At 40.2% G+C, this 55017-nt stretch overlaps 1 protein-coding gene across 3 annotated transcripts; it reads right to left on the reverse strand.

Moving 5' to 3' along the window:
* Positions 1–5290: 5290 nt before the first annotated feature.
* On the reverse strand, positions 5291–39979 carry slc24a4b (solute carrier family 24 member 4b). Of its 3 annotated transcripts, none has more exons than XM_085382765.1 (17): positions 39249–39979; positions 32799–32906; positions 23231–23307; positions 21139–21213; positions 20970–21054; positions 20767–20870; positions 20464–20538; positions 20357–20382; positions 19483–19536; positions 17188–17279; positions 13691–13860; positions 13322–13463; positions 12222–12388; positions 11224–11338; positions 9588–9700; positions 9407–9472; positions 5291–8552 (listed from the first exon to the last, which is right to left on the reverse strand). In XM_085382765.1, exons 1-17 carry the CDS (start codon positions 39409–39411, stop codon positions 8403–8405), a joined length of 1782 nt encoding a protein of 593 aa, XP_085238891.1. In that variant the 5' UTR covers positions 39412–39979; the 3' UTR covers positions 5291–8402. The 3 variants fall into 3 exon arrangements, with proteins under 3 accessions (XP_085238891.1, XP_085238890.1, XP_085238889.1); XM_085382764.1 differs by having other exon boundaries at positions 13322–13457; positions 17131–17279; XM_085382763.1 differs by having other exon boundaries at positions 17131–17279.
* Between the last annotated feature and the right edge of the window lie 15038 nt (positions 39980–55017).

Genomic DNA, 55017 nt, shown 5'->3' on the forward strand with positions numbered 1-55017 from the left:
AATTGTGATACTCAGGGGGAGCATGCAGTGATTGTCCAGTGAAGAACAGACATCAATTAAAATGTACCAAAGTGAAAATGGTGGGTTTTGGGGTTTTTTGTTTTTTTTTTCTTTTTTTGCAGTGACTATTGTCTCTGGAAGCAGGCTCGACTATGTTTCCATTTAAGTCAACTTCACGCATTTACATGTCAGCAAAACTACAGGATTTAAGAAGAGCTATCAAACTGTGTTTGTGTTAATATTTAGTTAGCATTAGCAAGTAAACAAGCTTCTGTGGCTAAGGAGCAAGATGTGAAAACGGGTGTGGATCACAATCAGCCAAGGTTTCAGGTGAACCTATTGTGAAACCTAGCCCCACCCTATCATGTGATTTACTGAGGTCAAATGGCCCAGGATGTGAGTGGGTGTGAAGTCGTCTGATCTCAAAGCCGAATTATAGATGACATACAGTTAAAAGACAATCAGCTCAGAATCATAACATGGTATTTTTGGCTTTTTATCTGGATCTTGTTAAACAATTAAGAAAGATTGTTTTTTTTTTTGGGGGGGGGGGGGGGGGGGGGTGTCTCTGTTTGCCTTTTTGTACTATGTATGCCACTGGACTGGGAACTCATGGCAAACATGGAGACTACATGTTTTTTTTTAAAGCTACAGTTTTTTCAAAGCTGTTTTTTGTCAAAATTGTTCACAACAATGTGTGCGGATTATGGAAACCAGTGTGTTTTTGCAAGAACAACAAACTCCCATATGCCTTCATTTAATGAGGCAGGGATGGTGTCTCAAAACTTGGCCAAAATAAAAATCTGCTTGGCTGTTAAATATGACTGGGTAAGTTACAAAAAAAAAAAGAAGCTTCTTTTGTAATTTGGGTGCACTGTTCATTAAACAGAAGTTTATGGTCAAGGTTCAAATGCTAATTTTAGTATAGGGGAGTACAAACCAAACCTGAGGCTGAAGAAGCAACGTACACCCATTGACATGCTAAAGAATGGACGTAGTCACCTCAACATTACTTAGTGGTTTTGGCCAAAGCCATGTTTTGTTGAAGCTAGGAGTGGCTTAATCTGCCTCTTATCAACATTATTAGCCAGAGTTTTCTTCAGTTCCCAAATTCAAACACTGCAGCATTACTGAGAGTTAAAATTGCCTCAAATTCTTTCATCTCCAGTAAATTGTTTAGTGTGGCTGCTCTCCTAAGTGCTACAATACAGTTTAAGATACAAACATTAATTAAAAAAGGCAAATTACAAAGTTCAACAGTTACAAGTTAGCAGGAAGTTAGCTCGCTAGTTTCCATCTAAAGATGATATACCATGTTATGACCAGAATTTCTAAAAAACTGGAACATGCAGCCCTGCTATCACCTTGGATAAATGAAGACAGAAAAAGATGGAAAGCAAAACAGCATCAGTCTTTGTATGGTTATTGAAGTAGAGCTAGTTGGCATATAATGGTGTGCTACCTGGTAGTTAGTAAGCTGCATACATAAATTATGGCAAAAATAAGGCAAAGACACGTATTGGCTAAATGGATCCAGCAGATCACAGGAAAAACACCCAAGAGCTCTGTTCAGAAGGACAACCAAGATGCTGCACAGCATCCTCAATCTCCCAGGCCTGACGCTGGCATTGACGCTCAAGGATGTTTTAAAATAAAATAAAATAAAATACTCCAAACTATCTATGAAAGCCAAAACTGCTTTTGACAAGAACTGCAGTTTCTGGCACTCTCGCTTGGCTCCTGAGGTTACCATTTGCCCACAACACCTTGCATTCAGCAGTACAGGATGCCCTTATGAGCGAATGCAGCAAGCAGCAGCAACCCAGTTTGCTAACCATCCATCACTGCAGCACAGCCATTTACCCAAACAGCAACATGGTGTCAAAAATACTGGCAAAGCACAAACAAGGAAAGAAAATGTCCCCAAACTATAGCTGTGGAGGCGGCGGGTGAACAGATAAACAACTTTTCAAAGCAGGATTATGGTGCTGTATATGTCAAGGCCAGGATGCGTGGGCCTTGACTCTAAATGTGGCACAGCAAATGGCGAAGGAGAGCTAAGCCGGCATTCAGGGGAGACACAGAGTAGCTGCCCAAACGGGCTTGTTAGGGGGCAAAGAGGGAACTCATCAGTGCACAAGATCACGGCTGACAGAGGAGCTTGTTAACTGTAGTAGGGTAGCCAAGAGGTGGCTCATTAGGGAGAAGCACCAGTCGCCTGCATGGGCCTTGCTGGCCTCACCAGATGGCTGTCCGTCTGGATGAAGAAGGTTATCGACATCCATCATTAACAAATGATGCGCAGTATATTTTTTGTGATGGAATAGTATAGAAGGCACTCATTGTGTGACTTTGTCACAATTTGATAACTGAAACTTTATATCATAGAGTGCCAAAGTCTAATTCACTGGGGGGAGAAGAGCTCTATGTCAGTTTATCCTGAGCTTCTGTTTTGCAAAGTTTGTTGGTGGCACTGAAACATAAATCCTGTTGCAACATTGCCCCCTACTGGTGCTACTGACTGTAACTCCAGATTAATGGAGGAGAGATACAATCAAAATGGTTTTTTCCCCGTCACTCGCCGCTCAATGGACTCTTCACATGTTGCCAGCTGTCATTGTAAATAACACATTGTTTGCAATCACCCTGTCTTAATAAGTACAGCCCTCTTCAGCTTGATTATCCCACAAGACAAGTTTCAAGTGATGACCAATAAATCATTACTCGTCATTCACTGAAGGAGAAACACACGCTGCAGCAGCTACATCTATATCAGAAGTGGGACTCATTCATTTAGCGATTCTTTGCAGGGATGCTTCAACCAAGTAGCAGATGATTTATTTGCTTTCTGTCTGAACACATATCCCAAAATAAAGAGTATTGTTGCATGTTATTACTTTGAGGGTTGATTGAGTGTGAATTTATCAACTGCTGATGTGACTGGAAGATGCTGGAACTTAATTAAAAAACTGTGAATTCTGTAGTGAGGAACATCAGTGAGTAAGATGTAATAATTGAGAATGCAATCAAGCCATAGTGATGTAGCCGGAATAATAAAGAGGTTTTTTTCTCCAGACGACCACTTTTGTTTAAAAGAGCATTAATCGTGGTTGTGCAACAGCAGCTATGAGAACTACAGAAAAAGTCTACTTTTATCTTGAGGGGTTTTTGAACAAGAAAGAATCATTATATATGTTAACTGTGGAAACTGCACTTATACAATTGGCTCTTGGTTTAAGGGGAAAATGTGATTGATTCAGCAAGTCTGAAATCGTCCTCAAGTGCTGTCACTTCCAGTTAATTAAATCTTATACCAAGAAATTAAAATGAATTACTGGAAAATCATTTTATGCAAACTTTCCAAACCTTAACTAGAAATAAGACATCTTCCAGAACAAATACCAGTAAATGCAAAAACATGTGAAACTCGATGTGATCTGATGAGGGTTAAACCAAGCATCAGAGTGGGAAAGAAAGGTGATAGAAAATTATGAGTAGAAGTTTACAGACACACATCAAGGACATGAAGGTCATGGTGAATTTGGGCTTTTGCTAATTTCTTTGAACTGTTCTTTCTCTGGGCTAGATCTCTTGTACAGCATACAACTTCAATAACTTTCTAAAATATGAACTGGGCAAACTTCTGACCACAACTCTAAGTGTCTTTGAAATTGGCATGGTTGCTGGCGCCAGATGGGCTGGATTAGGAATTTTAGTAACTGCTGACCTGCTCGGCTTTTCCCACATAACCATCTCCTGGGTTTACAGAAAGTGGTCAGAAAAAAGAAAGTATCCAATGAGCAACGGTTCTCTGAGTTAAAATGCCTTGTTGATGCCAGAGTGCTTTGAGTTGAGAGGAAGGTAACAGAAACTCAAATAACAACTTGCTACAACAAAGTTGAGCAGAAGAGTATCTCTCAGTGTTGTGCCAATGGGTTACAACAGTGAAAGGCCACACTGAGTACCAGTCCCATCAGCTAAGAAGAAACTAAATCTACAATTTAAACAATCTCACCGAATTGAACATCGGAAATTTGCCTGTGTGATGAGTTTCTGCTGCGACATTAAGATGGTAGGGTCAGAATTTGGCATAAATGTGAAAGCACGGTTCCATCATGCCTGTATCAACTGTTCAGGCTCCTGGTGTGAGGAATATTTTCCTGGCACACTGTGGTCCCCTTAGTACCAACTGAGCACCATTTAAAAGCCACAGCCTTGCTGAGTGTTGTCGCCTACCGTGTCCATCCCATTATGACCACAGCGTACTTATCTTTTAATGGCTGCTTCCAGCAGAATAATGCAGTATGCCACAAAACTCTAATCATCTCAAAACTGGTTGGTGTGGTGGAATGGAAGCTTCACATCATTGATGTCCAGATGGCATATTTGCAACAAATGTGGGATGCCATCATCTCAACATGGACCAAAATCTCTGAAATGTTTCCAGCACCTTGTTGAATTTATGCAGAACTGGGGCAGTTCTGAAGGCAAAGGGGGTGTAAGTTAGTACTAGCGGTGATCCAGATAAAGTGTACCTAACAAATTAGCTCATGAGTATACAGCTGAAAATCTAGGTGAATTAGTTTCTCAGAAATAATCATTACGGGAATACAGTATAAAATAAAGTGGAAATCCTCAGTACAACCAGTATCATCACCAGTGTGTGATAAGCGCTATATAAATGCAATCCATTATTATTACTACTACAAGGACTTTACAGCGGGTCATCATTAACATGCTCGTATTAGGTCATCTTGACACCCGATACAAGCAGACAAGTAAAACTACTTCTGTTCGGCCCATTTTTACAGATAGTGATTTATCCCTTCACTGTGTGCAGGCTCTGCAGGATGTTAGCACCTGACCAAAATTGGGACAATACTGTAAAATACATTTTTGCTAAATATCAGGGGAGTATATGCAAGTATTAATTTTCCACAGAATGAGTAATCCAAGCCTTGTGATTTGTAAAATCCTGAAATAATATAACAAGGAAACTGTTGTAGCTGCTTGCAATCTACCTCATTCAAACTACTACTGTTCTGTCCAGTGGCTCATGTCCTAGCTGCACTCTCTTATGAGTGGGCACATAAGAAAAAGGTTCACAGAAGCACCACTTAATTTACTGAACAGTGGGTACAAACAGGCAAAAGGCCCCTTAATTTGAAATTTGAGTTCATGCGGCGAGAAACAGAACAAGCATCAGGTACATGTACAAGTGGCTTGATTTAATTAACGCATTTCACAAACAGTAACTTCTGAGACAAATGTACAGGAATTATTTTGCCATTTTATTATTTTTTTCCTCACATTATTGCTTTACAGTAAAATGCATTGGTTGGATATGTCCAGTATAGCAAGACAATACATTCATATAAGTTATACAGATGTCCTCAGTAATGTTTTGTAACTAACTTTACATTAAATATATTTGTAATCATTATTACTCTTGACAAACAACTCCCACGTCACATTGAGCTCACAGTGCATCAGGTCGCATTCAGTCAAATACACACAAGCCGTCTCAGTCTGTTAAATGTGTGCCTGAAAGTTTGTGCACTTATGTCCCCCCCACAGGATTTCCATACAATCTGGATTTTCGCAGAGCTACAACAAATATGGCCTCTGAAGTCTACTTTCATCCCCCCCCCCCCCACTTCCTCCATTTAAAAAAAAAAAAAAAAAAAAAAACAGAAAATTAATGAGAATGTACGCCGTGTCCAACAAACAGATGAGCTGTTTAACCCTGGTGCGCCCTTGCCCACTTAAGTGGGCAAAGACTATACACAGAAAAAGAAAAAAATAATAATAATTTCCGAATCAACCCAAGTACAGTACAAATATGCCTTCTTCAAAGAAAGCATAAAAAATATAAATTAAAAGAAAACAGCGGCTATGTATATATGTACAGAGTTGCCACTAAAAGTGTTGGGAGGGTCAGAGGATTGTTGTACAAGGGTAGGTGATTGGCGGACTCCCTGTGTGGTCACCTCCAGCTGATCCACAGTCATTGAACCCTGACAGACTAGCAGCTTTTGGGGTGGGTCTGACTTTTATTTTTTAAATTCTTTAAGAGAAAAAAAAAAAATCCTTTAAAGCCTGCTCTCACTCTGGAATTTAATGGGGGGGGGGGACAAAAAAAAAAACAAAAAAAACAAAAAACAAAACCAAAACGACAACAACTGAGAAAAGCCATTCATGCCACCATCCCATGTTCGCTGCTGCCCCCGATCTCCTCGAGCCAGGGTTGGCGAGGAGTTAATGCGAGTGGCGAAAGACGACAAAGGATTGTGTGTAAGAGGAGACACCAGACTACCCACAAAGCCACTGCTCCAGACACTTCCACCCTTTGCACCGAGTTCCTCAGCTGTCACAAACACACTTGTGAGCTCACACATCAAGTACTAGTAGACAAACTGACATCACATCTTCAAGGTTCCCCCCTCCATCCTTTTATGGCATTCTTGCAGGGGGGAGGGGGTCCTTCTGTCACAAATTCTTTACATTGAGATTGCATATACAAGTGCCTGCTGCCAACAATGGGGCAGAGGGATATTTTCAACACTTAACACTCTCCACGAACATAGTTTTTAAGTCTCTGCGCCTCACTTGCGGACTCCTCACAGGCATTTTTGCATGATGTCAAAATGTCTGGATTGCAGTGTGGCTTGTAGCTGCCGTTTTTTGTAAAAGTGGGCAGGGCGGCATCCGTTGACATGCCCAGAGGCCCTCAGCCTTTCGCTGTGCTGTGGAGGAGCTGCTTTAGATGTCCCAGCATGCACTGCAGACAGGTGTGCTCATGTTGTTAACGAGGTCCCGGTCTGTTTTCGAGTCCGGTGTGAGAAATGTAGCGTGGGCCCGCACACATGCACTCAATGTTCTCTGGCACACACGCACACAGTCACACGGACACTTATACACTGAACATACACACGCACATAAGGAAGCACTAGTTGATTCAGAATGAGAGGACGGCTGTTAAAGTGCAGTATCTACATGTAACTCAAAATCAAGAGACCATCACCATCTCCACCTCTGTGTTTCCCTGATAACTGACAGCTGTGGTTGCCCCCCTCTGCCCTGGGAAGAGGAGCTGCAATAGTCCCTACTGGCCAGAAGGTGATATAGCAGACAGTGTTGAGAACCATCTGGTTTCTTTGCATTTTCTGTTTGGTTCTCTTTTGGAACAAATATCTTCATGCGGATGCAGTCTCAAAATGAGAACGCCACCTGATGAGAAAGATCAGATGTGGAGCCAGTCGTCCGTTTGTCTTTCTGAACTTGTGCGGAGGGAAAAGTGGATTGACACATTGCTAAACTAAAATAAAGCTGGAGTGGAGTCGCCACTGCCAGCCAGTACCTCTGAGTGGTCAAATCTCCTTACAGCAGAAAGCAACAAAAAGCATTTCCATGTGCAATTTGTTTCAGTGAAAAACAGGCAATGTCCAATATTTGCAACAAGCTCTCTTCCGTATTTCATACTAAACAAAACCTTGTTTTGAAAAAAAATACAAAAAAAGTGTTTACAAATTTACATTGTGCAGTGCTGCATATGCATAACACCTCTCACAGTCATCGGATCTGGACTGTGATACAACTTGACACAAAGTGTCCAGACAAAAAGGTCTTTTTTTTTTAAGAAAACAAACATTTGATCAAGCAGAAGAGGGTTGGGAGTTGCACATGGCAAGTGAGTGAAGTGTAGCACTAACTGTAGCTGCTCCCTCATGCCAAAGGCCATGCCAGGAGAGTCAGGTCCAAGCTGGAGGAGGGGAGCTGCCAAGGACAAGACCCTCCTCCAGAAAGCTGAAGAGCGAGTGAGTCTTTGGGTTCTTGGGTAATTGGTAAATCTTTAAGGAATTACTTTAAGGAAAGCTCTCTGTGAGGGTTTAGATTGGGATCAAGGTTTGTGGTTTGTTAATTTTTTATTTTTATTTTTTCCTTTTTCCTCGACAGACTCTTTTGGTTTGTGGAAAGGCTTTGGAAATGGTGTGTGAATCTCTACAACGTGAACATTGAAAACACACCAACAATTAACAGGGGCACTTATGATTTCTGAAGGTCCAACATCTAAAGGCATGCTAGATGGGTAGAAAGATAGCAGGCGCACAGAGGAACTAAATACTTTACTGCAGTAACAGGCAATGCCCCAAATAACGGGCATTAAGGACCGGCACTGTGTGACAAGGAGACAAATTTGAGACGTACAACGGCATCCATTCTTACAGCTTACTGCCTCGTAAGTAAATTAGATTCATATTTGGGACAAGAGGATTACAAAGAAGAGAGTGCAAAGGAGGAGGAGAACAGTCTGCTGATAGGTCCGTGTTATTGTAGAAAAGAAAATTGAGGGTTGCTATGGGAGCCTTGAGGTTTTGGTATTCGAGGCATGCTGCTGTGCTCTACTCTTCCATACACATGGGAAGGTTGACAAAAGTGAAGACGTTGTATTCTATCATGATAGAGAAGCAGAGGAAAACGGCATACAGGACGAGGACGTACACGCCCAGCTTTAAATCCAGCCGCCACTTGTTGAAGTGGATCCCCAGCACCTGTACACACACACACACACACACACACACACACACACACACAAAACATCAAAAGGCTCGTTACTGAATCCTGAGCATGAGAAAAAGAATTTCAAAATCAGTTTCTCTACCAGATAAAATGAAAACGAAATTTCTCATTTATGTAGCAGCATTATCTGTTTAAACAAAACCAATTAAGCAAGTTTCACCAACAGAAAGTTGTATTTTTTTGCTGGCACTACAGTAGAAAGAAAGAAACAATCTACACCGTCTACACCTGATCAGTGTTTAAAGCTCACCATTAAGCAAATAGATCTCTAGTTTCCACTCTTTCCTTTGTTTACTCACTGCAACGATTTCCACTCATGATTATGTATTTGTTTACATGTGCATGCTGACGATTACTAACATAAAATGTGCTAAAGTGGAAAAAGACACACACGCACCAACAGCCAGAACTCTGCTGTGCACAAGTGATACTGCTACAGAAAATCTATATGGAGGGGGACCACGCACACATTTTGTAATAACTACAGTTTGTAGAAGTAATATTTGTTTACCACTTACTGTGTGGGGACTCATGTATATTTGATGTCACACTGTGAAATTTATGAATGTGTCTGACTGGAGCTCAGAATTTTCAAAGGATATCAAATTTCAAATTATTGCCAAATGCAGCACAAGGTTATCACATTGTAGAATTCTAAATATTGAATGAACCAATTATCACAGAACAGAGACAACACTAACCGAAGTGCGATCTTAATTCTGTAATATTACTTCAGTTTTATTTAAAACATGTACAGCAATTAACTAGATCATCTTTCTAGAAGAGAGCAACGTGTGAACACAACATGTAAGCATTTTATTCTCACCGTGAGGGCCACAGAGCCCAGGAGAAGCACCACTGAGTAAAGCAGCCCCCGACTGTTAATCATCACCTGAAACACAAAGAAGACTCATGTGCACGATTCACCTGGATTTTGGTGGTTTCATCCATTTAATAGAACAGAAACGATCAAGTACAAACTCTTGTAGAGCAAACTAGCCTCTCACCACTGATCCATAGTTAACGCACATGGTCTGCATCGCCCAGGGAACCCCAAGTCCCACTAGAATATCAAAGACATTACTGCCAATGGTATTGGACACTGCCATGTCTCCCAAACCTGCAAGAAAAGAGACCAAACAAAGTTGTTTAAAAACTTAAGTTTTCTCTTCTAGACTTTTGGGTAAAATAAAAATGCTTCACTTCCAACAATTCTGCTGTTCTGTAGCTTCTGGTATTCACAAGGGCCCTAACCTTATTCAGCAGTGACGCATGCCTGCAGAGTAACATCTATAAACAGCGCTGTACTATTTCCTCTTGTTTCTGTGATCTTGAGTACTTCTCCACTTGGGAAAAAAAAAAAAAACCTTGTGTCTATGTACATAAAAGACAACTGACAGCTTTGAACATATACTGCACTAGTTCCTATATCTAGCTATTTACCAAAAAAAAAAAAAAAAAAAAAAAGCAGTATTTCCAGCTTTGCATTTCTAAATTCACGCCTGTATACATGCAACACATACAGCTTCCATCTGTGGGTTTCATACAATTCTACATGTAAATAGATTACATCCTTTTTAAAAGAAAGGGGGGACATATTAAGCATCAATGTAAAAACTAAATGTTAAAGATGTTATATTTACAAAAGTGTCAATTCTATATCTGAGCAGCATGTTTTTTTTAAAAAGTTGAGAAGGGTAACAGCACTGGAAAAGTTGCTCACGGGGTTGTGCGTTTGAGGAAACCCCAAAATAAATCAGAGGCAGGACTGGGCCCTTAAGTGCAGATGGGGATGGATTCATCATTGTGACCGAATGCAAGGGCAAATATTTCAATTTAACAATGACATTTCACAACAACAAAAAATGCAAAGAATTTAGAGCTTTCTTCAAACCCAATTAAAAAAAAAAACAAAAAAACAAAAACAACTTATTGACAATCCAGGAACCCTGATGCTTTCTCTGAGAGGTGAGATGAGGTCATGTAGCACAGTGGTTTTGATGCATGTTGCTAGCAAATGCTTATTCAAATTTTCTTGTATGTTCAATATACTGTCATGGTAAAAAGTCCTCTTTAGGTCTTAAAATTAGGTAAAAGCAACCAACATAATGCACAGTCATTTTTAACAAAAACACAAATGAAGAAGCAGAATTTGGAAAAACTTCACAAGTCTTTGCAGCATTGCTTCGGTTCATTGAGGTTTCCAGGCATTCATAGATAAACAGCATTTCAATGAGGCTGATGTCTAGACAGTCATTTTTGTAGATTTGTGATCACTTTGTTACATAATTCACTGTACACTGTTCCACAGATTGCCTCATATTCAACTCTACAATCATTTGGGCACCTTGTAGTAATCAAGTTTAACATATACTGCTCTGTATACCAGAGGACTGTTCTACAAAGCAATTTCAAAAAATACTCAGGCAATCTTTCCATTATCCTCATAGCCAAACTTGGGGTAAGTTAATCAAGATAAGTTATCAGGGTTTTCACTGTGCATTCACATGAGAGGGGTGGCACTGGCAACATCAATTATGGTTAAGTGTAATGCAGGCAGAGCAGCTGCTTTTAGGATTGGAAAAGAGCCCTTATATGAATAAACTTGAGCCCATTTAAAAACCACAGAAGAGGTGAAAATACCTTGCCGAGCCACGATGAGACTAGCTATGCAGTCTGGGACGCTGGTTCCTGCCGCCAAGAAAGTAATGCCCATGATAACATCAGGAATTCCCAAAGTGTAGCCGATTATGGTCACCTGAAAGTATACGTGGGAGGCAGTGCTCAACAAATGGCAACACAAAGCAAGACAAAAGATAAATGTCAAAAAATATGTTGAACCTTAGTATGAATCTTCAGTCCGTTCAACATTGTTAGGAATGATTTCAGTTGACTATGCTGTTGCTTATATGGTAGCTAGACACATGGCAAGAACAGTTAATATAACCAGTAGTGTTTGCTTAACTTTTAGCCTTTGTAAAATATATACATAAAAAATATCAGCTCCCCAAATGAAATCGGAGCATCATCTTGTATCTATGTTCCTTGGATTGCAAGTGTTAGATTGCTGCTGACCAAGCTAGCAAGAAGCCATTCAAAGCTAGCATGTAAGGGTAGTCCAAGACATTTTTAGGTTAAAATACAATTTAAAACGCCTCTATTCTCATAGCATAGTTGTGTTGTATTAAAAAGGGGTGACAGCAGTCTTATCCAAATGGAAACCTTTCGAATTTATGGATTGCAGGCTACTAAAAGCCTCAGCTTAAAACAGGACTTTAAAAAAGTAAACTCTAAGTAACCCTATTTGCTTTTGTAGCTGCCTTCATGGTTGCAATTTATGCTGCTGTGATTCATCATATTTAATTTGGACTGGATTTGGAGAATGTTTTGGGCTTCCACTCTCCACCATTTCACCCCATAATGGGGGCTTAAATTTCTTTGCGTTTTATTTTCCCACAGCAATAGAAATTCCACTTTCAATTACATAAAACACAGTTTACACCAATTTTCACTTTTCTGCTTTCATATTTAACAGTTTGGTTTTTTTAATCAAATAATTACTTCAGCAGCAGTCAAGCAAAATTAAAATGTTTCACTTTGTGCTTTGCAAATGATCTTTGGCATACAAATATTACACTCACCATCCAGACCATAAAGTAGGAGAAGACTGCAATCCAGACAGTAGACAGGATGAAAGAGAGCATGAAGTATTTCTCCCAGCGAGGCTTGGCACAGTTTGGGACCGTAAAGAACAGCAGCAGGAGCAGAGGCCACGAGATCAGCCACTTAAACTTACTGCCTATACCCCCTGCAGTGAAACAACAGCAAGAGATCAAAATTGTCAATTTATTTTGGCCAGGCTTCATTTATAAAAAATGAAAAATAATTATTAGCTTTAGCATCACATGCCAACAAAAACAAATCCGTTCCGTTTAATGTTTTTTCCTGGCCTTTTTTCAAATGTTTACACCTTTCGGTGAATTCGGTCATTTTTTGCTTTGACCTTCAAATTATTTGTGGTATACTTAGAAATACACATCACTTACAGCGTTATATGAAGACTGTTACACGTACAGCCTAAACAGTCTGCAACTGCGAATTATTCAGCTTAAGGTCACACTGAAAATGACTGTCAAAACTGTAGCTCCATTTGTATTCAGTTCCTCTTTGGTTTTACTAGTGAACATAAACATGTTGCCTCATCTGTCATTTACCACAAACACAGAGCATCAAGCTTCATTTCTTTTTTAAATGAAGCTCTCATACTGACAGAGCACTCCATTTTGAGGAAAAAGATTTCAGTGTGCCTTAAAGCACCAAAACCTTTACTCTTCCATGTCATTTATAATCTAACAAGATGCAACACCAATTCCACCCACTTAGATTCGTCCGTTTCATGATAAATCAGGATAATCAGATTCAGTCTTTTCACATGAGCAGACACTGACTGATAAAAGGGCAGCCCTGCTTAGAGATGTCAAAGAGGATAATCATTAGTTGGTATACAAGAACCTACTGCCCAATTTAAGCAAGGACATCAATAACTGCCGAAGCAGAAATAAATTCTTGAGCAGACTGAGCAGCGCCATCCAACTAAGCATTCCTTTAAGCACCAACAGCACCTCTAGTTTTTAAAAATCTATACCTACAGGAGGCTGCATAGCAAGTTTTGAAATATGACTGGCATGTCTGTGTGTCCCCAATTACACGCGTTCATCAAAGAAATACATCAAGCACGTACTTGGAATATGAAAAGGTGAGATGGTGTCATTTTCCACCACCTCGCTGGGTTTGTCCTCTGGCACGTTTCCATTCTCGATTTCAACCTTCCCGTCGATCACTTGTGTCTCCACACCATTGGCAGCTTGCACCAACTTCTGGCGCTTTCAAAAGAAACAAACTAAGTCAAAGAGCACATGAGCGAACGTGCTACTACTTCTGCTTTTAAAATTGATTTTGTTCCTCTAGTTGTACAATAAAATTATGTAAGTGTATGATGACATAAAACCCTTCAGGCCTTCTTAGAAACACAAAGCTGAAAATAGTTCCCACCTTTAACCTGTAAAAGGCAGCTAAATCTAGTTACTGGAGCACCAACGGCCAGCTGTACCTCTGTAATGATGAGGCGACTGGCCATGCGCAGGCGGGTCTTGGGTCCAAAATGGCTGGTCACCATGACACGGAGGCCAGCCTCTGGGAACCTGAACTTTGAAGGGCTTGCATTCATGATCTCATCCACCATCACCACAGAGCCGCGGCTGTAAGCTTTGCTAGGCTTGACTAAAGGGGTAGAAGCACACATTACAGCAATAAATACAAGACAAACCAATAATGGCCCAAACCATTACAGCATATTAAAAAAAACAAAAATAAAAAAAAAAACAAAAAAAAACAAACATCTGCTATATAAATTTGTAGTCTCGAGACTTCCAAGCCAAAATAAAGCATTACTGAGAGCTAAGCTGCCATTTAATTAGTGTCAAACAGAGCTGCACTAGACCATATTATTATTCTACCACTCCCCAATCAGTGTGAAGGCAGTTAGATGTCAAATATATCAAGTAAAACCATCCCAAGATGAGGAATACCTTGCATCTACAAATCTGGATGCCTTCCTTTTCGAAAAATCCATCATTTCTTTCAAGCCATCTTTTTCTGTTGGTGCCTTTATGTCACCTGCTCTCTCAGTGACAGGGTAAGTGCTTCTCTGAATCCAATTGTAAGGTAACATTGTTGGTTTGGAGCACCAGGATGCCAATCTTAGCACATACAGTTCAGTTCAATTCGCTTCAAATGGGTAGACTGTAAGAAAATGCCAAATTTGATATTTCTCAGACAATTCAACTCAACTTTTTAGATTATCCAATCATATTTAAGTGGATTTACAGAGATGAAAGTTTTATATAAAATTGTATACAAAATTCTCCAATGTGAAACTACAATAAAGCTATATAGAAACTGATCTCAAGTTGGTGATTTACTGACGCCTCAGTCAGACACGTCTAGAGACCAGTTGGTGCCCTCCTGGCTACCCCCGTTTGCCATGGTAACAAAATGTGTACTCCAAGGCAAACTACCTAGCAAAAGAAAAATAAGAATTTGTGTTTTTGAGAGTTGAATTTATTTTTTTAAACTTGTTTCGATTCAGATTCTTGCATCACCACTTAGGAATGATGAATCCTATCAGCATTCCTCTTTCCTACATTAGTTTTTGCACATTATGATATTTCTTGGAGATATAAATGGATGGAAAAAATGTAAAACTATCACTAAGAATGTGTGTGGCGCATGCTAGAAAAGCAAGGGCCCATTACAAACGCTTCTCCATAAATGCTCGTAGTACAAAAATATGAATTTTTGCCTTTCCTGGACTTCAGTCTCAAAGTTACTTGGTAGAAGAGGAATGCTTGTGGAGAAAAGGAGATGTTCAAAAACCCTTTGATTCCCAAGTGTTTCGTGCTTCTGGAATATTGACAGGAGAGTTTTACACAGCAACTGGGTTGGTTAAAATAAGTGTGCAGTTCATATGATTTCTGGATACTGAACTTCAAATAGCTCTCCCATATTGTCTTGTAAAATAATTTTTTTTTAAATATTTAAAACTAGCAACCAAGACTGATTTCAAAGGGTGCATCTTTGAACATGTAACCGCAGGAACCTTTGACTCAACTCTAGCTGTAATTTGGCCGACACGTTAAACAGTCCGCTTCAGACTTCAACTCGGCCTGCTTTATTGGCACCCAGCAAATCCACATTTGGTCTTTGCATGCAATTAGTACTAAGATTCAGTGTGTGGGGAATTAAAAGTTCTACAGTCCACTTATTAGTTTTACTCAGCCTTAATTTGACTTATTATACATGCAAGAATGCACATAAATTAAATATGTAAACAGAGCTGGCATAAACATTTCCTCTTGTGAAATTCATTACCACTTCAGGAGCGAGTGGGTCTACACCCCAGAGATCAGCAGAAGAAAAGTAGTATGCAAGCAGAAAGAACTGGTACACAGCAGCACAACACTGTTGACAACAAGCAAGAAAAAGTTTAGTAAGGCTAAACAGACAGGCATGTTAGCACTAATGCAGCCAAAGTAGGAAAGGTTAGGTCTCTCAGAAGGGTTACATGTCTAATTAAAAACCTTTGAGAGTTCAAAAAGAAGGAAGAAGTAGAGGACTGTGGCTATAAAGTACTGTAACATGACACCAATGGTATTATTTAAAAGACTAATTTTTCTCCCAGAATAACCTTGAGACCTAAAACATGTTGTGTGACATTAAACTAATCTGAAAAGATTTTTTTGAACTTTATTATGTTGTTGCCCTTTTAAAACTTCATTTTGTGCCTGTTAAAAAGCTACACTTGGTTATCACCCAAAGGAGAACTGAGAAAATGAGTTTTGGAGGGGGGTTTTGGACATGACAAATCGTCTCTTGTGAAGTTTGCTTGTTGTGCTTCTGAAGAATTATTAAAAGAAATAGTTGACATTTTGTGAAATGTCTTTTTGATTCCACTCATGTTTATATGCCAAATAAACTCACCACCCACTGGTGTACACCTTGCTAGTCAGAGTTGCTTCCGTTTTTTGACCGCATATCCTTGATATGAATCTTCATTCCGCCGCATCCCAAAGGGACTGAGATCTGGTGACCGTGGAAGCCATTTGAGTACAGTGAACACATGTTCAAGAGAGCAGTTCGAGATGGCGTGAGTTTTGTGACATGGTGCAGTATCCTGATGTAAGCAGTCACCAGGAGATGGGTACATTGTTCATAAGGGGATGGACATTGTCAGCTACACTACTGAAGCAGGCTGTGACATTTAACATTCTTCTGCAAACCCTGGTTTTAATGAGCGGTTATTTGAGTTGCAGTTCCCTTTCTATCAGCTCAAAGCAGTCTGGCGATTCTCAGACTTCTGACACCCAAAAAGCATTTTTAAAATCACAGAACTGTAGCTCACTGGATATTTCCTTTTCCAGTCTCTGTAAAACCAATGTGGGGAAAATCCTTTCTTCACCATTCTGATGCTCGTTTGGTCGTCTTGACCGCATGTACACGCATAAACGCATCAATTTGCTGTTATGTGACTGTGATTAAATATTTGCATTAACAAGCAGCTGAACAGGCGTTAATAATGAAGTGGAAGGTGAGTGAATGTAGGTACAGCTGGGATAGCCTACTGTTTTACAAGAACAAAGAGGGCAGATGGCTATGTGACCACTGGCTAGCAGTTTTAGTTTGTAGGCTATAGCTTCACATTCTTATGAGTGGTATTGATCTTCTCATCCAACCACCAAGTTGTAAATGAGTTCATTTCACAACATGTTTAACTATTGTTCTGGGCATATTTTTAAAAGAACAAAGCAGAAGCTGAAGCATTTCAGGTTAGTTAGCCAAAAGGAAGCAAAGATCAAAGCCACAGCCCTTTTATAACAGGAGGAAATACCCACAGTCTTCCATAGGATTAACCACGTTGTTGCCTTTTCAACATACAGTCTCTCATTTAGCAGAGACTAGTCATGGGTATGCAGCCTGTCTGATTAACCTTACCTGGAAGTAAAGGCGATGACGGGTCGTCATCCCAAACATAGCCATAACTAGTATTACCGTCCTCCATCTCACTGCTGGCTGCCGCGTTGCCATTTGCCACATTTTTGTTTGACTTTCCCATGAAAAACTTCTGCATGCTGGAGTTGAATCTAGTAAAAAGATTAAACATAATACATGAATCAAAGATAGTGCAGGAGAGAAAAAAAAGTCACAAGATTGATCTGCAAATGGGTTTATCAGCTTTAGATGAAAGGGGCCTCTGGATGTCTGGAGTTTTGATCTCCTCCATACCCGCTTCACACCCTGGAGGACGGGGCTGTGGCCCCCCCACACTCCCTAGCAGATCATTACATGGAGAAACCTTTGGAATGCAAGCATGCTGATCCACACAGGTATGCACACATGGGTATTCACAGACGCGGACTAAAGCTTTCTTGGCTGCTGCCTCAAAGCACACTGTGCGCTGTCTATCTTGCGTGCTGCACAATATCGTTTATTACTTAGTAAATACTGATATCTATGACTAGCTAGTTTATTGTGATGGTGCTTTGTTTTCTCTATTATTATGTTGCTCTTTGTTGTTTGCTGTCTCCTCTGTTTGTTTTTGTTTGTTTGTTTGTTTGTTTTTTCTCCATACAGGTGACCCAGGAGTTTTTTTTTTTTTTCTCTCTCTTCCCCCCCCTTCTCACCGTCTCTTCTCCCCTTTGGTTTTCTTTCTTTCCCCCTCTCTCTCTCATTCATTCCCCCTGTCCTATTTATTAAAAAAAAAAAAAAAAAAAAAAAAAAAAATGACAAAGGATGAACTGAAGCTCTGCCATCACGTAATGTCGCATACTGCTGTTTCTGATGTCATTTAGAAAAAAAAAAAAAAAAAAAAAAAAAAAAAGATGAAAGGCACCAATTTGTTTGAAATATAGCACGTATTAATTAGCCCGAATAATCCTCTTATTTCTCCTATACAATTTACAACTCAGGTGGCTCACTTTCTAATAAATATCAGCACATTACATTATACATAATGAGCTGCTCTGCATTGGCGTAAGAGAGAAAGAAAATATCCCCAGAAGGCATTAACAAGCTTTTCAGCCTCAGACTCTCAGCAGGACCATTTGAGTGCCATTACATAAAAATGGATCAAAAAACAACACCGCTGCCTTTGAACATAATTTGCGTAGAGGTTACACTGGCAGCATTACAAGAGCTACTCTAGCCCCTCGGCACCTTTGGAAACATTAAAAATTAAAATTGTTTGTGATTATAGGCTGCAGTTTGCAAGAGAAGATCCAAGGGTATCATTTTTGTTTTTCAATTTTTAAATTGTGTTTTCTGTGTTGCCTTTTTCCCTCTCAAATGAACTCTGAGGACAGAATGGGAATAAAAGACTACCTGAGGACATCAATAAAAAGCCCTTCTAGTTAAACACGACATGTTCGGGGCAAGACATTTTCTCAAACATTCAACAGGTAAAAAGAGGCTTTGTGCATATAATTACAAGCTCATGCACATACTTGATATGTGTAATATACCATAGTGCATAACTACTGAATAACTTTTAAACATAATCTTAGCTTTCAAGGACAAATGACTAATTACATCTAATTTAACAAATCCTTATAAATGTTAAAGTATTTATAGTGATTTATTATTCTTACATTTTATGCACCTAACTTCTCCATGCTGTCATTTAGCAGCATGTGTGCAGCTTGCTTGTGAAAAATCACAGCCGTGCACTACAAGGTCACCTCAGTGCACAGACTGTGCTATATAAAACCCACTTTATTCCATTTCAACTGGAATAACATGACAGCATATCCTAGAGTAAGCACTTCTTTCCTCCAAATGAGAAAGAAAAGGAGTGATCTGGTTAAGCCTGTGCTCTTAGCCACTGCAGAGGGGGGGAGAGATTAAACTCTTATGGCAGCGAGAGAGCAGACTGCTGCTGAGTGTAACACAGATTACCAGCTCGACAGAGAAAGCAGCAGAGGACAACCTGGTTGGCATTATTCACTTTGGTCTGGAAAGACAAAAACTGAGTGCAATGAACTCCAAAATCTGAAATGCCTATGATTCCTTTCCTTTTCTCAAGACAGCATCCTATAAATAAAGCTAAAATTTAGACACATTAACACTGTTAATTGTAATTTGAGCAAGTTTTCCTCCACAAAGCTCCCGTGTTGAATGAGCTTGTAACACTAGTCAGACAATACGAGTAGCTGGAAATCCGCTGCTCATTTGTGCACGCACGGTTGGTTATGCAGGTTGTTAGTGCATAAGAGCGTGAAGCAGAATGTGTTATCATGATTCCAGCCTGATTCAACAAAAGCAGCTGTAAGAAGAATTTGCAAGACTCACTTCATGACGAGGATGTATCCTGCATACATGAGCACCAGCACCAAACTCTCCCACCTGATGGAGAGACAGGATGAGGAATAAAATTAAAATGGCTCGACTTGTATATAAGAAGTTAAATAGGAATTCAGTAGGCTATACGTTTTAGCTTATAAAGCTTCGAGGTATTACATGACTGTAATACAGCGGCCCCTCCCACTTGCTTTTCAAACCTGCCCTATGAGGGGAAGCTAATCAAAAGAAAGATGTCTTAAAGAAAAGCAAATAATGGGTGTACTGAGGAGCTACACCAGGGACGTCAAACTCATTTTACAGCATCACACATACAGCGCACTTTGATCCCTAGACCAGTAAAAATCCCATCAAGTTTAGATGCACATTGAATCCCAGCGATATTTCAAAATAAGGAATAGAAATGCAATTTCAACATGATAAAGACATGCTGCTCTATTTTGATGACTTTAATCGTAAGAAATAAATGTGTAAAATTATGGGGGGGGTGAATGCAATAACAGCAATAAGACAGTATGAAGCAGAAATTTTTTCTTAATTCACAAAAAAAAAAAAAAAAAGGTGTAATATGAAAGACTGTGGGCGAGGTTTTCATGAGTAAGACAACAGGAAAATCTATGAAAATACAATTAAAAGTCCAAACTGTACGCTCTCCTTCACATTTACCAGTAGGCCGGACTGGAGTGGGACGATTCCGGCCCCTGGGCCTCATGTTTGACATCCTTTGTCTACACCAACCACCAATGTATAACAGCAAAGGATTGTTGCAAACTGAATCAAGCAAAGCTGTCCTAACTGAAAAGAACTGAAAAGTTGGAAAACTTTAAACAACCTCACTATAAATATGGTTAAATGCACAGCTTACCAAACTATCTTCTCATCATAGATGAACTGAAAAATAAAAAGAAATTATTTTTTGATTACAGCACAGTCATGGCAAGTACTCATTAATAAACACATGTAATAACTTACTGCAATCAGAGCCACAACAGACAGGATGTAATAGAAGGAATCCCTGAAAACAGCCCACCAGGTCAGCATCACCACCTAAGAATTCACAGAAAGTATCTCTTGAGTTACAGTTAACATATTTGCAGAACACTTTCTGATTACACCTGCAGTTTAGTTCTCCACTTTCACTAAAACCAGTTCTAAGAAAACTGAAGCAGATTGCTTCATTTCCCCTCAAATGCGACACATGTGATGCTCTGCAGTCTATAAATAAACAGAACGATACAGTCACAGCAGTAAGTCACTCCTCTCTCTCGCACACACCTGTCCAGCAAAGATCCCGCAGACACCAATGATGCATAGGATGTTGAAGACCGCTGAGCCAACGATGGTCCCCACCCCCACATCACCGTGGGTGATGAAGACACCTGCACACAAGGAGGCAGCCAGTCAGAATTAGTGGTGACACAGACCATCTGGGAACGTCTGAGTGGGTGCACATACTGCTTGTATGTATGCATGAGTACCGATGACAGATGCAAAAAGCTCTGGTGCAGAACTGCCAGCTGCCATGAAGGTGGCTCCTGCGACATCTTCACTTAGATCTAGTTTCTGCAGGAATTAAGCAAAGATGATTGGTTTTACATACACCGTAAAAGTGTAACTTGGGAAGAGAGGATGACAACCACCACGTACCTCACAGATCTTCTCCAGTGATGTCACAAAGTATTCATCACATGTTATAGCAAGCGCCAGAAACATGTAAAGAGCCTGGAGATGGGGGGGGAAAAAAGTTACATTTGTAGAATTTTTATGTGACAAGGGGCAAGGATATAGTAAATAAAGTGTGCATGGGCTTAATGGATATATCCTTAAATCTGCAGAAATTAGCTAAGTTAATAAAGCACCAGTTGCTAAAAAACAGCTGAAGGGGAAACCGCTTTAAATTTTAATATCAAATCAGTTTTAGGAAAAAAAATATAAATATTCCCCACCACCATTCCTAACAGGCGGCTGGACAATGTATAAATTATAGATCATGTGTGACATCATCAGGGCCTGGCAGCTCTGACAGGCGTGCTCTGCTCTATGCTATCCACAGGGGGCAGTGCAGGACTGCAGTGTGAGCAGACTCTCCACACATTTACTTCTCAGCAGTAAAGTCAGAATAGACATTATTAGTTAAATTTAAATGTGTAAATTGAAGCTCAGGAAAATTAAAGAGGTTATGAGTGTATTGTCTTGACTGCAACTCAAATCAGTTTTGAAATATCACTTTTAATCAAATATGCTCAGACATTGAGAAATCCAGCAGTGATAATGACAGAAGCAATAAGACAGTATGAGCTGCTCTCCATATCTAAAATATCCCAATTCTTTGTACTAAGGAAAGCTTAAGCAGGAAACCCAGTTTCAAAGCAGCCCTCCATCATTATTTCTTTAAATCCAAATACAAAAAAAAAAAAAAAAAAAAAAAGTTCAAAAGACACCCTAATCAGAGCATAGTCCTCTTATTAAATGTAAAAAAATAAATAAATAAAAAACCCACTTCAGAATTCCTGTGACCCAAATTTTAAATTTCACTTCACAGACTCCAGTCCTGGGTGTGTGCATTCACAAGTGCATAATAACAAGCAACTCTTAAACTGTCTTTATGCAAAGTCAGAGACATCATGACTCACTGAAGGCAAAACTTTTTAATATGGAATAATAAATAAAATACATTAAAACGCACATGCATTCTTACGAATGATGCCAATGTTAAAGCTTGGACCAAAAATACAGCACTGGCATATTTATGAAGCTTTCCATGCACACTCCTGAGCAGGGACACTTTTATGACATACAGAACCATAAAATGAAATGACTGCTCCAGAATCTTACTGTGTGCATTCGACACATTCAAAAGACAGTTTGACATATTAAAAGGCTGACCTATTAATGTAAATTGCCTTTTAGATTGTTTACCAAATTATAAACCCTAACAGGAAACAATCTTATTACAATTGGACACAATTCAAGGGTACTTTGCAACTTTTGCAAGATAATCCAACTGCAAGGATTGTTCAGATCTTTCACTGTTTAACTTTAAAAAAAAAAAAATGTTATATTTGACTAAAGTGTCCTTCTATGTCACATTTTGGATTATCATCAGTTTTTGCAACCATTGTTTGCAGTTTAAGTATTTGTTATTTTTCTGCTTCCACCAACTGTACAAATAGTAAAGCGACACTGGAAAAATACATTTAAAAGAACATAGCACTGATTTGACATTATAGTAGAGCAAAAATGTGACGTGTTTTACACTTTAAAAAAAAAGTTTATCATGTTATTCCCTTATCCCCTTTGTTCTGAGTGTGTATGTGTGTGTGTGTATATATATATATATATATATATATATATATATATATATATATATATATATATATATATATATATATATATATATATATATATATATATATATATATATATATATATATATATATATATATATATATATATATATTAAACTATTTCTGAGTTTGAATTTAAAGATATTTGCAGAGAAATGGGTGCATACTTATTTTAAATAACATGCACTTGAGCTAAAGAAAAGCACCTCTGATCAGTTTAAAATCTGGCAAATCAAACAAGCCACCATAATCTCCCTCTTAACTTTCAGGCTTAGAAAGCTGAAAACAGTAGTCGGCTATGTGAAAAGCCTCCAAATCTTCCTACAACCAAATGAGTCACCGACTGGAGACTTGTCATGCAGGTGCAGATTCTTTTAAAAAAGTAGTCTTACCGCCGCAATGTGCAGCAGAATGGCTCCACTCTTCCGTTCATCGTTGGTGAAAAAGTCGTCGGGGAACTCGTGTATTGCTGAGAAAAGAAGAAATGTCACAATCACCACACATCAGCAGCTTGACTGCGAAGTACACATCACTGTCCCATCTTCAAGATGGCTCACACTACACTACGACCACGTTATTCTTTTTCTTCCTTCCCTTTCCCCTTGGCTACCTAATATCGAAATGTGTCTTCCATGTTTAAAACTGGGCAGCTTTCAAGACTTTGTGCAAATGAAATAGTTTCTGATCACCAGCATCCCAGAACAGCTTTAAGGAACAGGAATAGCTCAGGCAAAGGAATAGTTCAGGCACAGGAATAGTTCAAAACACCTTCAATATCACATCACTAAGGAACCAATTATTTCATACCTACTCAAGGGGGGTGGTCTCAATCATCACGTCCTCTTATGATGTGAAAAGCTCGGGCTATGATAAGAGGCTGAAGTCATACAGAATTAAAGCAAGCAGGCAGAAAACACTCCCATGCTGAGGACTCGTCATTCATCATCCAGAACTCCAGCTGGCCCACAGTGTGATCACGATACGAGCATAAGGCTCAGATAGGGGAGCACGGCCACTCCACGGTGCACCTGGCTGAAAACAGAAGCTAGCCATCTCCCTGACAAGAACAGCATCTGTGGGGGGGAACGGCCTCTGTCCGACCCATCCCTGCTGGACCTGAGCTGCAGGTTCACATCTCAGCTTGCAACAAGCCTGCTGTATTCCAAGTGTAATACTTACAAAACTAGAGCATTCCCTAAACTCTGTATACTGCAGGTGGGAGGCTAGACTGAGTTGGAGCAGTGCTTGGAGTAGATGCTAACACATTGATGTAGAGCAAGGGTAATATTTACATATTTTTATCCTATTAAGTTGAATACATTAGCAAGCTAAATACTTAATTCAGTAATTAGCACAGTACAGGTGAGACTGACAGCGGCACTGTATGACAAAGCCACCGAAATTGATCTTGAGAAGGAACTTAACAGACATTAAGTGTTATTTAAGGGACATCAATGCTGTTGAAAACAGGGTTTTGCCCCATTCATGGTTCTCTGCCAGTGCTGTGAGCACATTTTGTTTGTGAGGGACAGCCAGTCAGAAGAGGGCTGGGCTAAAGGCTCATTAAGAGGAAAGAATGGGAAATCTTGAACTGTGAATCAAGCTAAGCTACTCCAGTAGAGTCCAGGGATTTAAGAGGAAAAAAAAAAAAAAAAAAAAAAAAAAAAAAAAAAAAAAGGAATTGGAAAGTAGTGTGATATAGGCCAAAATTAAAGTAAATGTACAAAATTTTTGAAGCGATTATTTTGTAACAGTTGATACATTTCACTGTGCAAGTGAACACCAGTGAAACTAGGGAGTGTATGAGAACATGGAGGCCATCATTTGGATCCTTTGAATTTTTTTGCTGTGAAATTCAGTCAATCTGCATAAAAGTGGTGCTTCAACTTACAGACCATCCCTACATCCCTAGAATTGGGGAAAACACCTGATTGGGTTACTGCAGTGCAGTAATCATTGCTCTATCCTTCAGTAATCCAAATAAACAGGTATTGTTAAAATAAAACACTACAATCCAAGCCTGCAGAACAATGCCGTGTAGAGCAGAAAATAAGGACAAAATTCGGGCCCCTGTCACATATGGAGTCGTGAAGTGGAACAGTGCTCACCTGAGACTTGTCAATGCATCTGTCCCAATCTCACAGACATCTTTTTGCAATGATATTTTATTGTGTGCACATGTGACTGAGTTAGCATTTGAAACCGTGCACAGGGAAAATCAAATGCTGTGCAGGATGCAGTCCAAGACCTCTTAATCAACTGCGTGCTTCCTTCTTTTCATTTAATTACATCACATGACTGGTAATGTTGGTTCATTATGCATCGGTGTGTCGTACAATAGCTCCCTTTAGTTGCAAAATGAAAAAAAAAAAAGAGGCATGGCCCAAATAAATTACTTTCAAATTAATCAAACCTCGATTTGTAGATTTTGAAATTTGGATAAATGCACCCGATTAGATTAGTATATATGATAATAAAAAACTGATTAACCTAGAGTGTAATATAGACTAACATGATGTATAATGAAAAGCCTAAGGTGGCATTGAAATCCAACAGTGGCATTGACTATGTCAGGAAGCTTTAGCTCATTTCATTTCTGACAGCTTTATATGGCATATGAAGTGCACCGGAAAACTGGCTGCCTCGAGTAAAGGTGCAATCAATTACAGGATTTGTCAGCTGTGCCTTAGAGGTGATTGAAAACAAACTTATGCCTTATGGCTACAAACATCATTCTAGCTGTTGAAGGTTATCCATTAAGCTTCTGAAAAGCATGGAAAGGTGTGAATTTCCCAGTCCTTCCATGTTCAGTTGAAACAGTCAATAATTAAGTAGTTATTTGGTGACACTGTGTCCTAAATATGAAATCAGCTCTGGCACGGAGAGCGTTTACAAAAATTAAAAATAAAAATGGAGGTGTCTAAAAGGGTGCTGGCACAGTGACCGCAGAGATGACAGGTAGGCAGGGGTCACCTCTCAGTCCCTGTAAACATATGAGCAGACAGTGTCTGCAGGGTTCGTCTGCATCTCCTCACAGCAGAGGTCAAACAGGATGCAAACATGCTTCCGTAGCCAGTTCCCATATAAGGCCAGAACAGGATGTCCATACAAGAGTGGGACAATGCACACACTGCTTTAGTGATCCTTCTCAAATGAGGTCCAAAAATAGAATGATAAATATGTACCACAGCTAAAGAAAGTGGGGTTTTTTGTTTGTTTTTAAATACATGTATACAGAAAATGAGGAAGCAGCTTGGGGTGATGGATTACTAAAGTGTACCGCAAATATAGAATGTTTACCTCCAGATCAAATTTTATGACTTTAATCAAAGAATCAGTCGATGTTTGCAGCTTACAGCTTCACCGTTTAACTATTTTAATTATTCTTGATTTACTTCACTTAATCCATTTAAAGCAACCAAAAAAAAAAAAAAAACAACAAAAAAAACAACAACAAAAAAAAATCAGTTCTGTGCTTTGGGCCAGGGTAACTTATCTTTTTTTTTTTTAAATGAATGTAGTCACAAGGTTATCATCTTCCAGAAATTTGGCCATTTTTAGCTGCAGATATATAAATGTTATTCTATGGAAAATGTAGGTTGATTTGTGATTAGTTGCTCATAAACAATATAAGTACTGATTGCCTTGTGTCAAACAAGGCACTCAGCAGTCTGCTGCTTTCTGACTGTAACAAAATTTTATGTTCACATTGTATATCTAATATAGACCCAGCTGACTTCACATTGTTGAAGAAAATACTCAAGCAGCTGGAGGTCGTCAGCAACCTGCAGCAGACAACTGAACCCAGCATCACCAGTTCTCTCAGTCATGTCTTTAGCACCATCCTGCAGCACAGCATGAAGAGTTTTTTGTTTGTTTGTTTTTTGGAAATGCACCACATCTGAAGCCATCAAACAGACCTGATGAGGCATAGCAGCATGCAAACCTCCAAACAGCTCTGCATGTGGTCCCACGTGAGACACTGGGCAAGCACTGCTGGTCTAAACATCAGCTGAGGACTGAAATGCTCTTCAACAAGCTGCTCATATGCCTTCTTAAAAAAAATTTAAAAAAAAAAAATTGATGCTGCTGTGTTGGTATGGGGTCTAATGTGGCTGACAGCAAGGAAATTCATACTTTGATTCCAGTGCTCTGAGAACTGCTAGCCTTCGAGAGCAATCTCCTTCGTAAGTGCTGTTGTCTTTTTTTCCTTTTTCTTTTTTTAAATATAAACGCAGAATGGATCATCGCTGTACATTTTCTCTCAATTCCCCAGTGTTTGCTGCAAAGCTGATGTTGGTTTAAGGAACCATTTTTCACTCCTGCACAGAGCATAGACGGCTGGCTGCATCACATTTGTCATCTTTGCCTAGCCTAACATACATTACCAAACTGCTCACTCAGTGTACAACTAATGAGGTTAACATTATGTTGCCCTAAAGTGGCATCGGTGTATTTGCACATGAGCAGGTCAGCGCATCTCTAAACATAATGTTCAGCCCTCCTCTCGACCCTCAAAATTTCAGTACAGCCCTGCTTTTATTCAAACAAGTTTAACCTTGGTTGCATTGTGAACCAGATAAATCCAAGACTATGGTTTATTCACAGTCTACAGTTTCAAGACGTGCAATATAGCAAACCTCCCCTTCATAGAATCTCAGTTTTTTTGATGCACTAAAGCCAGAATGTGGTAGAAACTCATGCATTTCTGCAATTACTATTCCATAATCTGGTAATATTCCAGATATCATGGTGCTGTTACATAACACAGCTCAGTATTGGGTGCCTTCTGTTGTCCCAGAGAGATGATTGACAGGATAGTGCAGAGAGCAGGCCAGTTTTCACCCAACACTTCTGGACACAAAAACACCCTATTACAGATGCAAGACTGACAAGGAGCCCTGCAAAGGTCTGTTTTATAATCCTATCAATAGCCCTACTTCTGAAAAACAAAAGGCTATTAAATGCGATACAACCGAATTAAAATCTGACGCGTGCAAAATGTTTTGGCAGAGTGCCTGGTGAGACCTGTCACTGCTCGCGTACTGACCCACGGACCAGCCAGGTCATTAGCTGACTACAACTGACACGAGAGCGCAGAAGTCAAGAGACTCTTCAGAGGAGAGTGATTTCTCTGGGCCATTATTAACCCATTAGATAATTAGCTTGCTCCAGCAGACATGACTCAGCTGACAGCTCAGTCCTGTAAACATGACAACAACATCACGGGGACGACCTATGGGAGAAATCTCCAGGTCACACAGCAACAATAAGTTATCAAAATTGAAGCTGCTTGTTTGTCCAGAACACACATGCCCCGATTATCCTTGTTAGGTTAGTATCTTCTCAGGCTGAACCACCACATGTTGAAGCACTCTCACTCTCGTTTGTGTGAGAGCTTGACACATGCAATTTTCACCCGCATGAGCATACTCGCATACCTATTACACTTCTGCTTTAAACATGAATTGCCCCGAGCCTTTAATAATCAAATTGTTGGTGCAGCAGATTCACAGAGTCCTGCTTTGACAACTTAAAGGGGACACCGATATAGAACACATGCATTTAGTTGGGAAAATGCATTTAGTTGGAGGGGGAGGTCAGATGTGTTTGAATTGCACGGTACTAAAGACTGCTCTGTGCAGGTGCTCGTGCCTCTCCTCTGCGTTGCGTTATTTGCTGGCAAACGAGAACCAAAGTGAGGTCAGTTTCCATTATGCACAGTGGCATAATCCCCACTTGTGTAATTCCCTTTTAAAAAGCCTCCTTCTGGTGTTTCCCAGGAGTTGACGAACCAGCAATCCAACATGGACGGGCCTTTACTCACTGGCAGCTTCACCCATCATGCTCCCGCCAAATTTCCTGCCTCTAAATTGTTGTGCCAGCAGGAGAACTCAGATTCTTCTCACTAGCAAACATTTACACTAAAAGGGAAGGCTGCAGCTTTTACACGGTGACGCTGCTACTTCTTAGCAATATAGATTCAGTCACAGCTCCCCCTCACCAACCCCTGCTTTTCATCCCTAGCGTGAAACATGTGCGGCCAGTGTCTGTGAGCAGATTAGTACCATATCTAAAATAACTATAATCCAACCCATTTTGAACCTTTTTCTTTGTTGTTCACTTCCACTTTTGTGCTGCCATCTGCTTCAACCAGGACAATCACGCCACTCAAGAGGGAGTTCTCAATAAAGGGCATTAGTAGCATGTTTATTAAAGCCAAATTATTACTCCTAGAGAACATTAGCTATGCTTTTCTGCTCCCTCTCCCATTTTGTGCACTCTAAAGTTGGCATAAGCACTCGGAAACGGGATACAGATGAGTGTATAACCCAATTCTTTTTCTCCCACCACCAAGTCAACCGTAAGCCATTTTTCAGGCAACGCATTACTGATCACGTTTCTTATAACAGCCTGAAAGAGCTCATAAAACATTTAAATCCTGAAATAAACCAGTCATTAATTTCTTCATATGTGGGTGAGAAATAGGAGCGCATTTGTTTCATTTGTCATGGGACAGCTACAGGAAATACTCAAGATCTGCATGTGATAGCTGGAAGATTATTCACATGTTGTTTCAGAAACTGAGTCATTTGGTTCTTTGTGGCTTGGAAGGATGCTTTCTAATCAAGAATGGACCCAGAAAGCAGTTTGGACAGCACCTTGTATTTGCCTGGAGTTATTACTGAACGCCTAATAAAACAAGCACTTGTGCTGCCTTAGCAGCACTTGGGACAATCAAAAACAGCATTAGCACCCTGTGAAGCACAGTGATCACAGAATTAATGAGGAAAAGGCAAAGACCAAAAATGGCAGAGAGAGAGAGTAATCCAAGCAGCCCACCAACAGACATTTAAGTGAACAGAGTATCATCTGTTCCACAATATCAGCATAAAGCAGAAGCCTCTAGAAATAATAAAAGTACTAGTCCTGGCTCCAGTACAAGCACTGGTCCACTGCTGGAGGAGCAGCCCTGGAAAACACATCTGCGAGGAATAGGCAGAAATGCAAAGATCTGACACAAACACATGCTTCCCTTATTGGGAGACTGGTATAAGGCTATTATTTAAGAGAGATTCCTCACTAAGAAGGCACTATGGAAACTCAACCTGACAAGTGCAACAAAACAAAAGGGTTATTCAATTTTAGTCAAATTACAAAATAGGACTTTTTTTTTCCCCCCCAGCATTCGTTATTTGAAGAGGCCATTTTAAATTCCATTATCAAGCCATTTTTAAAGGTACATACCTGTCGAAACCACAATTTTAATGGTAGGGGATTTATATTTGCTTTAGCCTTTAACATGAAAAAGGCACCCTGAATGGTTGCACAGATTTTAAAGCTTGGATATGGAGGGGGGGAAAGAATTGCAGTATGAGATGTTACAATGTTTGTGTTTAATTAAATTAACATTACTGACCTGAAATTTTGCACAAATCCTATTAAGGCGTTAAAAACCTGAGATTGTCAGGTAAGACGCTTGTGATGGAGTAATGTGGACTGATCCAAGTTAACTGTTGTCAATCCCCCCCCCCCCCCCCCCAAAAAAAAAAAAAATTACCCCATTTGCTTGTATTTCTCCATTTTTTAGCCATGTTTGTACTGAATGTATACTAGATAGTATATATAGCATGCATAGTGAAAAGTGGGTGACCCTTTTAGAATCATCTATACGAGCGCAGGTTTCTCTTAAAGTTTGAGAGTTCATGTCAACATTAAATAATTATCACACTAGTTACAGTGAAAATTGGATAATGAATGTGAAACTCAACAAAACCTAATTGGAGTCATAAGGGAGGAAACCTGGACTGTAATCAGTGAGACAAGACTTCAAGTGTGGGTTAGAGCTACACTGACAGACATTTGAGCTTGCTTACAAAAAGCTTATGTTCTGATCAAGACAAATTATATGCATCAAGCTGGAATGAGTTACAAAGGAATCCCAAGAGTCTTGATACTCATCAGGACACGAAACACTGTCTATAAATGGAGAGTTTAGTAGGAAGAAATTAATGGAGTTTGTCACCACCTCCGAGCTTGCAGTCATCCATACAAATGTCATAGTGCAAGGTTGCATGGGCACCACAGAGCATCTTGACTCATGTGGAACAGGGTTGAACTGCTCGGGATGAGCTTGCAGCCTAAGAACCTTCTGAAATTTGATGCCAGAGTGCACCAAATGCTCAGCTTTGTGTAAAGTCTGTCCGTGCTACAGTTAGGACCACACTGCCCACAACATTGGAGCAACCTGTCAGCCAGGGTGGTCTGAAGTTTAGCAGCTATGACAGGATTATTCATGAGACAAAGACTCAAGAACAAAGAGTCATATGATCAGCTTACTCTAACGAGGCAGAACACTGGTGGGAAAATAGGGAGGACTCCAGCCGATGAGAAATGTGTGGAATGTCAAATCCAGTCAGGTGCCTCCAGTGTGGAAGTCATTGGAAAAACAAAAAGGCAAAAGAAAGGCTTCCAACATTATTTAGCACTTTTAACCACAGCGAACTGTCTGGTATTGTGACTGGTGCAAAAACGTTTGTTTACATCTAAAAATTGCAGGTTGCAACACTAATGATTTGGATAATCTCTGAGGGATCTGCCTGCTGTGACCGGTAATGAAGTAATAGCCTGTTAGCTCTGACTGGATCACTTGTGATGCAGTAGAGTAAAGAGCATACATCACACTTGAAATTACTTCCAAATTGTCTATGCCCTAGTGTCACAACTTCTGTGCAACAAATACACAAAACAAAGACAAAAGCCAGTATGTAGCAAAGCAATTACTTTTAAGGCTTTAAAATCCAACCACAACCACTGCATTTCCAGACATTTGAGAGTTTAGTAACGGAAAGCACAGCTAGTCCCCAAATCCTGCCCAGCCAGTTAATCACAGCTCCGTAAGTGTATATATGCAACAAATGGCCAAAATGGACCAAACCTGTGCAACCCTGGCAGTCTTTGATGGCTCCCCTCTTCCCACTGACTCATTCAGAATCACAGAGCGCTCATGTGAGTCAGTGTTTGGGAAGAGCAAACTAGTCAGGACTGAGGCAATTCAAATGACATGGAAATAAATAAACAAATGCACCATTTCGTGACATTGCCATCACTGTTTATGTACCGTTTAAAAATCAATAACTTTGTGGTAAAAAACAGTAAATCTCTTTTTGCAGCACAATGCAGATCTCAGCAGAGAGTCAGCATATACTCCAGTGTATCTAAAGAGAGTGCTGCTTCCTTTAAGTACACCTAGGATGATGTAAGCTAATCAATACCCGACGCTGTTAATAGCCCTTTTGTTGCTTATTACTGTGCAAGTGATCTAAACCGCATCCGAATACAAACCCAGCAGAGATGTGAATTAAAAGCAGAAAATCAGCTGAGAAATACCACAACTCCCAGATGTCTTCATGCTAATCTATTGATATATTAGGTGCTGTAAAGCCCATTTACTACATCTTCTGAGCTGCAACAGAACTATCAGCCTCAAGGATGTAAATGTTTAGTTCAACAGAATTAATTTGCAGTTCCACCGTTTGAATAAAGACTCGCTTGTCAAGATCTCACTGTGTTCATAAATGAAGCCAAACAATATAACTGGCAAAAGAAAAAAGTGTTATCTTGTTATTAGGTGATAAATTCACTGTTCATAATTGCAACATGAGATCCAACAGTTGGCCATTTACACATCCAGCAGATCTGGCGTAACATTATGATTCAGATGTAGTTGCGTTTATCTCTGAGGAAACTATAAGGCTCCTCATCTGCTAAATGTTCATCCATGTCATCAAGTAGTTTAGTTAGCATTTGTGCCAGAGAAGCAAAATCTTCCAGGACATTCTGTTCTCAAAGAACATCCTGCTTTGACTGAGGATCATGAAAACATTGCTGTCAATATATTAAAAGGAAAAAAATTACAATGGATTGTTAAGGAGAAACATTAATTCCAAGATGGTGTACCTGGCGCTGAACAGTTCTTCTCCTCAGTTTCATTTTCTGGTACTGAAGCCATTAGCCGTCTCCCCCAGATTTCATGGTCGGGATGTCCCTCCACAATCATCCCATGGCCTGAAACAGTATTGAAACAGCTTTGATTATCACATATTAACATAATAGTAATAATAAATACTAATAACAACTTTTTATTTAAATCCTCTTTTGATCAAGACCTTAAAAGTCCATATATATATATATATATATATATATATATATATATATATATATATATATATATATATATATATATATATATATATATATATATATATATATATATATATATATATACACACACACACACACTTACTTCAAAAATGCAACAAAACCCAACATGGCTGCTGTTACACAAAGTATGAGCAATGACCAAAAATACCCATGTTCTGAATTATGTGCAATTTCCCGAAAGAAGGTTGCTTTTCTTTAATCCCTTAAAAGTTTTTATTCATGTATAAATGACATGTTTATCCAGCAGCAACGGCCGCAGGAGGAATAACGCATCAAAATGTAGCTGTGCCATTATATTTTGGAGGGGGGGGAAAGAGTGTAATTTTTCATTAAACTGCTCTTAAGCCTCTAATGAGAACAGGAGGGGGAAGAAAGAAAGAAAAAAAAATAGCAGTCACAAATCTATTATGTAAAAATCATAACAACAAGCTTAGCAGTGCTTTAAAATTGCAGCTTTCATAAAATGGTGAAGTGAGAAAGTGGTAACTGACGACATGATGATTTAGTAGTTCTACTGTTACACGATTATGAGCAGATTACTAAAAATACCACAAGGAGTAATGTCTACATTCATTCATACCAGTCGTTTGTCAACAGACCTACTCTTTTAGAGTAATAGATCACACAATGACTGGGACAGGGTCTGTACAGCAGCAGATTCACATGATCTCCATGACCAAAGTCTAATTACTGATCTTTATGACACTGAGCAAGTAATGTTTAAGATAAAGGAGAGAACATAGTGTTTTAAGCTTTAAACAAACTGCATGTGTACTAAGCCCCCCTAACTCTTTTAACCAGAAGTCCACAAAGTGCTAAAAATAACACCGATTAACAGATTTACAGATAATTACTCCATTTGCCTTTTTATTAGATTAAAACAAATTAGACTACACAGTGCACTACTCAGATCTGATTATCAAACCTATTCATCCACCGGTCCATTTTCTTATCCAACGTTAGGTGGTTCTCAAACATCTTAACTGCACAAGGTGACCGGTGGGTCTACCACATGGTTTAAAGAGTCAACCAGTCACACTCCTACTGGAAATTTGGAATCACAAATTAACCTAATATACAAGTCTCAAATTTCTGGGAGGAAACCCATGCAAGCATTGGGAGAACCATGCAAGAGGCAGAAAAGCCCCTGGAGACTAAAACCCAAGATGGTCTTACTGTGTGGTGACAATGCTAACCACTAGCAGCTAATCATTTCAGCTAGTTATTAGCCGCTAGTGCTGAATGTTCATAATAGCAACCCACACTTTAAGGAAGAAGTCAAGTATTAAACTGTTAGAAATTTTAACATGAGGTGGCATATATTAATGTAAACCAAGTAAATGTTAGCCAACTGTTACCTGACAGCCATATTAGCAGTCTGTTATCATTAGCATGGCAACTAATGGCTTATAACAGTATGGGAGAATAGTTGTTTTCCCCCATGGTGTTGAAATGGTATAAAGTATTTTTCCAGTGTTTCAGCATTGAGTTTGAAATTCTAGTATTATGATAACTAGTTTGCACCATCCATTTAGCCTAAATTTTAAAGCTAAAGGACACTGAAGTACTGCTGAGCCAAGAACTGCATCAGCAGTTAGTTTCAACCCAAGTGCAGGTTAGCTTTTCACATTTTCCTACCACAACCCTCTTCCAATTGCCATTGTAAAACAGTTCTACCTGGCTAGATTGTATTTCCAATGTAGTGATACAGAATTATTTGCCACTTTCAATCCAGTAGAGTTAGACAGCCTGAAGATCAGCAGGCACTTGACAAACAGACTGTACACAAAGCAACTGCAGCTGCTTCCTACAGTTCTCCAATCCAAAAGACCAAAACCCTCCAGTCACTGCTCCAACCCGTTCCGTCTCACTAACCAGCATGGTTACACTCCCCTTCTGCCTCTCCCCTTATTGCTGGATTTCTTTTCAAGCAATGCTCGCATTAAAATAAACATGGTTTAATTTGATATCAGGGTAGAACATGAAGAGTCTGAAGTTTGCAGACACTAAACATGTGGACATTTCATGCCAAGAACTGCTTTTTAATGTTGTATTAATGAATAGGCTGAACTTTCAGATTTACACAAACTCCAGTAGACCTGGAGAATTTTACCCTTTAGAAATGTATGCATAAGATTTAAATACAATTTGCAGTTTCAGTTGTGTGGAATCACTTAACCACAACTATTAAGTCTTATGACCAATGATTCTTGGAAGCCTAAACAAGATAACTGCATGTATGTGCATATGCACAAGCAGTTCAACATGCTTTCTCAGTGCCAAGCATCTGAAAAGAAGAAAACAGTGAAGACATGATTCTATCAGTACATCGAGGCAGTGGGATAAACTAAGGATGCAAGCTTTTGTTTTGCACAACATTGCTGGCTTATTCTACATCGCCTTCTCCCAGTTGACCTGTTTTGATTAATTGTCTTATTCTCTGTGTTTAAATCTTCATGTTCTGACATTCTGAAGCTCTTTAAGGTTGGCAGTACCCCCCGATTAATCCTTGTTAGTTTGTTAATAGGAAATGTCATGAATTCAAGAGGCTGATTAGAAATTGGTTGAAAGGCAAATGAGCCAGTAATCACTTCATTTGTCTTTGTAGGTCTGAGATCAATAAGGAAGCATTTTTTACTTATTTAAACAGCTCAAGCTGCTAAAAAATTAGATTTTTACATTTTAAATACAATTCCACCTGTTCCTTCTCAAAATTTTAAAGTTGATCACTTTGATGATAACATGCAGGTCAAGAAATACATTTGCAGTTCAGTATAAAAGTTTGTCACATTATTCAGGCACTACACCAAACTAATGTTTGATGCCAGTTTATTTTTACATTTACAGGGTCAAGAGGTCAACGAATCTTGAGTGGCTAAAAGAGGATTTTACATTAGAGCTGCTAGAAATCAATTAGTTAGCCATTACCCAGAAAGCATTCCAGCCTTGAGCGATTCTTATTTAGGAATCCAGTCAAGATGTTGTGATATGATATAAAATTTTTATCAGTTATCAGTAGTGGCCTTGGACGCTGTACACTAGGTTTGTAGAGTTTGACTAAATGAGTAGTGGGTGTAGAGAAAAAAAAAAAAAACCATGCCGCTACTGATAAAGTGTCAAATGAACCAAAGACAACATTTAAGTAAGAAAACCCATCCCTGGCTGCAGCAGTAAATGAGAGGAGCAAAGGAGGAAGTTGGGGGATATAAAAACCAGTTGATACAAAATGACTGTGGTGGATGAACTCCGCCACAAAACATCAAATGCTAATACAAGAGGCTGCAGTTTGAGTTCTCTTTTGTTTTTGGTTTTTTAAACAAATAGTCCACAATGAGTGTCTTAATGATAGTCCCCTACCCACATTTATCATGGCTACCAGGAAAATCAATAACCTTAAAAATAACTCATTTTAACTCCTACTATGATCTTTTCCTACCACTTTCTTTTGTCTCCAAACATTAGCCCCACCAAATCAGTTGCACAACATGAAACTTGATTTATTTTCTTTAAAATCAATTTATCAGATTGTCTCAGGTCTGCTAACCCTCTCAAACACACTATGTTGGATAACATATGAAAAAGCACATCTGTCATTCTGTGCACGTACATACAACATGTAAATTAAGGATGTCACAATCATTATAATAGGTTCAGAAAATTCAAGAAAATAGTAGCAATAAGGTTATCAGCCAAAAATGTTTCTATAAACTTGTTTCTTATTGTAATTGAATTTAAAATGTAGTGTAGCATACAAACAGTACAACTGCCATTAGTGCATCACTGCGTTGATATTCATGGTTTTTGAAAACCATGTGTATTGTCAATACAGATTCATTGTGATCGGTACTGTAAAGTGAACTCAGATTTATAAAATTATTCTCTAAAATTAGGGATATCCAGCTACTTTAGGCAAAACCAAAATGGATACAATTGAATTAAAAAAGATCATAACTTCACTTCTAGCTGAGCACGCAGACAATAATAGCACTGTGGTAATGTCCTCTATCCAGGCAGATCGACCAAGGACAGCCATCCATCAAGCTCACAATGCTTATGGTTATTCACATTCCTTTAGTCAAAAATGTCTCCGGGTTATTTACACCCACACACAGACATACGCATCCAGCACAATCAGCCCCTCTGCAGCTACCTATCAGAGCTCAGCCCTGCTTCTCAAAACACCTGCTCTACTCGCCCATGTGAGGTTTCCACACACACACACACACACACACACACACACACACACACACCACAACATGTTGCGCCCCACCCCTCTTCATGAAGATGTAACTCAGGAGTAGTACATCAAATCCCATCCATCTGGAGCATTCAGCATTTCATCACACTCCTATACTGCCATCAATCAAATGGATGGCAAGCACACAGACTTTCCTGTGACATGAGGCATGCTGGTCCCTGTTGTGATTGTTGAAATATGAGAAAGGGCACAGCTATTGAATTAGACAGATTTAGTTATGCTGAGCTTTGGGTCTCCTCGTTCTAAAAGGAAATTTCTTTTTCATACCCCCCTTTCATCAAGCATGTCACCTTGAAATTCCACTATCCACCACCAAGGATGCAGCTGCTTGTCAAAACGGCTGAAACCCAAGAGGAAGCCTCCTGTCAAATGCCTTCATGTGGACAGTTAATGTGTAGGTCAGGCAAACTTGATTAAATGAAAAGAGGGGAAGCCACTGGTGACCAAAGGGAGCTTACTTTGTCTCCCAGAGCCTGTCTTTCGAGATAAGAGATTTGCACCAGCCTGTATGATATCGCTCCAGAATAATCTTTTAAGCCTCTTGTTGTTTTTAACGTAATTAATAAAACTCCCTGATATGTCTTTAGGGATCCACAGTCAGGCAGGAGCTGTGGTGACTTTACAGCTGCTTTCAGCACTGGGAATTACTAAGTGGTTTCAGATGGACAGATCTCACGACAGGATCTGACGCTGAGGCTTACAGCGTTAGAAGCACAGCAATCCCGCTTCTTTCATGTGAAAAGTCCTGAATGGAGCACCAAGTCTCCTTTGCGATTTAAAAAAAAAAAAAAAAAAAAGAAAACAAAATCCCCTTTGGCACTGAATGCAGTCTCGATGTTCCCTCCTTGTGAACAGTACTGGCCTGAAGGTGTGTTCCCATCTAGTTAACCCATGATCCCAGTGGTGTGTCGGATATTCTTCACCAGTAAAATGTCAAGGTTGGCGGTTAGATTATATAACCGTGTGTGGCTGTGTGGGATGCTGTGCGTGTCAGTGTTTGCGCGGAGTTTTGACATGTGTGAATGGGAGGGCATGTAGCTTGGAGTCTGTGTGTTTGCGTAGCACAAAAGCAGCCATCTAAATGGTTTGTTTCAGCCCACACTTCAGACTTTAACTATGAATATTGTAACATCCGGCAAGATAACGCATCCCCGCTGCTTACCCTCCACCCCTCCAAGTCATAATCAGTGGCCTCTGCGTAAAAATCGGCATCCCTCGATCGCCATGTGGAACCTGGGAGCGTAATGATGCTCGTGATCCGGTGTGAGCAATGGTGTGTGAAGCCCAGGGGCAGACGTGATAATGCCAGCGTTAACGGCGATCCTGAGCGCTAATGTAGTGTGATCGACAATACATCTGGCACCAGAAGAAGAAGAAGGGGGAAAAAAAGGAGGGTGGGAGGATTTTCTGAGAACAAAGGGCATAAATGCAAAAAGCGATCATACTGGGGTCGGAATGTTTTCTGAAGTGTGCACGTTATGCATGGAGTGCGCGTGTGCCGTAATTATGAGCCTGGCTTTCAATTTCAAAAACGTGCCAATGCCACGGCGCGCACACTGCGGCATATACTGTCAAACAGACGCGTGTATACGCCTGAACAGATTCTCTTTTTTCCCCCTCAAATGTCCCGCAATTATATTTAAAGCCGACTTTCTAGGGAGTGTGATGGGTCGGTAACAGCGGATGCCAAATTCTTTTTCCATGGAAACGACACGGGTATGAATGAATGAATGAATAAATGATAAAAGGCAACAAATACGCATTTAGGGTCTGAAAAAAAATACATATTTTGATCTCATGCCCTTGCTACTGAAGCCTGATGGTGCTCATGTGACAGATCTTCGGGGTGCATGATTACACTGCAGATCTGTGAGCAGCTCTGCTCCGTCCTCTGTTCTCTACACCCCGGTGGATCCCTTCACACTCACCTGTCTTGGTCAGTAGTGCCGACATGCTCCACGCTACGAACAGGACACTGCAGATAAAGCAGACCTGCACGAATAACATCTCTCTCCTCTTGCGAACTTTAAATATCTTCGCAATTATTGTCTTTTTGGAGGGGGTCGCGGTGTCAGTGTCGTGCTGCTCCATGCTTCGCACCTCGGCCGGCGGCCACTTTTTGCGTCCTTGAGCCGAAGAAACTGCCACCTCGCTTGCCTCTTCACACGGAACACAACCGGGATGTGACCCTCATTTCAAGCCGTCCAGTGCGCAAATGGAGAGTAGTAAAGCGGAAGGTTTTCCCCCCTTCTTGTCTCGGATGCTGAGATGATGCCGTTCAGCTGCCCGGGACTGGTGAATGGACAATGACAAGGCGGTCAAATTCCGATATATGTCTCCAAATCAGTTCAGTGGCGCCCCTGAATTCGGATTCTGCAAAAGGACGTGTGTCGGATGGGTTCCTATTGCAACCTGCATCCTGTCCCGTGGAAAGAGGGGGAAAAAATCAGCTGCAATTGCTATTATCTATCCGTGGCAGCCTGTAGTTTCTGTGTTTAGCATAAAATGCGTCAGTGTTCAGTCACAAATGTGGAATCGCTCAGCTGCGCCGTTTTGCAAACCACACGCACCTGCGCCTGTTAAGTGAAAGCAATCAGTGTTCATCAAGGTTAATTGTTAAATTCAGGCAGCAGTCGTGCCGCTCGCCTCGCTTGGGCGCCTCCCCCTCCGCATGAAGTCCTCCTCAGTGCAGGAAAACCGTGCTGATAATGAGAGAGGACCATCAGCTTCCCTCCTACTCTGTGCCCTTCATCCCCTCCATCGAGACCGTGCTCCTTTAACTTTCCTGAGTACTGCATGTGCAAACAGCCAGTGGGGGAAAAAAATCTTCCTCCTTCACTGTCCACTTTAGAAACAACGGGAAGCTGCTGATTGATCACGCGGAACTCCAAACTCACGCGATCTCTTACATTATTTGACCGTCGAGTAGGCAAGCCCAATCATACTGTTTAAAAGAAAGCCTACACAGAAAACCCCTATCCTATCCCAACACTGCTGTGTTATGAAACCAAATCTAATATCTTCTGGGTCCCTGGCACAGCCCCTTTAATAACTGCCCTGCAAGTCACCTGCTGTCCTCATTTTGACACCACCCTGAATAAGTGAGGTGATGGATCTTCTGCTTCTTTCTCTCAACCATCCACAAATACAGAATAAATTCTTATTTTTTTAAACTTGCTTTTGTGCCCAAAACACCCATAACGGTTTTTGCTTCTCATAAATATGGGGAGCATTCACATGTACAGCACTGTGCATAAGTATTGAGCTACCCCTCATATCTTTATATTTTATTAAAAGAATGGGAAATAGGTGAAGGATTTTCTCGAAATGTGTAAATATAAATGAAAATACAGTATATATAAGAAAACACAGCCTGAACTCTTGTAGGTAGGCTTTCTTTAGGTATTCTTTGGGAATAGTTCTCCAGGCTTCTTGAGGGACATTTCAAAGCTCTTCTTTACCTCTTGTTCTGTCTAGATGTAGCTAGTACATCTAGACAGAGCCAGTAGCTCAGGAGGCATAGCAGGTCTGACCTGCAAACCAGCAAAATTAATAACTGTGACGTTTGTGGTTTTATCCCTAGCATACAAAAAATACAAAATAAACCAAAAATCAAACTAAATGACAAATTTGGAAGTGAACTGGAATTCAGCTTACAGTGAAGGCAAGGCATAAAGCACTCACTGAAGATCATTGCTCTTTGATAGTTAGCAGTCTTGCATATAGGGCATCTGTGTTGACTCAAGATTTAAATCTAAAGGTATTTAATGCTGTGGTTAGGATAGTGCACCAAATTATTATCCAGATATTATAACTTATGTTGTCACACGCAGCTCAAAGAAAAGCGAAATTCAAAGTTATTGGCTCAAAAGTTTAAACTCTCATTAATATATTCAACTTTGAGGTTGTGTTGGTGAGCCACCCTGCTGTTTGCACTAATGAAGAGCCTTCCAGTTGTATTTATAGACTGCTCCTAGAATAATTGAGTCGCTTCCCACAGCTAAATGTTTAATTTACTTTGAATTTGAAGCTGATGATGATTCCATGAACATGTAGAAAAAATTGAAATAGACAGCCCCACACTTTGAGAAATAGTGAAATAATAAAGTCAGTTGAGATGACGAGCTTAGCTTAACATAAAGCCTGATAGCAGTGAGACACAGCAACCTAGGTCTAGTACACAGTGAATAAAAGCTTAATCTGTATCTTTAATTAAATGTTGTCACTGTAAAAGGTTATGTACACTATAAGCTTGGCTAACCCTGGTGGCACAAGCTTTCTTTTTGCCATACAAGCATAAGCAGGGCAATGGTGTTTATTGCTAGAAAGATAATAACCACTGTTTCATTAACACTCAAGTGCAACCTTGCCCTCCAATTATAAACAGCACACTCTTGTTGGAGGACTTGTGAGACTACAGAGCACAGTCTGCTCCAGCTGCTGCCTCCAGGCCTGCTGCAGGTCACCTTAGCTGCCAAGATAACAGACAGGAAAGCTGCTGCACTCTCAAAGCCATCAAAATGCACAGGTTGACAGGGCTGAAACAGCATGTCAACTTTTTACCATCACCACGGCTGCCCACTTAAGCAAAAACTGAGCCACATGTAATAGTCAAAGACCTCGCAGTCAGGCACAGTCTCCAGCAGACAAGAGTTATGTAAGACCAGGACTGTCCTGTCCATACAGTACGAGGCCATATTCCAAAAACAATTCACGTCATCTCCAAGAAGCATCCAAGATGCGTGAAGGGTGCTAGTTAAGCATGGAAGGCGATCGAAGGTTATTAGTTGGGGCTTTCTGAATCTGTTGCCAGGTCTTGTCTTTATCCTGCAGCTTGGGTCTTCTGCATGCACCCGTACACATCAACATGTGCGACTCATGCCCATGCCAAGGGATTAGTCCCCTTCAGGCCCCTGCCCGCACAGCAGGCAGGCAATCGGGGAGCAGCGCCAGGGCCTGCTTACAGAGATTTAGCCACTGCTGTACACTCCCTGCCTCGGTGAAACATACATATGGCTTCCTTTGCCTTCTACAGGACCCAGCGATTGCCCCCTGATCTGCAGCAGAGATAATAACGTGTGTGAACTGTGGTTTTAGCCACGGAGAGATAGTGAAAAATTGGCTTTGATATTAATGCCAGGCGTGTGTCATGTCCTTGCTCTGCAGATCACTAATGACTTGATGTCAAGTGTGTTTACAGTGTTGCACAACAATTGCAGTCTGACTCAGCGTTGCTCATTTAGGCTTCCAACTCCGTTACTGCTGCGATGACTCGTGTGGTTTATTCACTGGTTTGATTCAGTGATTAAATCCACTCTTTAAGGGCATTACAGCTGAATCACTTTACATCATGTGAACATATTTAATTAGGCCTTCAAATCAAGCACCATCAGCACGTGCCAGTTAACCAGTGCATGTTGCATGTCTTTTCTTAAAACTGTCAGAATTGATTTCAGATCATACTCTTTCTGTGGGAAATGGGGATTGTAATGTTTAGGATCAGATTTAACGGGGGAAATTAGGTTTATTCCTATAAAAAAAGTTTTTCTCCCCATAGTCCCAAAGTGTCACATTGGATTCTTTGGGTTTTTTCTCTCTGACATTGTAGGATTTTTACTTCACAGAGTAAAGGGCTTTGGGATGACTGTTGTAATCTGGCACTATATAAATCAAATTAAACTGAAGAAAATATAACAAATTAACTGAATTGAAGTTACCCTAGTCCCATTATGTCAATTAGGCACAGAGATACACAGGAAGTAGTTTTCAGGTTCAAAGTTAACCTCACCACACGTGAGTTAGAAATGTTCCCACTTATCCTGTTATTAAGCCTTCTTTTATTTTGTTACTTTTTCTTAGCACTTTAAAGGCAAAAGCAACTTTACAAAGAACAACATTTTTTGGCCATTACAACATATTTAAATGCTGTATTGTCGGAGTCTCAGCAGGTAAGAACAGTATCTTTTACTTGGTAATGTTAGGTATTGCCATCAAACAAGACTTGCATGATGGAATCAGTTTAGCTGTCTTTATGACTCCTCTCTACTGGTGTCACAGCATTTCAGAAGTTTTAGCATAACTAAACCAGGACTTTTAAGTTTGCATTCCTGTTCCTTTTTACATATTAGAAGGCAAAATTCCCTTTCATTTTCTGTGTTATAATGGTGACACCAGCAGCGAACATTTATCTGCTGTCTCATACATTTCAGACACTGAGGAACTTTTGTTGAGAAGTGATCTGTGCAGAGCTTTGAAAAACTAAGTATACCATTAAATAGCTTGTAGAACCACATCTAGCAATAATAGCTTGAATTAATCATGGCCACGTTGCACCAACATTTCAGTTCATTGAGGTTTGGAGGCATTCGTTTATGCACAGCACTACAGCATTTCAGTCAGGTTGTGGTCTGTGCAGAATTATGGGTCTGGATGGATATCTCCAAATCAATCTTCCTGTTTATTTTGGTCAAAGGTAGTTTTGCAAACCCAGGCTGTGCTGTTCTTTGAAGAGAGCAGATGTTTTCTCCTGGCAACCCTTCTGACCAAGTCATACTTTTTCAGTCTTCTTCCAATTGTATTGTCATGAACAAGCTAACTGAGGTGGTTGTCATATTTGGACTGAAAATTCAGACACAGCACACCGGCAGCAGTTTTACAGTGATTTACAGTCTTATAGCTTGAACGCAACCAGGAACACTGTCAGAGTGGAGAGATGTGGTGAAGGTGAGTTTAGTGAGATCTTGTAATTTTTGTGAACTGTTTCAGTGACCTTACTTGAGCCCTGGAGGAGTAACCGACGGGCAGGCAGAATTCCAAAGCAGCTAGATGAGAAACAGTGACGAGTGGGCAGGCAGGTGAGTAAATGGTAAGCACAGGAATCGACAGAGACTAGCAGCTGCACCACTAGCCACTAGCATGGTGTTCAGCACCATCCAGCTATTATATATCAGAAGGTTAGTGAGATAGCTCAGAACAAGTGTGGGAAGAACATGCCGAGCAAGAGTCTGCCCACATGAGGGCCAACATGGAAACAGCAGCCCACAGTTTGTTTTGTTTTTCATTTCATCGTTTTTATTTTATTTATCAGGAGCAGAAAGTTTTGTTTTCACATACTTCATAAGTTTTCCAGCTATAGGCTAAATAAAATCACATGTACCCTCCCCATTTTTATATATGTATATAAAAAAAGACAATGCCAGTTGTACTATAAAATAAAGCACATAGTGTAAATGGTGGACACCATTTGTAAGCTGATAAGCGAATTCGTGCCTGTGTGATGGATCGTGATAACCAGGTGACACTGAGCCAAAGGAAGAAGCTGGACTCCTTCCATTAATGCACTGCTGGCATTGTAACTAATATTTTACCAATCAACTGAAGCTAGTAGACAGATGGATGGAGAAATATCCCAAGCTTTGAACGTTTTTTTTCCCTCTGAACCTGAATTATTGCCGAGCTCACTTTAGCCACCGGCTGGTTGTGTACAAGCTTGGTGTGCGTGCACACATACAGAGCCAAATTATCTCTGGAGACCTGCTGATTCTACTTTTTGCGAAAGCTTCTCATCCAGCTGCAGGAAAAATAAAATATTCATCATGAGTGTTGAACATTCGGTGGCTGCACCGCAGGTTTATTTGTATGCCTGTTCAGGTGTGAAGAGTAAACAAGCCGGAGACGAGCAACAGAGAGTCTAATCTGTGTATTCTGGAGGCAGCAGTCATCTTGTGTACTGCTCTCTTCATCTTCGAGGACATGAAAACCCACCCTTAGCGCTTTCGACAACAAAAGGCAGCACTGTCAACCCCAGACAGACAACATCAGTGACAAACATTACGATACACTGCCTTAAAATGGGTGCAATGGGGGACAATAGGACCTAACAAAAAGCAAAACGATCAGTTGTGTGTATTTCTTCCCTGGCAAGATAAATTAATTTCATTTTCTTTTGAAAACTATTACATAACACATAATAGGTCAAAGTGGTGTACCGTAGGTGGCTTCTGACTTGAGAGTAAAACCTGCACAGAAACTATTTGTCCTGTTAAATAGCAGTAAAGTGCTAGAAGCCAGATTTATAGTTTCTCCAATAACAACAATAGTTTCTTGCTGTAAAAAATATTATAGAATATGAGCATTAAAGTGTGATACTATTACCTGTTTGTGTTCCATTATACTGTTGTTTTAATGGTCCTATTGTAATCTCTATAAACAGCAAATTGTAAAATGTATCAAAGTAATGTATAGTAAATGGTATGTTTAGAAAAACGCTATTCCTCATGCTGCACCATGTCCCTATTCATGCTTCATTGTAAAGACAATGTTATTTTATTTAACATTCAGCTACCCTGAAGATGAACACTGGCTGTAGGTCATAAATCTCCGTGATCATGTTGCTAGCTGAACCTTTCTATTTGCCACACAGACACCGGAAACCACAACCTACATCTGTACATACAGAACTGTACATAATCCAAACCACTGTTGTTGTTTTTCTTCACATTACTAAATGACGTGGTTATAATTAATGCAACAGGATTTCATGCAGATGAGCTGCAGCAGACTCAGACTTGTGTGTCTGTCCAGTTGTCAGTGGTGTTCCCCAGGGCTCTGTCTTAGGTCTCCTTATATTTATAATTATTATCTTCTACCTCTCATATAGTCATATTTTTAGGAAAGTCACATTTTCATTCTTACACTGATGACCCACAACGTCATCTGTCCACTAAGCTCTACTCTTCCACCTTGTTCTCTCCACGGTTTGTTTACTTGAACTTGAAATGTGGTTATTTGCTAATTTCCTCAAATTAAATAGTGACAAAAAAGTGTTGGGTTTTTTTGTGGTAAGAACTAAAACTGTTTAGACAAATGTAATGTACGTAAATGGAAGTTTTCGCACTTCCATTTACGTAATATTAGTTGTCTACATCCATTTTTTACAGCTAACAATGTTCAGGGTACATTTTAATTCTACCCTCTCTAGCTTACCAAACAAACATACCCATATACTTCAAATGTTTCAAAATGCGGCTCGTTACCAGAATCCCTTCCACAGGACATAATACTCCTATCCCTCAACACCAGCTTCCTGTAAAATACCACATTAATTTTAAGAATCTGATTCTTGCTTTAAAGTCTCTCCTTAACCTTGCACCCGCTCATTCCCATACTCTGAGATCCTCCTCCTCTATTAATCTCATTATACCGTCTGCTCGTCTGACTACCATGGGCTTTAGAGCTTTTAGCTGAGCTCAGCTTCAGCAAGCCCGTACCCAGGTTAGAACCCAGGACCTTCCTGTTGTGAGGCAACAACAGGAAGGCTAACCACCAAGCCGCCCTGCTCCATTAACAAAGAGTGGTATACAAAATCCCTCTTATTTTAAAATGTTTGCTATTTTGATGCACAGATACAGATGAATAGATGTATATCCTGAGACTTATATGTGATTGGTTATGAGCAGAACAGGTTGTAAGGTGCTTCTGAGTTAAAACTCAGGTCAGGGATCAACTGTAAACATTTAATTTGATGCTGAAATTTAAGGTGTTGCACTAGAATACTTTTAATTCAAGATGTTCATTGTTTGACTACTACTATACTATTACTGTAATACCTTAAATTAATTAAATGTGTCACTTATGGCCTTTATGTTCTTAATGTTATCCATTCTGCAGTTTACATCAAAACAGCTTCATCTTTTCAGTCCCTTCTCAACTTGTTGAAAAAGTTTTATTCTTTTAAGGATCAGGGCTGCATGAAATTGGATCAAGGTATTGCAGTTCTGCAGTTCTGCAGACAGTGGCTAAAGGAAAAAGGTTGGCTAAATCTGAGAGAGACTTAACCTTTTATAATGAGCTGCACATAAATAACGTTATTATTCTTTTCTGTCTGTGGGTAGGCACGCAAAGAGCAACCTTTTCGCCTTGCCAGGAAGAGTGGAGATTACCATTCAGGCTGACCACAGAGGTTATGTCAGACGAAGCAAGCAGCTCATTCATTCTGCGAAGATAGCATCAGAGTTGCAGACACAGGGTATAACAACTATATTAATGCAGGAAGCATTCCTGAAACAGAGGACAAGTGAGGGTGAGTTCATTTACTTCATTCACTTGGAGCTGGAGGTGGAGGGTGCGTGCAATAAAGTCAGTGAGCCAGTAGATTTCCCTGCTGTGTAATTTCATCACCCTGCACACCTCCATATTGGACAAAAAAAGTTATAGGCACTGTGTAGGAGGACAATGTGTAGGAGTTGTTAATGTCAACTTTTTATTATTCATAAGCAGGCACGTGGCACAGAATGTGCTTTTTGATGAAAAAAGCACATTTAAAGGAGCCCTCCATGGCTTTTGGACTTCATGGTATGTTTGCAAACATTTCCAATTTAGTCTATTATACTTATAAGCTTGTTTCACAGACTTGGGTATGGAGAGACTCTGGATATTGGTGGGCTTTAACAAAAGATACGGTTTAATTGTGGGAATTGTAAGATTTGGTTTTTTAAGCTTGAGCTCAAAAAAAGAGGATCAGAGCCAGGATTTGTTGGCCTGCTGCAGCAGTTTGAGTGCTGTAACTTTTCTTGAGTACTACAGTTTCCTTGCACAAACCACTACGTGCCAGTTAAAAGACAGGAAAATTAAATCCATCAGCTCTTTGGTAGCAAGTCTTGAGCCTTAAAGGGAATTTCCTATTTAACCTGCAAGCATTGAACCTTTTCAGAGATGTCTTAATAGCATGTGCATCTCAGATAGAAGCTTTCTTGAGATTAGAATCACATTTTATACTCTTGATATGCTTCATTAGGTGATCAACATGTCAGAAACAAAGGCTGAATTGCAAATCAAGCCAAAAAGGCATCAGGAAACTGTCCTGAAGAGAGCAGAAGGCTCACCATGTGGTGCTTGTGGGAGTGTGATTGATTGCATATCTGTTCATTATTACTGTATGCAGCACGACAGTACAGTCACAATTAGGTGACACATGAATTATTACATAATCCAGAGGCCAGTTTTATAGACTGGTTAAGTGATTATGGACCTAATCTCTATAAACAGCAATCTGCATGCGAATATCCTAAATCTGCAGGCAACAGACATCATGGTGTTTGGTACTGGAAGCTTTCTGGTTTCCCTCTCCTTGTTGTCTGAGAGCGACTAATGAATCGCTTTGATCATCAGATAATCTACATTTTTCACTCGAGTCCCCGTAGATCCGTGGGCAGTCAGGCCTCAGGTCTAGTTTTATTTTTCAGACCACTCAACATTTTCTTTGAGTCACAAAATGCTCACTTATGCTGCGATACAAGGCAAAGCTAGCAGAATGATTGGGACTTTACATTTTACCGAGATCTGCAGGTCACCACTCACAGCGCTGGCATCTAAACTGAGCTGCTTAAAGATAAACTGTTGGCAGTGCTGAGTCACTTCTCTGGATTCGTACTCCTTGGTCTGGCCTCTACTAGTTTTCACATCACCATCATTCACTGCAGATGATTCAACCTTATTACACGGCCCTGTGGCATGCTGGAGAGTTAGGAGAGGCGTCTGCGGTGGTAAACACAGGCAGCTAATCTTCATCATGTTTACAGAACTCGAATTAATCATCAGCAGGGTCTCCTCGCAGATCTAAAGGTGGTGTCAGCCATGTCACATCAGATAAGGCCGCTTCCCTCTGATGTGCTGAGTGGAAAGAGCAGGCCAGCCAGGTTGCATTCTGCTGACTGGCTGGAACCACATGTCAGGCTGAATGCAGTTTTGCTAAGAGGCTGATACCGCCTTCACCCAAGAGCACATTGCCTGATCCTATTGCCTGTAATGCCTTAAGTTACAGACAAGCAACTGGTCAGGTTTGTTTTTCCTCCAGGAAGAGAAGAATGAACTGTTTATACCCAAACCAAGCAAAACAATCTCATGTGATCTGACCTAAATATTGACTCACACACACATGATCATTAAGTCATCCACATGTCTATGCCAGGGACTCAGCCAGGATCAGTCCCGGCTATGAATGCACCCCACAAAACACATTGTTTTATCAGAAAGGCAACATAGCAGCTGCAGCATTGTGGACTGTGGATAATCTGGCAGCAAGAGCCATCGTGGATTTGTGCTTGTGAGCTTTCCTGCTGTGTGGATGAGTGTGAAGAGCAGGGTGCATTAGAGGATCACCGCTGTAATGGTGTAATTCAGGATTCCTGTTTAACGGGATGTATGTTTATTTTAAAGAGTGGGTGGGCATGAGTGGTTCCTTTACTGGAGTGACCATTAACACAGGAAGATGCACAGGGATTACCCATGAAGGGAGGAATTAGGAAAGAGATGGAGGGAAAAGGCAAGAGCTTGAAGAGGAATTAAGAAGAGAGTTTAAAAGACAGAGTAAGGGGGGAGGAAAAGAAATAAAAGAACTTCTAAGGCAAACACAAACCTTTTACAAGCTAGTTTAAGATTGCAAATATTGTTTAAAACGTATTCTGTGCATTTTTATTTAAAGGAATTATTCAAAATTTGAAAAAAGTTTAAAAAAAATACACCTGTTGACACCTCTAAAGCTCAATAATTAACATAACACATAATACCTCGTTTGTTTAATCTATACATAATCCGAAACGTTACGATCTTAGGAAGTTGTAGTTCAACAGGAAATTATACGCTATATTTCATTAATCTGGATAAAGTGTGACCCCATGATCAACCCCACCTACCCTTTTGCAACATCTGTTTTTGAGAAAAAGACTTTTGGAGGATAGAAAACATTCTAGCATTTGACCTTTCGGGAGCATTTCCCCAAGACATCAAGCCAAGGAGAAGAGAGTGCTCATCTACTGGAGCAATTTCTATTAGATGAAAGATGAGAACAGCTCATCTGTGAGAGCACTAATTTCTTAGTATTTTAAACATTTCTCTACACTTTTACTGATGATTAATTCATCAGTACGCCACCCATAAAACATAAAACCTAGATTACAAAAAGCTCATAATGCAGCAGTCTGTAGAAGACCTTGTTTCACTGGTAACTGGTATAGAGGAACCGCAGGCAGGCGCAGCAACTTCTTGTAAGTCAGGAAATTCTTAAGGTGTGTTCAGAAGCAGAAGCTAATTTTAACCTTGTAGCATTCATGCAAATTGGAGCACTCGTAGCTTTAAGCTACCTAGCAATGAACACAGCCACTTCACATGTAGGAGCGTGCCTGATTATGTGTGACAACTCAACCCCAGTTGAGTTTTTTCCCTCATGTTTCTCTAGTTGTACTCCTTTCCTATCAGTTCTGTGATTCACTTTATTAAATATATGAATAATGCCACAGGATTAGCGAAAGGTTTCAAAAGAAAATCCACATTGAGTCACACCACCTGCAAAATCTGCCTTGTTTCTGTCCAACTCTAAACTGGGGATGTGATAAGTAGTAACTACCAAACCCGAAGATGACACCCACTCAATACAGTGAAATTGCTCTCCTGGGAAGTGAGCCAAAAAAAAGTTTTCCTTCACACCACTACATATGCACATTTCCTTCCCCTCCTGGCCCAGCTGTGGGTTCATGCTCAGCTCAAAGAGTTTTATATTTTACAGAAATACAGCTGATTATTGTAAGCTCTGTGGAGGTTATACAAATGTGATTAAAGCTTCATAATAGAGGGGAAAAAACAACCTTGTTTAGAAATCTCTAGCTGTTTTTTATCATCCTGGTGTGTGGAAAAATAGTTTTTTGGCCATCAGGGAAATTTTGTGGTTGTTGTTGACCACTGTGAAAAACTGGCAGCAAAGACGAGTGGCAGCTGCTTATATTGCCAAATAGATGATAATTTTAACCTCTCCACAATGTTCAAACAGCGGTGCTAAAATTCCCATAATGTTTAAAAACTGATTTATTTATTTATTTATTTCTTTTTTGTAACACTCTGTAGCTGTTGATAGGACATGCTCTGTTTCATTAGAGGATAGCAAATCCTTCACCTGTATTTTTTACAGCCCATTATAACAAAAAAAAAACCATTATGAGCCAGCAGCAGTATTGAAACTGACTGCATAATTTCAGATTTCCTTAAAAAATAATTAATTTCTCTCAATAAATGTGTTTTCTGCAATTGCATAATTCCTCTGGAATCCCCCAGAACAATATTTTAACGTTTCACTTTCTTAAATATTGCATTTGAATCACATACATCAATAGTCTCTTGACAGATATATATAGAAAATTACATTTTTATAGTAGTTTAATTTTAATGACGAGAGACAGAATATGAACCAACAATCCAGAAAAAAATGAGTGAAATAAGTATTTGATTTCGAAGCAAAACAAGCCTTAGTATTTGGTGGAGAAACTCTTGTTGGCAACTAGACATTTCTACAAACTCAGAAGGGATTTTGGCCCATTCATCATTACAGAAACTTTCTAAATCCTTTAGGTTTCTTGGCTGCTGCTTAGCAGCTCGAAGTTTCAGCTCCCTACACAGACTTTCTAGGCCTGAGCTGGATACTGGCTAGGCCACTCCATGACCTCAATGTGCTTCTTCTTTAGCCTCTCCTTGGTTGCCTTGGTGGTATGTTTTGGGATATTGTCATGTTGTAATAACCATCCATGACCCATCTTCAGTGTTCTGGCTGAGGGAAAAAGCTCTCAAGATTTTATAGCCTCATCCATTGTGTCATTCTGTACCCTTAACAGAAAAACTGCCCCAAAGCATAGTGTTTCCACCTCTGTGCTTGACTGTGGGGATGGTGTTCTTTGGGTCAAATTCAGTGTTTCTGTTCTTCCAAATACAGTGGGTTGAGCTGATGCCGTAGAGCTCAATTTTGGCTTCATCTGACCATAGCACTTTCTGACAAACCTTCTCTGAATCATATACTGGCAAACTTACATGTGCTTCCTTCGGGGGAAGGGGGGGGGGGGGGGGGGGGGGGGGGGGCTGCAGGTGCCACAAAATTTCAATTCATTACTGTGTGGTGTCTTACCTATGGTGTTCTTGGTGACTGTGGCTCCAACAGCCTTCAGATCATTAACAAGCTCCTCACATGTAGTTCTGGGCTGATCCAACACCTTTCATATTTTTTCCATTACTGAATAATCACACCAACAGTTTTCACCTTCTCACAAAGCTTCTTGCTGATGGTCTTGTAGACCATTCCAACCCCGTGCAGGTCTACAGGCTTGTCCCTGATGTATGCCAAGACTTGACAGCTCTTTGGTCTTTCCCATTGTGGTGGAGAGTTGAATGGAAGAAATCAGATCAGAAAGTAGATCAGCAGTTTCTGAAATACCCAGACCAGTTGGCTTGGCACCACCAACCATGCCACACCCAAAGTCACTTAAATCACCTTTCTTCCCAATTCTGATGCTCACTTTAAGCTGTCTGGACCGTGTCTATGTGCCTAAATGCCCTGAGTTGCCACCATGTGATTGGCTGATTAGAGTTTTTAACAGCTGAACAGATGTACATGATAATGTTTCCTATGGGTGTATTTATGTCACAAGTTCTTACCAAAAAAAAATACAAAATTTTAAATGTCCTGAATCTGGTAATGTCTTTATCTTAGAGTCTTAGAGTATAGGTACAAAGGTGCATAAAATTTTTCCAAATCTTTCAGATGTCTAGTTTTAGCCATGATTGCTGGTTATTTAGAACCCATGCTTAATCTCAAAACCAGTAGAATGTCATCACAATGTCCATTTGGGCTGAGTGACAGTTCCATTTTTAGAGCAGGATATCATGGGATTTTTGTGCCTTATGTTATGTTTGAATATTGTGTGGTTTCATAGAAATTTGTCCCCGTTTCACATTATTACATTGATGTCATTGGCATTAAGTGGTCTGCTTAGTGAAGAGACCAGGAATTCAAAAGGGATTAAATTCATTCATCCTCCGATCCACACAGATGAATGGGTATGCACGACCAAGATGCTTGTTTTTTGAGTGCAGTTTGGTGCCAGTGACTACAGCGTGAAAGGCACAGGGGTGGTCAACCTGGGTATGGGTTCATGATATGACATCAACCGGCAGATTGGAGGTGCATGTTGAGTGGAAAGCAGCTCTCTTAGTGGCCTCCAGAGGGCAGAGCGGCCTCTCTGCCCCTGGGCGATTCTGCCCTGTGCTCTGGGCTTAGCTGCTCGTTACATTAAAACAGGGGCTTCTGTGACAGAGTCAGCATTATGAAAGCTAAGAGGATTAGCTGATGGACATTTCTGGCGTTGCCGGTCAATTATCAAAATGAAAAGCAGTGACTGGGCAAGGCCTGGCATGCTCTATGGCACAGAAGAGCTCCTCTCTCTCTCCTTCTCATCTCCACTCTAGCTCTCCATCTCCCACTCAGCTTCTGTCTGTCACAGGTTACTGAGGTTTAGGCAGGGAGGCGGAGAAATAAATAAAGGCGTCATTGATGCCTTTCTGAACATGACATGGTTATCTGTGTGAGCCACGGATTAAAAAAGAGCATTTAAAATTTAATGTTTCTAAAGTGCAAAACTGTATGTTATGCAACTGTGTAAAAACAGGCCTGCATGTCAGCCAGCCATCCATGCTCCTCCAACCATGTGCATGATCATCCATCCCCACATACACTCCCTCACACTGCGTGCTTCGCTACTGTGTATGTGTGGGCATGTGTGTGACTGTGTAGCCCCCTGTGATTGTTTAGCACGCTATGATAATAGGAGGAGTCTCCACCACTGTGATGTCACGCTGCCAATACGTGTGATGCTGGAGTGTTGGGGGTGATTTGTGGGGAGGCAGGATGGGGAGAAGGTTTGTTTTGGTATATCCAGAAAAGTGACATTCCACAGCTGCCCGTGTTAAGGATCTACCCCGGGGATTCACACAACACTGCGAATGTAATCAGCCGAGTCAGTGTGCCACCACGGCTGCAGCGGACACATCACGCCGGCAGTGACACCGTGCCTCCCCTTCCATCCTCAGCACTCGCTTTTATCGCCCAGCTTTAATACAAGCAGTCACACCTCACTGGGGCACGGCAGAGGTGAGGCTGTATATCCACGTGTGCCAGAAAAAGATAAGAAAGCAAACTGATCAAGTGTTTCTCTTATTATTATTTTAAAGCCAGGAAGGCAACATTTATATTTACTTCTATAACTGTGAGACAGTTACTTAACATATAAAAAGAGCAGTAATCCTGGCTTACTACAAGCAGGCTGAATTATATTCAATCCCAATTATCACTTGCGGGGACAATGTCATCTCGGCGCTGTATTACAAATGGTCCTGCTGCATGGGCAGATTTGATATGGGTATTCAGAGGCTGCTTACATACAGCTGAAAAATGTCTCCATCTGGTGTCACTACACAACTAGCTAAACTAATAGGTAGCAAAGTATTTGTAGTGATAGACCGATCAGCATATGTGACACATCATATGCTTATTTTTTTGTGTTATCAGTCTGCAGTTAGTTTTGCTTATTGGCTTATTTTCATTTTTGCACTGGTTAGGTTTATCATTGTCTGGATTTCTGTTTGGTTGTGTGTTTATTCCTCAATATCAGTTGATCTGAATTCATCTCAAAGTGTAGATTCTGAGAGAACTAATATGAAGCTCTGGAGCTTTGTCAAGCCCAAACTGCTGGAACCCTGTTCTCTTTCCTTGCCAGTGTGCCTCTGCCGTGCGCAGTGAAAACATACAGAGGTGGAAGAGAAGATTATCAAATTAAATCGGCCACATTTTGGATTCGAATCTCCAGGTAGGCCGGGGCCTTTCTG

This window comes from Rhamphochromis longiceps, linkage group LG15 (assembly GCF_057381845.1).
Source record: "Rhamphochromis longiceps isolate RC_006_pf linkage group LG15, R_longiceps_female_GT1.1, whole genome shotgun sequence".
NCBI classification, from domain to species: domain Eukaryota; kingdom Metazoa; phylum Chordata; class Actinopteri; order Cichliformes; family Cichlidae; genus Rhamphochromis; species Rhamphochromis longiceps.

What these genes read in the sequence shown, in the direction of transcription:
- slc24a4b (XM_085382763.1), bottom strand. Translation starts at nt 39,411, where the DNA reads ATGGAGCAGCACGACACTGACACCGCGACCCCCTCCAAAAAGACAATA. An exon ending in GCGGGATCTTTGCTGGACAG is followed by an intron (nt 20,539 to 20,766) that starts GTGTGTGCGAGA and finishes GTGAATTCTTAG; the next exon opens with GTGGTGATGCTGACCTGGTG. An exon ending in GTCGCCTCATCATTACAGAG is followed by an intron (nt 13,464 to 13,690) that starts GTACAGCTGGCC and finishes TTCTTTTGAAAG; the next exon opens with CGCCAGAAGTTGGTGCAAGC.